Source organism: Eucalyptus grandis, chromosome 8 (assembly GCF_016545825.1).
Source record: "Eucalyptus grandis isolate ANBG69807.140 chromosome 8, ASM1654582v1, whole genome shotgun sequence".
NCBI classification, from domain to species: Eukaryota; Viridiplantae; Streptophyta; class Magnoliopsida; order Myrtales; family Myrtaceae; genus Eucalyptus; species Eucalyptus grandis.
The window spans coordinates 39,270,969-39,343,057 of NC_052619.1; the positions used below are offsets into that span (position 1 = coordinate 39,270,969).

The 72,089-nt window shown below is 40.2% G+C and overlaps 5 protein-coding genes across 5 annotated transcripts; 3 read left to right on the forward strand and 2 right to left on the reverse strand.

Moving 5' to 3' along the window:
• Window positions 1-3,535: 3,535 nt before the first annotated feature.
• Window positions 3,536-5,276, forward strand: LOC104447862 (cyclin-D3-3). The gene is made up of 4 exons (XM_010061590.3): window positions 3,536-4,282; window positions 4,371-4,572; window positions 4,683-4,813; window positions 4,936-5,276. Exons 1-4 carry the CDS (start codon window positions 3,818-3,820, stop codon window positions 5,206-5,208), a joined length of 1,071 nt encoding a protein of 356 aa, XP_010059892.2. The 5' UTR covers window positions 3,536-3,817; the 3' UTR covers window positions 5,209-5,276.
• A 7,839-nt stretch (window positions 5,277-13,115) lies between these two features.
• Window positions 13,116-14,740, reverse strand: LOC104451135 (probable carbohydrate esterase At4g34215). Its single transcript, XM_010065871.2, is given in 3 exon segments — window positions 13,116-13,307; window positions 14,154-14,263; window positions 14,266-14,740. Coding segments are annotated over 3 exon segments (777 nt in total).
• Window positions 14,741-21,216: 6,476 nt separating this feature from the next.
• LOC104447861 (cytochrome P450 81Q32) lies at window positions 21,217-24,464 on the forward strand. Its single transcript, XM_010061589.3, is given in 3 exon segments — window positions 21,217-21,770; window positions 21,773-22,225; window positions 23,627-24,464. Coding segments are annotated over 3 exon segments (1,539 nt in total). The 5' UTR covers window positions 21,217-21,305; the 3' UTR covers window positions 24,248-24,464.
• Window positions 24,465-47,729: 23,265 nt separating this feature from the next.
• LOC108957241 (isoflavone 3'-hydroxylase-like) lies at window positions 47,730-48,179 on the forward strand. Its single transcript, XM_018867565.1, has one exon. The coding sequence runs from the start codon at window positions 47,730-47,732 to the stop codon at window positions 48,177-48,179; it is 450 nt and encodes a 149-aa protein (XP_018723110.1).
• A 5,916-nt stretch (window positions 48,180-54,095) lies between these two features.
• Window positions 54,096-57,112, reverse strand: LOC120286775 (putative receptor protein kinase ZmPK1). The gene has a single exon (XM_039299271.1). The coding sequence runs from the start codon at window positions 57,078-57,080 to the stop codon at window positions 54,654-54,656; it is 2,427 nt and encodes an 808-aa protein (XP_039155205.1). The 5' UTR covers window positions 57,081-57,112; the 3' UTR covers window positions 54,096-54,653.
• Between the last annotated feature and the right edge of the window lie 14,977 nt (window positions 57,113-72,089).

The following is a 72,089-nucleotide window of genomic DNA, read 5'->3' on the forward strand; positions in this document are numbered from 1 at the left end:
GGCAGTAGGAACACCACCTCCAAACAACCAGAGACGACGTGTAAGGACCATGAGAAATTTCACTCCTCTATCGTAAAAAGAAAGGGAGATTAAGAACTATCATCTACTATTCTTGTCAAAATTTTAAAACGCGTAGTCCTACGCTAAAAAATTAGAGAAATTTTCACTTTATGCTCCCTCATCTGTCGCCCACTTTAGTGTTAGATCCTAAATCTCACATTCACCGATTTACCTCCTTAAACGTTTGCATTCTTGGATGATATATACTGAAAGTTCAATAGGGGGGATGTATACTTGTTAAATTTTAGTTTCTTTGACCAGTAGAGGTTCAATAATTTCAATTATATGAAATGCGCAAAAGGGTGAGAGTTGTGGAGGGTAAAATGTGAGGGTTTAAATTTGAGGGTTTAATGGTGTAAGAGAGTGAGAGCTCAGGGCGTAATGCAAAAGGATTTATAATTCTACGGTTTAATGTGTAAGAGAGTGAAAGTTTGAGGATGTACGGTCAAATTTTCCCTGAATATTCTTTAACTCCTCTATGGTAATATTGTATGCTACTCCATTAGTATTGTTTGACTTGGCATGGAATGGAACTAGCAATTCCTTGACGTCCGTTCTTGAAAAAACAGATCATCACATTAACGTAAATTCTAAACGCAAAGCTAAGAATTACTCCTAAATCAAGAGGAAAAGAGAGGTCGAATGAGTTATCTAACAATCATAAAAGGAAATATTTATTCACACCGTATCCGCATATGCAGACGTCCTACAAAGGGGCGAGATAGCTCATCGCCATTTCAATTTATAGAACCGGCGAGACAAAAGTGAAGCTAGCTCGAGATTGATTTTTTTTTTTTTTTCGGCAGCTGGTTTATCTTTAGAATTATGGAGCTGGAGCTAGATCCTCATGTCGCCTTCAAAATATACACGCATAATTCGAAAATAATGGAGTCTAGGGGGAGGGACAAGAGCCACCGGGCATCGCTCATCAACAGCGTCGGACCTTTTATAGCGCGACATAATCAGGCTCCCCGAAGCTTAACGACGCAAGGGTTTCACCGTTCAACAGGATCGATGCATTGAATTCGATTCCATAATCGTGGCCACATTGCCGCCGAAAGACCGCTCGCTCACGCCTCCAAATTTCGCCCTCGTAGAGCTTGGAATCTTGCAGCACATGCAAGAGCTACGCTTTTTTTTTCTCAAACCCTAATTATGTGAGTTCATGCATGTAAGGTTTCCACGCATGAAAGGGTCACGAATGGTAGTTCACATATTTCTTTTTGTTCGCTTGACCATGTGCGTTGATTCGCATGATTCGAATTGGCATTTCGAGATGGGGTCACCTGTGGCGTATATGTTTCGGTAAAGCGGGTGTCTCTACTAAAGACCTCAGTAACTTTGATGTGCTTATTCCCATTGAAAAACCCTCTTCTTTTTGTTCAATAGTCTGGTGGTATTCAGGCCGATCGAAAAGGCCTTATTCACCACTATTTCATCTCGAGTTAATTTTTTACCGACAAGACCATCCGCTAATTTCTTAAAAACAACCTCTTCAATCAATTTATCTTTCCGTTCTTTCCATTTTAGGGTTAGATCTTATTGAAACGTATGTAGATTGATGCTTTAGATTTAATCCCCCATTCATGTGACGATCCATAACTTTTTGGTTTTTTGTGATGATTTCACGAAATTCCAAATTATTATTTCTCTTGCCCCCATGGCGATGAATTATGATGACCCATAATTGTAAGAAAAGTCCGAAGATGTGGTCTCTCCGGAATTAGGAAAATTTGGAAGCTGGTAGTCTCTGCTTTTCTTTTCTCTTTTCAGCTAACCGGTGGGGTTCACCTTTTCTTGCAAACGGACATTATTGGGCACTCTAGGTAATGTTCATGATCAAATGCGGTTAAACAATGAGATTAGGATGTTACGTACTAGGGTAATTATTAAAAAAATATAAAAAAAGTGGTTGCGCGACAATATCCATATGAGGTAAACTTATCATAATTTCCCATAATAATAGCAAATATATTTATTTTTTCTATTCTACATGATGTTGGGTATCCATGTTTTTCAGATGTAAATATTTGTATCCTGCTTTCATGACATTGATTCAAGGGCAATAAATTGTTTTGCCATGATTCCGTCAAAGAGGAATTTATCTCGTTATGAAACTCATGGTAGTGGCATGCATACTTTAAAACTTCTACGCAATCAAGACCGGGGAGACCGAGGATATGGATTAGTGTGTCGTAATAGAGATTGTAATTAATATCAATTCGTGTTAAAAATCTTATAGTTTTGGTTCTATTCGCCAGATAAATGACTTCGGACAAAAATGTATCGGCTCATGTACATCTAAATGTTAAGTGCATATGGTGGCATATAGTGTTTGGATTTTCTTTTTATAATGTGTAGTCAGGTTCGTGTCATATTCATATCATGTAAAGGGGCCGTATCTAATATTGCCTCCATGCTAAGGAACCATTTGATTCCACTTTCAATGGGTACATTCCACTAGTTGTTACTAAATTTTAGTGGATTTTTCAACCAAATCATCGATAATTTGTTTTCCTATATTAACTTTCCTTGTCTTCTCAACCACGGTGGTGGTTTTGACTTTTCAAATGGAGTTGTGACCTAACAATTATGTCATACTTGTGTCGTGTTCAAAAAATTAGCCACATATCCACCGTGTTAACAATCGTGCACAAAAAATATGTTAAATTTCAATGAAAGTGACCATCGATGAAACAAAACGAAAAGCTCAGTGCAACAATACATGGGGTAAAAATGACATTATTATTAGTAACCTAATTGAAAATAAACAAAAAATTTGTATGAATTTTTCCAATTCAGACTTTTAATTCACCTAGAGAAGAAAAATGAGTAAGATGAAAAATTGTAATTGACAAATAAATAGTTTGGTGCATGCTATCAAAATAGATGAGCTCAATTCATCTAAATCATCAAATCGCGTGAATTTTATACATGATTTTAGCGATAAAAATGAAGCGGGCTCACATCACCGCGTGTTGCTAATGCATGCGAGGATTCTACTGAGGCCTTTGTATGATAACATAATGCTATGATGATGTCGCACAAACGCCACGTCGGCCTTTCATCATCCGTTTTAGGGAGGGAGGAAGACCGATTTACAAATTCAAAACTCGACATCGAGAGGACAATCCGCTGGGCAGGGAACACACATGGCCATACATATTTTGGTTCGTCAGATCGGAAGGAGGGGAGGAAGATGTATCAGATCATTCAAACGAGATGACAATCTGATTAAAAAGCTCGAACTCCCCCCCGCGCGCCCTTCGAAACAAATGGTAAAAGAAGTACTACTCCTAGATAAGCAAATTTCGGTGAGAGGTGAGAGAGAGAGAGGGGTCTCGTGAATCGTGATCGTGCTGGGGGTCCACTCTGGAGACTCCCCCCCAAGGGATCGAGTATCGCAGTACCGTCACGTGTCCAGTTAATGTGGCGAATGGCCTGGCATGGAATGGACCGAGGGTCGCTCTCACATACTTATAATACAGTCTCTCTCCTCTCCATCCCTCGCTCGCCCTCTCTCTCCCGGCCTCTGCACTCTCCCAATAAAAATTTTGCTGGAATCCACCCACATAAAGACAGATCCTTTGCGCCACTGAGCACCGGGCAGTGGTTGCTCGCTCGCTCGCTCAGATTCAGTCCACACAGAGAGAGAGAGAGAGAGGAGATGGGTCGAGTCGAGCGGTGAAGTGTGCGGTTCGACGTTTGTCTGTGTAATGAGAGCGGCCCCGGACCTCTTCTTCTCCAGAGGAAGACGATGATGGCTCGCCTAGAAACGACCCAGCAAAGCCCCGCTTCTCTCTTCGATTCCCTCTACTGCTCGGAGGAGCCCTGGGATGCCCAGGGACCAGAACTGGACGTGGACGACGAGGATGACGATCCCACGGCGTTCCTGGCGGACCAAGATCTGTCCTGGGAGGACGAAGAGCTGGCCCGCCTCGCCTCCAGGGAGGAACCGAACCCTCTGCGCCGGGATCTCGCGGCCGACCCCTGCCTCGCCGGAGCCCGGCGGGAGGCCATGGGTTGGATGATGAAGGCGCACGCGCGCAACGGCTTCTCCGCCCTCACCGCCGTGCTCGCCGTCGACTACCTGGACAGGTTCTTGTCCGGGTTCGGCCCGCAGGCGGAGAACCCGTGGACGACCCAGCTAACCGCCGTGGCCTGCCTCTCTCTGGCCGCCAAGGTGGAGGAGACCCAGGTCCCCTTTCTATTGGACCTCCAGGTGCGTGCCATTGAGAGGATCTCTCGTTCCGCGAACGTCGGTTCTTTTCGAGCTCTTCGCTGACGGTGTGGAGTGCCGTTTCTTTCAGGGGGAGGAGAGCAATTACTTGTTCGAGGCTAAAACGATTCAGAAGATGGAGCTGCTGGTGCTGTCCACGCTCCAGTGGAAGATGAACCCAGTGACCCCGATTTCTTTCCTCGATTATTTCGCGAGGAGGCTCGGGTTGAAGGGCCATCTGTGCTGGGAGTTCCTGAGGAGGTGCGAAGAGGTCCTCCTCGCCTCTCTCTCAGGTAAGAACTTACCCCACTCGAAATGGGAAAAGACAAGGATAAGTAATTCTTTGCGAATTCCCGTTTTGGTCGCATCTGCTGATGCCATTGTTGTTTCCTTGCCCGGACAGATTGCAGGTCAACGAGCTATCTTGCTTCCGTAATGGCTACTGCTGTGGTACTCCATGTGATTAATGATCTAGACCCTTGTTTGGGACTGCAATGCCTGGACCAGCTCTTGCCCATTCTAGGAATGCAATCGGTTAGCCATATGCCCTTCCTTGAATCCCAAATGAATTCGTTTTTCCCCCCATTATCGGGTTGAATTATGAACCAACAAGACCCTAAAAATCTCACGTCATTCCATTTTTTTCTTTTTTACAGGACACGGTGGATGAGTGCACTAAGCTAGTCTCGGAGCTGGCATCGGCGATTCGCGGGCACCGATCGAGCAAGCGCAAGTTCGGATCGGTGCCCGGGAGCCCGGACGGAGTGGTGGACGCTTACTTCAGCTCCGACAGCTCCAATGACTCGTGGGCTCTTGCGGAATCGAGATCATCTTCTCCCGAGCCTCTGTTGAAGAAGAGCAGGGCTGAGGATCGACTTAGGCCGAACTCTGCTAATGTTAATTCGGAAATTCTCCTCTTTCCTCACTAGTTTACTCTTTCCTAATTTTCCCAATTATAACGTATTTAACTCAATAAAAACACACTCCTTTCTCGCCACTCTTTTATTCATGCGCAAAAGTTATATTGCCTGACGATCAAATCCTGTGCATTGAGCTGGAATTCGCGATTCGGGTTTCGAACAAATTCAGAGATCGGCATTTTACCCGGATGTCAAATCTGCTCAATCAGTAAGGAATACTTGAAAACCTCGAACTGCCAATGCCTCAACCGTGGCTCCTCCATCCTCGTATGAACACGGTTCGTCGTGTCATTGACATTAAACCGGACATCAAAATGCGTCCTCTCTTTATTAAAGGAAAGGCCTTTTTCTTGTCCTTGGCGTGAAACGGAAGTAAACTCGAACCCATCTTTTCCACGTTTGCGAAAGTGAACGGAATCAGGAATCCCATTTTTCAGAGGAGTTTTCATTAAAGAAAAGCTCCGGGGAGCTCAATTAAATAACCCATATAATATGTTCAGATCTCTCTCCTAATGTACATGAATATCTTAATAATGGAGCCAGGCATTGATAAACGCGACCTTCTTTAAGTTAGCAAGCGATTTTTTTCCTTCGATTTGACAACAGCAAAGACCAGACCGGACCAGACTTTTCTCAGGCCAGAGAGGGGCAGGAGATCGCTCGATGGGAATACGGTACCATTGCACGCACGCACGCCTTTCCATGGAGCAAGAGTACAAGGGCAAATGGCATAGTGAAAAATGTTTGAAAGCTGGAGAGAGGGAAAAAAAATGGGAGAAAGGGAGGGAATTTTTTTTTTTGTTTTGAGTTTTCTGGTCGGCCACTGGGAATTTAGGGAGGTGCTCGAACTCCGTAGGTTTGACCTCGTTGGAAGAGCTCGGAGGCACGGAGAGAGAGAGAGAGAGGGGGCGTCTCGTCTGGCGTACGACTTTGCTGGCAGAGGGACGGAAAATGACTGGGACAGGAGGGGCGAATTGGACCTGGCCTGACCCGACCAGCTGTTTGACACTGTCCCTGTTCGATTTTGAATGCACTAATGAGCAGTATAACATCTGTCTAAGTTTAACGATAAACCTCTGGGGTTAATTAACTAAAATGAAAAATTCCCCCAAGCCTGGTCCTCGCGATACCTTCCCAGGATTTGCCTGGGCGTGGTACAAGGAAATGAGCAGTATAACATCTGTCTAGGTTTCACGTAAAATTTGAAACATAATCATGAGAATCGGCCTTTTACTTTTTAAAACTTAAAATTTATCTTATCACATATCTCAGAATCTATCAAAATTTCATATGTACTGCGATTATAGTGAATTATTATCTTTAATGATTACTATTTTCTACAATTGATTGATCGGAACTCATATTTAGACACACGATGAACATTAATAAAGTTTCAGTCATGAATATAATAAAAAATGGAAGCTTATTAGTAATTTCATATTACATGCTTAATCATGCAAAGACATAGAACAAGAAGAATACAAAGATTGATGTCAGATTCTAAGTTCCAAGTTCCAAATCGGAATAAGTTTCCTAATTTTTGGTATTAAAACCTATCTTGTTCACTAGTTTACTTCTTAGATTTCCAATTTTATCGTGAAACCATGCTTATCCCTTTAATGCACTTTTCCAAGGGATGTATGATGCTCTCCTACTTTAAAAGCATTCACTATTAAGGCATTTCTAAGAATTCTTGAAAAGATGGATCTTTGTTGTTCTTCAATATAAGTAAATCTCGTACGTGTATCATGAAATATTCAAATTTTGTGTGTTTTCCTATATTGAATAGGAGATATGCAGAAAATTTAAGGAGATATAGTCCAAGGCACCATCCTTGATTGACTATTTGCACTTCAGATTGCGTTTCACTGCTCATCCATGCAAAACAGAGCTTGAAGATCTGTCCATCGGAGAATGTGGCTCTAGGTTAATCGACATTTCCTATTTGAACTTCGGACATCACATTTTGTGGTTAGGATAATGGCGTTTCTTGAGACATTTGGAAACGGATCTCCGATGGCTTGACAATCATCCTATTAAAAAAGAGAGTAAATTTTATCAGTTGATCATAAATCTCTTAAATTTTTGAGTATTATGACATTATGTTTGGGAACTACGAAAAATTGCAACGAATTCATAACCTATTATGATTTGTGAATCCATTCCTTTGTGAACTATTGAAGATCTAAGGAACTACTGCTCTTTAAAGAGCCATTGTAATGTATCCCTTGGCAAAAAGAGAAATTATCAATCGAGATATTATTTAACTATAAAATATAAGTTCCTCCTATAGTTAACGAAACTATTTTTCTCGAATAATGAAGCTATTCAGGACATGTGATCACGAAGCAATCTTCTAATTAAAGCACAAAATCTGTCAGGATTCATGCGAGGCGAACATATAATTGGAAGGATCGAGAAAAAAAAAACCACTCCTACAGATTTTTTAGGAGCATCTCTTGGAAGTCAAGTCTAATCTCACCCCCCAAAAGCTAATCACGCGATGCAAATGCATCCAAAATCGGTTTGCAGAAACCAATGTCAAAAGACAAAAGCAAGTTCGGTTTGCGATAAGACTAGATTCAACCAAACGCCCATTAACAAATCGGGGGCGGTTCTTGTTTATTACATCTTGGCTAAGTTAACTTCCTTTTATAATGTTTCTCGGACACATTCCTAGATTTGCCTCCGGAATTTGTTTGACGGTCCGCGCAAAGGGACACCCGCTAAAAGCCCTGCCCTTGCATGTGTCCATCTAACCCACCTTTGAACTTAAAAAGAAGAGGGGAGGGGAGAGGGGGAAAACATCATCATGACCACTCCGGGGGGATTCTCCATTTAAAATTCGCACCTCCCTTAAGGTTTCGCGATGAATGCTCAATCCAATTCTCGAGCTTTAATTGCTAAGAAAGATTAAAAAGAGAGAATGGGTCGCCGCGAATGGCGGGGCAGCTGCTGCCATCTCGTCTGGTGGGAGTCAAAAGCTGCTGCCTTTTTGACTGTTTCGACGACGGCACTTGGCACAGAAGTGGGAATCGCAATTGTATAGAGAGTTTTTCCGCTTCATTAATGTCCGTGTCGTCGTCGACATTTTATTTTATCTTTTACCTGCGTCCTGCTCCATGTCTTTGATATCGACTGTTGACCCACCCCTTTTGGCGCTTTCCATTATATTGGACTTTTCCAATATGGAAAAATACGATGAGGGAAATAGGAAAAAAATTGCACTTCTTATATCTTGAGATTTAACCTCTTCTATTTTACTTTGCAAGGTCTATATCTCCTATGCCAATTTAATATTGAAAGGTCAAGACATCATTAGACCTATTAGCGAGCGGGAGGGTTCTCATGGCTTCATATACAAGTGGAGACTTTGCCCTTAAATGGGTGCACAAATCAGATCGAGTCCTCACAGAGCGATCTACATTAAAGTGCCATTGAGAATGCAAAACTTAGAATCCAAAAAGCACGAGCAAGAACTTCTTTCCATTGGTTAAGAGGAATCTGCTACATTTTAGGTTTCATCATTTCAATTAACCGAAATTCATTGAAAACTATACATGCGTGCAGGATTCGGGGTTAAAATTTAATGTAACTCGTGCAAGGACCTCATCATGGGGGGCCTCAATGAATTCACTAATATCAGTGATTCTAATCTTAGACAAAAAGATCGGTCGGTTTTCACAAGTTTTGATACGACTCAACACCTTCATGAAATTAAATATTTAAAATCCAAAAGTGATGTGAATTTATGGGAATTAAAAATATATTTATTTTGATGTGTTTTAAAAATTTGTTGTTTTCTAATAATGACATGATGTGAGGCAATCCAAATTTTGTGAAAAAAATAATAAACAAAATAAATCAGAATCGACTCATTTGTTCCTTTTGTCGGTAATTCATTTGTTAACTAGAAAATGCTTTAGGAATTCCTTTAGGTCCCAAAAAAATAATAATAAAAGAGCAAAAGAAAAAGAAGAGGGAAAGACCCCAGAAAAAAGAAAGTAAAACCTAAATCGCCTCATAAAGGCCGCCACGTAATTTAAAAAATGAATTGTTAGATAATTAATAAACTATGTAATTAATAAAAAAAAAATACAGCGGTGAAAACGGATGAAAATCTCTTTTTCAAACTTTTTCCATTGAGTTGTCCTTGTTGCGTGCTTCTTTGTGCTCTGTGCTTTTAGTTTTTGGTAGCGTATTTCAACGTAAAAAGCGAAAGTAAAGATTTCCTGATAAGGTGCGGAATGTCATCATCGATCAAACGGAAAAGAGAGAGTAATTTCGGTGGATGTACGTACTGTATGCTTTGCTTTTATAAAAAATATCACAAAAATCTTAAGCTACATCCACCACAACATCAATATCCAAATTCATTTATCACCAAGACCTCCAAGTTTATATTAATGTGATAAAAATACCATCAATTTACTATAAAAAGTACCCCAACTTTATAATGGTATGACGAAAATAATTTTTGGTGCTAGAGGATTTTGGTATCACAATTGATATAATTTAGAATTTTTGACAGCAACACAACATAAAAATGGTAGAGTTTAGGATTTTTGATGGTATTAACCCATACTTTTATTAAATGAAAGAAATAAAGTATGGATGGCTTAACGTGAAAAAGAGGTTTTTCAAGAATTTAACAAGATGATAGAGTGTGAAGAAAAATTCATATCAACTTCTATCTTCTCTTGATTCGAGAATTATAACTATTAGTAAATATCTTTGAAGTTTACCCTAAATTCTATTATCTTGAAACTCTTCAAAAGGTTCTCTCGTTTGACCTTACAGTGCTTTGAGTTTCCATTGTGTCCAAGGGTGATGTTGAAATGCTGACTTAACGAACTACCTAACAGACCAAACAAATGGAAAATTCAAATGATGGGGCCTCCCCCCCAACATTAGTAAAAGCCTTACCTACTTACTGGCCTCGTTTAAGGTCGAAGATTCTCAGTCTTGGTTCCTTTTTTGGGGATAATTAAATGAAGGTTGAAGTCACGGTACGACACTCCAAAGCCCCTTTGTCAAACTAATAAGATGGTCCGGTTTCCCATTTCAACTCGTCGGATCAAGTCAATGCATATGCTGAAAGAATTGCCGACCTGGCTAACCGATTCGCGCCCTTAAAATTCAACCTTTCATATCCAACTAATTCAGCCTTCAAAGACATTTTCTAGGAAAAGGACTGACCAGCTCGAATCGAGCTCCGTTTCTTCTGGTTTGCGGAATAGATAACTCTAGGCATTGACATGAAATGGAAGCTGAATCTCGAAAAAGTTACGCTGATCAAGTAAGAAAACAAGGGATAATGATGACAAGTTAGAACGCTTTTGAGTTATGACATGGTACGAAATGAAATGGGGGAGGAGGTCCACTGTGCTTTTGGGGGGATGTAATGCTGGGTTTGGGAACCAGATTCTGTCCGATCGACCTGCCAGGGGGGCGCACACTCCATGCGTGAGTACTATAATGGTGAAACAACACGACCCACGGCTCTCTCTCTCTCTCTCTCTCTACGGCATTCGATCCAAGAAACATCATAACGACGATCCAAAACAAGACTTGTCAGATTCTCTTCCCTTCCCCCGTTCGGATCGTGGACCACCTCGGAGCAGGATGTGGTCTCTTCGATCCGGGCATTCGATGGGGGGCCTCGCTGGGCCTAGGCTCATCATCCTCTTCTCTGAACTGAAAACCCTTGCGCAGTCCCCATCTCAGATAAATGCCAAATGCGCAATTCCTCCTCCCTCCCCCCCTTTTTACAGCAATTATTGCGAAAGCCTGCTGCGTCGATCTCCTTTGTGTGTTGCTCTTTGCAGGGGGCGTTATGAATGTGTTGTTTTCTGCAGCGAGAGGGGCAAAAGGGTTTTCACTCTCGGTCGGGTCGCGTTGCTTGCCATGCGATGGGTAATATCTTAAGGTGGTGGTCCTCTTCGGAATGATTGCAAGAGGCCAAGGTCCCAACAACATTCCGGTCTCGCAATTCATGTAGTGGTGTACTATGTAAGCGTATGTACCACCCCCCTGTCGAGCTTCTGGCATTTTGCCTGCAGGGCTTTTAATGGCGAGTTGGCTGGTTTGCGAGAGATGGGGGGTCGGATATTTTCAGGGTTTCTTTTTGTTTTTGTTTTGCGCGCGGACGTCCTCGTTCTTGGAAGAGTTCTCCACTGCCGAAAGAAATATGATAATGTACTTTCGTCTTAACACTCGAGATTCCTTTCCAAGGGTCGGAATGAACTGAACAGAAACATGCTTTGCTGGGTCGCGTTTCAGCGTGTCTTGATCCGTCTGCACGCAGCTTTTGAGGTTGGTTCTTGGCGATTTAAGCTCTGTATTCTCTTGCTGCCGAGTCCACCGCAAAGCATGCGTATTTGACTAATGCTCTCTAGATTGTAGGTCTTAAGATTAGTGATGGTATGAACGCGCGGGAACATGAAACCCGTTTCAACAGCATCTAAACATCAAAACATGAATGAATCCTACCTGGCTCGATTTTTTCCACGACGATGTAAATATCAACTTAGAGTTGACAGACCGGGACCATGAATCTTCTCTAAAAGAAAATCGACTAACATGCTCCAACTTTTGCGCTTCAGTTCATATGAAGTAGATGTGCATACATCGCGCGGGGTTGGGGGTACCTCAATTGTACATTGTCCTGTCACGGCCTTACTGGGCCTCGTGTCCCTACTACTGAGGCCCATTATGTTGGCAACGCCTGACCCGTTTAGAAGTCCGGGTGGAGAGGACGGATGCTGGCCCATTGTCTCTTCCGTGTTTCCTCGATCCTTAGCTCGCAAACGGGGAAACGATTCGTGCTGTTGTTTTGAGCGCTATTATGTCCCAGCAACAAGTGACAAGCCGATGGACATGGCTCGACTATTTCGGGCGAGTTCGAACTTGAGCGTCCTACACAATTATTAAATTGAATTTAGACCATTGCGTTTTGTTTTGGAAATTTGAGAACATGAGAGGATTGAAAAGCCGGAAGATTTTAAAATTTGTTGTTAGTATAATAACCAGAAAATTTCAAAATCTGGTGTGTTTTCCTCTCAATTATAGGACTGAAGATGGCGGGCGCCATGCAGTCCCACGGGAGCTCAGGCAATGTGATGTGGCTCGCTCGAAGGCCCCAGCCACCGTGCCGTAGTCGCCTAAGAGAGGCAACCCCTGCGAGGTGGTTGCAGCTTCTGTAGTAGGGGGCACTGGCAGTGGTGTCGTCGCTTCAGCTTCCGAAAATTTTTGCTTTCTGTTTTTTGTTTTTTGTTTTTTCTGAAAGAGCTTGTTTATCCGAGTTGAGTTGAATGATGTATCTTTCACGCCTCTGGGCTCCCGATAAGTTACTCTCTGTTGCTCTTTTTCAAATTTATCCGGGTTTCTCCTATTCAACATAAACTATAAAATGTAGAATATATGATGATTTTTATCCTATGGACCCTTTTATTGGGGTGACCAAATGTCATTGCTCATCGTTCGCTTTTGATAAGCGAAGTGAGATGAAATGGGAATAGAATTGGCAATTGTGTTCCTCAAGCGCTATAACGGCAGGTTTTCCTTGCATTCTCTCTTGCTAAGCCATGCTAATGCCAGAGAACTTCAAAAATTTGACGGCTGAAAATTTTCAGAAGCCTTCTGAATGATATAAGACTTATATTCCATCCTGAAATTACTATCTTTCAATCACTGTCATGATCAACCAGAAAGTTATTATGTCTGCGATCCTTTAAGCCACCGGAAATGCAGAAGACCAATCAAAAAGTGGCACCACGTCAGACGAAAGTCGCGTAACTTTTTTATCTCAATTAAAAGGCCACTTTTCTGTTATGCAACTTAATGCCAAGTACTTCCTCCATACATCAGAAGAACTACAGGCTTCGAGAAATTGTTGATGCTGGAGAAGAAACCATTCACTGAGAAGCGGGAAAGGCATCGGCCAACATGGAACCGAGGCGAACCTGACTGGTGGTGGTGAGGTGAAGATGATCCGTCTTGAGGTCCAGGCCCTTTGCGTCCACGTACTTCACATTGGGCAGCGTTATGCCAAGCTGCGCGCTCCTCACCGTGTCCACGAATTTCCCTTCTCCTGATGCAAGGGCCACCTGAGATCAAAACACCAAAACACATACTAATGTCAAGGGTGACGAAGCTAGTAAAAACGTTATTCTGTGTTGCTCGCGAAGGGCTGCCTTGTCGATAGATCAATCAAGTTCAATCATTAGGAGGATGGTGGAGCAATCGATTGTCTTAACATAATTTCGAGACTGATAGCATATGTTAAGGGCTTGAATCGTAGTACTCTCCTATTTGAGAATTCTGTCCATCGCTCCTACTTCATTGAGACAATGGGAAGTTAATGAAGTGCAATTCAAAGCTTGTGTCAAGATCGTCTGAATCCCATAGGCTTAGTTCCAAGGTCCTGAGATTGACCCTTTTAGACTTTGGCAGCTTCTTGGGAATTTGGATAGTGGCTGCTGTCTATTACTATTAAATATAAAAGGTCTTCCACAGGTAATATGACCGGTGGTTAAGATAATTCAAATTTCAAACTAGAATTCTAGATGATCATACAACTTAATATGATTAGCCTTACCTAGGCTAATTTGCGACATTCATATATTGGACCCGAATTATTTTTACACATACGATGCCTCCAAAAAATCATAACCACTAAATTTAAAAGTGAAGCCTCAATCGTGATTAAGCAATTGATTTCTCCATATCCTAAGATATGAAACATGTTTTTGTGACATGAGTAACACCTTGCTTTTGGTTGATTATCAGCAAAAGGACGCTATAGCATACTTGAGTAACCAAAGATATATGCAACATTCCGTAGAAGAGAATCTAATCACATCGAAAACGTTAAGATTAAAGGAACCAACATGGAAACATGACCTTTGATCGTTGCAATAGAAAGACGATGAACAAGCTCTAATTAATTTTACCTGGATTATGAGAAGAGAAGGGTTGTTAAGATCGGTGCGAATGTCCCCGATGAGCTTCTCCATGTTGGTCCTGTACGTCTCAGCGTCCGCCTGAACCACCGTGTCGCTTTCCCTTGATACCAAAGCAACGCCCTTATGGTGCCCCCGCTCTTTACGGCCGCTGTGGCTCGACTCACCATCTGGTTGTACAAGGGGGTCCCGCGGGCCCACTGCGCGATCTTGGTCCCGCCGACAGCGCAGGGCACAAGCCCCACCACCCCGAGCTTGGGGTCTTTGGATTTGATGGCGTTGGCGAAACTCATCCCAGGGCCGACCCCACAGACACGATCCACGTCGATGTCCGCGTGGAGCGGTTCCGCCGCCTCAGACCAGGTGAGCTGGGCGCTGAGCCGGAGTATGGACGGGTTGGGCCTGCACTGCGGCGGCACGAAGCCGTTCCACTTGTCGTTTTCAACACCGCCTCGCCCAGCCATGTTGCTCTGGCCGGCGAGGATGAATATGTCCTGAGGGAGCGTGTCTCCTGAGCTCGGACGGAGGAGGAGGGCCAGGAGGACGGAGAGCAGAGAGTAAAAGATTGGGATCGTCATTGTGCTAGGAAGCGACAATGAAAGATATTGATTTTCGACTGGAGAAGAGATGAGAAAGATCTTTTATAATGTGTCCGAACCGGAGTAGGGTTTGGCCGTAATGGCTATAACATGGTTGAAGTAAAAGTGTTCCTAGATTATGCTGTCCCCAATAAATGTGGCTGTTTAAGGAAACAAAACTGGTGCCAGCTTCGAGCAACGAAGGCTTGCTTGTTTTAGGAAAGAATATCGGAATGCCGTCCCCAATAAATGTGGTTGATTTGCTAAAGTATTATTTCCTCACTGACTGGCCCGGATGGAATTCGGTAAAAAGGGAGTAATTACCGGAAAGATTCTGATAATTTTATTCATTTCAAGGTGGCAGGGGAGATAGAATTAATTGCGACGTTCTAACTTTATCCGAATTCTATATTTTGGTCTCGTGGGAAATCATTGGTTAGCGTTCAATTTGAGTTTGCTAGAACCATGGCGTTTAATTCGTTCCATCATGCGATTATGGGCTGAGGACAAATGATGTTCGTACTGGCTTGCGTTGGAAGTGAGGAGACCGTATTCGACCAGTGAATCCCGATATAATCTAAGTCAGCAACAGATAGAGCCTTTCTAACCAGTGTGTCAATGGCCAGAGAAATAGTATATTAGTACCCTGTGCCAGCCACGAATTGTTGGTACGATAACACTCGCGAGTCGAGTATGAGAAGAGAGTCAACAACCTAGCAGTTCAATTGTCAATTATTCTAGAACATGAGTAATCTTTTCTCTTTCTCTTCTCTTCCCATATGACTCTCGAACATGTCCTTACACTCACACGTATAAATATATTTATTTATATGTATGTATGTATAGGCGTGTGTTCATACGGACTGGTTTTTGTCATGCAATGCCCCCACTTTAAAATTGATCGGCATCGTGTTAATTGTACCTTCGTCGTTTGTCATGATTTTGAAAACGTGCTTTGGTTGATACATAAATATATAGGGATCATACGAAATTGAGCTAATGAAGGCTCGATACCGTGCATCTATTGCCATTTTGTCGGGAAGTTGATGAATAGAGTGGCGAGATCAGTGGCGTTGTCGCTTGCTTTGGCGGTGGAAGCTTTTTGCCTTAAGCTCTCTGGCTTCTTGATGGCCGTGACTTAGGCAATGCCTTGCGGAGTTTAAATCAATTCAGGTGAGAAGCACATGATCTTATCTTGAAATGCTAAGATATGTAATTGTCATTCTCAAATATCCATATAACCCATTGCTTTAGAGAGGCCAATTTAATGACGGACTGGATTGCTAAAGTCTATTGGAGAGACTCTTCACCTCCGAATTGAGCTTTGTCCCCTCCCTATCCCTTTTGGAAGCTTGTTTGTACTAAAGCACATATATCGGGCTCTACTAACTTTCCTAGTAATGTAATATTTCAATTCCTGACAAAAAAATAAAATAAAAAATCGCACCTTGATCAAAGGGTGTGTTATCTATACACATATTACTAATGATCGATTACCCATTAGAGAAACCGAGAAATGCCACTTGATCTAATGACGCACCCAATAGATTGTTAGCCACAAAGATTAATTTATGGAGAAATCAATTTTTGTACTTTTAATACTTGATCTAACCACGAACCCAATAGATTGTTAGCTACAAAGTTTGAATTATGGAAAAATCAATTTGTTGTGCTTTTATTTTGCTCTTCTCAGAGTTGGGGATAATTACCAAAAAGGTTATAAACCTATTGTGTATATGTTGATTTAGTCATAAATTTTTTAATTTGGCTAATTTAGTTTTAAACCTTTTGATCATTTTCCAATGTAGTCATTCCGGCTATTTTTGATCAAAAGTTGTTGACAAAGACATTAGCTATCTTACATGCTATCTTACATGCTATGGTTTGCACTGTTGTAGATAGAGAAATAGATATTAGTACACTCTACTAGTTGTGAATAGTATGTTAACACTCTTGAGTGAGTGTGAGAAAGAAAGTCAACAACATAGCAGCTCAATTGTCAATTAATACAAAATATGAGGAATCCTTTTATCTTTCTATTCTCTTCCCTTCTAATTCTCAAAGAAGTCTTGTTTTGTTGAACATTGAGAGATAAAAGAAGCCATTACAATTGACAAAAATATTAGGCCCATTAAAGGCACAAAGATAGAGGGTAAGTTGTCAAGTATTGTCATAGAATTGGTACCTCGATTTAATAGTTATTCCTGTAATTGTTATTCATATATAATTATATTGAGTATATATATATATTAAGTGCAAGAAATGAATAATTAAATAAATGAGATTTATTCTTCTTTATCTTCCTACACGAAAAAAGAATGAGTTTACTTAAGGTTCCACTTGACTTAATAAGTGAATTTTAATTCAAAGGGAAAAAAAGCGTGAAACTTGTATAACTCACTCAAAACACCCTTTATAGGATTATGTGGTTTGATTCAGTCACTTATGAACCTTCAAGTAGTATTTTATTCAATATTTGTTCAATTACTCTTTTACTTGCGAATGCAATTTAAGCATTAAGTTCGGCAATAATGATATCCTCCAACATCCCAAAACCAGCAATCACTCGTCAGAAATAGGAGATGTTACCTAATTGAGTTGAGTGAATTTTGATACGCATAAATTATTTTTTATGCATATAAAAGGATTGATACATAGAAAAGTTTTTATGGGATTAATAGTTATATAAAACAATAGATATTTTAGCTCTTTGTGTTAAGCTTGAGCTTCCATCTTGTATATGTGCTTCTTCAAAAGCATACACCAAGATTGACGGTTAAGATTTATTGTATCACATAGGACGGCCATGTCCATGTCAATGAATCTTGGTCCAAATTTGGCCAAAAAGATTATATTGGCAAGTTGTTGAAGATTTTGGATTAAATTGATCAAATTAAAAAGTTTAAGACTGAATTAATATCCACACAACATATTTATAATTTTTTTAGTAATTTTTCCTCGAATTCGTACATGTGAAGAAGAAGACTACTCCTTATCAACGGAGACTCAAAGCGTGGGAGTGAAAAAGCCCACTCATTTATATAAGGATTTCTTTAATTTATTTTATGGACACTCTTGTGAGCGCCTGTAAAGTTGAGATGAAGAACTTCCGCATCCATTCCCCCCATGGGAACCATTAGAATATTATGGGCCGGCTTTGGGTCCGCCCATCATAGGCGGATTCGAAACGGACCGAGTTCTAATAAATCCTACTTGTACCTAATTGGCTCGACTTAATCTTAGTTTTTTTTAAGGTCGGAAATAACTTTTTTCTTTCAAAATGCATTACTAGTAAAACATAGATGACTAGTTTCTAAACATAAAATATCCTAAAGGAGTTGGGGAGGCTTAGATAGTCAATTATGAGGAAGGATTCCTTTTCGGTGGGCTTTCTTAATCCAATCTACTAGGTGGTTGGCTTATCGGGGACAATGGACTATTGTAACTCCTTTTAACTAGGCTAGGGAGCTTTTGCATTCCTTGTGAGGTTTCAAAGAGCCCATGGACTTTGGTTTGCGCCCGATAAGAGCTCCATCATCGTAGTATCAGTTAACATCTCCATACGCTGCTTTAGTTCATCATTTATGATTAGACACAACAAAGTCTCTTTCACTACTAGGTTTCCACGCCGAGGGCTAAGAAGGTTTGCGCTCTTTTCTGCAAATCCAGTGATGAGCGTACCATGTGAATTGCAGCATGCGCTAGTCAATCCATCCATATTCGAAGCCCCCATATAAGTACAAAAATTGTTGTGGATCAATTTATACAAGCAATTTTGATCGTGCAATCCAAGAGTACACATACATTAAACTTTTTATGCACCGATTAAGGTTACAAAAGATTATTATTAAACAATCTCATTGTACCTTGAACTCAATTTATCACATCAAAAAGTGTCTCAATTCCCTCATAAAAGCACACTTGACTCTCATATGCATTCGCAATTAGATCATAACCATTTAAAGTAGACGTGACAGTTTGGTCAAAGAATACATGTGTCCATGCAAGTTGGAGTCTTTGCAACTTGAATCTCTTGATCTGAGACTAGTCACATTCTTAACATGCACGGAAGGCCATGTCATTCTTAGCCGGAGGAAACATGCCAAAGTAGAGGTCCCTATATCAAGACTTCGAAACACGGTTGAAAGTTCTAACCCCTTTAAAAGTCTCACATTAGCCCTTGGTGACACGTGTTGCCTCCCACGCTGACTGGGCCGCTTATGCCAGCATCTTCTTCTTCACTTACAGATTTGGCCCAAACTCATGTAATTGACAAAATATTCTACAGACCTCCAAAAAAGCGGATGATATGTCATTGGAAAACTTAGTCTGAAATTTTTTTAATGGCATAATTTAAACAGTATAATATAAGCCTCGGCACTTCTGACATTTTCAAGTTCGAGTAGAAATTTCTCATGAAGGGATTCCATCAACAATCAAACATTTCAGATATGACAAACGACATATTGACTATGATCGAAGCGTCATATTCGTATCCGTGAGGTCTAACTGGCGGCATTTCTTGGAATTAGCGTAGCGAATTATTGAACGACAGCGCCCAAGAAACAATCAATGCTCAGCTCCAATATCAGTGACGGGTTTTGATGGTAGCGGGAGCCATACCTTTCGCTCCCGCGATAAGACTATGACCCAACCATAAAAGCAGAAAACGTCAAAGGTTTCACGGCCAATTTATGCCCACTTGAACCCAACGAATGCACCCAATTGATTTCTAGCCACAAAGATTAACCTGTGGAGATATCAGTTTTCTGTGCTCATCTCTTTTCCTCTTCCAGAAAACAACTCCACCCATACCAGAATCTTTTCCTTTTTTCCCTGATTTTATGCGCACGCTGGTGGGTGCCTATAGAATTTCTATTAGCGTCTTCTATATCGGACCAAATCACCTAATCAAATTATGACTTTTAGTCTTCCATTTCCGACGAAACGAGTCATGACAGTTGACGGTACGAAACTTACCGGGCATGTTCTCGATCTCTGCTCGTATGATGAATGTGATGAGGGTGCACACTAGGTGCATCTAGTTTTGAACGGAGAATCTACGCAATCCTGCGCTTTTTATTAAGTTGATGCGTTTCGACCTTCTGGCCTGGGCAGACAGAAGAAGGGTCCCCAGTCTGATCCGGTGGCTCCCGTGTTCGCATTCTTCTTCCCACGATCGACTGCCACGAAGCAACAGGACATTATCTTTGACCGTAATTCTTCGATTTCAGCTTCTTTTCTCTCATCATGAGTGGCCTGGGAAACCGCACGAAACGAACGGTCGTATATATTTTGTTTTCAGCGCAGTTGACTAAGTCATGTGGTGTACAGCACCCGCACGCCATTAAGCGCAGGTCAATTTGTCATGGACCCAGACGGCACATGCGTCCACAGTATCCAAGCATCCATCGATCTTATCAATAAAAGGAAAAAGCAGAGTTCATAAAAAATAATTCCACATATTTGATCTAGTAGATCACCTTTAATGTCCAACAAAATTGTATCGCAATATTCAACCCTTGAGGGGTCTAATTGAAAAATCCAAACAATGCCCCTTCTACTTTTGCTTGTCCAAAAGAAAGTGATCACGTGTGGACATACAAACTCAAGCATGACCCTTCTGCTTTTGCTTGTCCAAAAAGAAAGTGATCACACGTGATCACTGTTTGGAAAAGCAGAAGGGGCACTGTTTGGAATTTTCAATTAGACCTCTCAAGGGAATTTATATATTGAATAATGCGATACAATTTTGTTGAACATTAAAGGTGATCTACTAGATCAAATGAAAGAAGAAATAAAACCATATCGCATTTTGGCTCGGAGTTAGGGTTAGAATTCTTTTTTATTTTGGTACATAATATTTCTGGGACACGATATTGAAGTTTGGATCTTAACCAACCCTCATAATCTATAGATTTTTATAGGCTTTGGCACTCTAAAAAAGCCAACTTTGATGTCAAAGAGTTTTAAGTTAAGAAGATTGATGCCATTCGCCCTACATGAATTATGGCTTTGAATATGATATTAACACAGTCCACTACCAATGAGAAAGTGTTAAGACCATCGAAACACGGAAAAATTTCTTAAGTCAGCCTATAATGATAAAACAAAGTTATTGACTAAACAAAATCAAGTTCGATTAGCATGACTAATTGATAGAACGTGATGGGTGTCAACAAGGAAGTAATGAGCAATATATTGACAAGTGCATGTGATTTAATATAAATGGTCATATAAGATGGTCGATATTCACGACAATAATTTCCGATTTAAATTGTTCAATTAGACTAAATTAGTATTAATATGGAAATATTTAGAATTAAATTAATTTAATCGAAATTTTACGATTGAATTGCTATTAATACAATAAGTTTTAAGATTTTTTTTTTTGCATACGTTTATGTATATAATTTTGATGATGCGCATCATTACTTAATAGTTAATCCTCAGAAATGGTCTGAAGTGTGAAAAGCTTGACCCGACGTACCCTATTAAGACCTGCAACACCTTGCGTCTCTGTACCCATTCCATCTCTCTCTCTCCACAAGGCGGCCTCCAACAGATGTTGTCCATGGAAGACACGTGGGTGTACATCCTCTCGGTAACCTCCCTCCTCTTCCTTCTCTACCTTTTCAAATTGCAGAGAAGCAGCAAGAGAAATCTCCCGCCGGCCCCGCCTTCACTCCCCATCATCGGCCACCTCCACCTCATAAAAGAGCCTGTCCACCGCACCCTTCAGTCCCTCTCCGACCGCTATGGCCCTGTCCTCTCCCTCTCCTTAGGCTCTCGGCCCGCGGTCGTCATATCCTCCCCGTCCGCGGCCGAGGAGTGCTTCACCAGGAACGACATCGCCCTCGCCAACCGCCCCCGCACGCTCGCGGGCGAGATCATGGCCTACGGCAACACCAACATCGGCACCGCCCCCTACGGCCCCCACTGGCGCAACCTCCGCCGCCTCACGGCCGTGGAGATCCTTTCGCCGCACCGCCTCACCGGCTCCCTCGCCATCCGGCAGGAGGAGGTCAGGCACTCATGAGGAGCCTCTACGAGGCGGCCTCCTCCTCCCAGGGCGGCGGTTTTGCGAGGGTGGAGATGAGTTCGAGGCTGCAGGAGATGTCCTTCAACATCATCATGAGGATGATCTCTGGGAAGCGCTACTCTGGGGCCGCCGTCGACGCTGGCGACGCCGAGGTGGCGAGGGAGTACAGGGAGCTGATAAAGGAGGAATTCGAGCTGAGCGGAACGGACCCGGGCGATTTCTTGCCGGTGCTGAGGAAGGTGGTGGACTTCAAGGGTAGAGAGCGGAGGATGGTGGACGCGGCCAACAGGTCCGATGTGATCTTGCAGGGGATGATAGACGAACACAGGTCGAGAAGGAAGAGAAGCGATGCCGACGGCAGCCGAGAGGAGGAGAGCAAGACAATGATCGAGACGATGCTCTCGGAGGGCTACTCGGACGACATCATCAAAGGCCAGATCAATGTACATGTTCTATTCACTTGATTTATGCATACAGAGTGCCATGTTTCTTAATTATTGGATTCGGTTGAATCTAACTCATACCCTTCATTTAATAAATAAATTTACTTAATATATAGGATTGCAAAAATTTAATATAATTAAAAATGACGTGTTGATTATATAAAAATATTTTGCTAGCATAGAATAACCGTTTATTGTGAGTAACAAATTTTTGAAAAAATGGATCCTACAACAAGTTTTGTAATTATTTGTGATTTGATTATTTGTGATTTAGAATAGATTGTTATTCTCATAATAAATTAAAAACTGTCATTTAATCATTAAAAAATGAGAGGCAAGCAAATTTTAGTTTTTCAGTATACCATGAAGTGAACAAAACTTTGACTCATTCCCAAGCAAAGATCTTTCTTTAATCCTTACACCTGGATGACGGATTAGAATCAAAGTATACATGTATCTATATGAATTAGGATCGTTAGCAATGACTTGTTTTGTTTGGATACCACAAATCTGACAATTGATGTTAATTTAAATATACTTGACTTTGCTTGATAGAGTTCGAAACCGGTTTCATGTATTAGTCATAGTGTCCTTCAGTATTGTATATGCTCTGAAAGGTCTTATTTTTCTTTTTATTTTGAGTAATAGGGTCTTGTTTCTTACCCTTTAAATTATGATTCGAATCGATGTGAACCCAATGCTTATGCTAAATCACATGGGCCTCATATGGGGTTCATCTCATCCAACTGTGGATGTGAGTTGCGTTCACATCTAATGATTCATGTGAATCAGGATCATACCTGATTTTTTCTTTCTTGAATGGTAGCTGCTATCTAGATTGTTGTTCATTGAAAAGATGAAAGAGGAGATAGGTCAGAAAGAAAGAGCTCGTAAAAATGTCAATTAGTCAAGTCCATGGATCTTTAGTCGTGTGTGCAGTAAATGGCTTAACTGGGATCCTCATTTTCTTTTCCTTGAACTTACGCATGTTTTTGCAACTTCGATGGATTCAAGCTGTTCGAACCATAGAAAAGTATGTTGTCTAAAATAACTTGCCATCATCGACAAGCTGCGGTGGAAAATTGACATGGTGAAAAGTCATGCCGTTCGGAGGCAAATTTCGTTTTATAATGGTGGCAAGGAGGCAAGATCTTTTCCACGCCATCCTCTGGCAGAGGTTGACATTAGCTCGAATTAATAGAAATTGGAATTTGAAACACTTCTATGTCTAGATGATGCATGAAACAGATAGAGTTTGCACTTTACTTAAACTGAATCTATTCCTTTTACATTTGCCTCTTCACATCTTAACATGATTGTTCTTCGATTTTGAAAGCTAGTTTCATCTATTTTTGAAAGAATTGAGTATATCCTTAATTTCTTAAACACAATTTTTGGCAGTCAATAATAGGTGCGGGTACAGACACATCTGCGGTGACAATAGAATGGGCCATGTCCCTCTTGCTCAACCACCTGGACGTCATGAAAAAAGCTCAAGTAGAACTAGACGACATTGTTGGCCGAGACCGTCTAGTTGATGAAGTCGACACCCACAAGCTGCCTTGCCTTCATAACATCATCAATGAGGCACTCCGATTGTTTCCACCAGGGCCACTCCTAGTGCCTCATGAGTCTGCTGAGGATTGCACGATTGGTGGGTTTGACGTGCCCCGAGGCACCATGATCCTGGTTAATGCATGGGCAATTCAGAGAGACCCAAAAGTGTGGGACGATCCCACAAATTTTAAACCGGAGAGGTACAATGGATTGGAAGGTGATCATGCCTACCGACTATTGCCGTTTGGCATGGGGAGGAGAAGTTGTCCCGGTGCTGGCCTTGCCAATAGAGTGGTGAGCTTGGCCCTGGCAGCGCTTATTCAATGCTTCGAATGGGAACGAGTTGGCGAAGAATTGGTGGACTTGTCTGAGGGGACGGGACTCACAATGCCCAAGAGAGAGCCTTTGGAGGCCTTGTGCAAAGCGCGTGAATGCATGATAGCTAATGTTCTTGCGCACCTTTAAGAAGGTCGTTGTCTAATGAATTTACTTTGGTGATGTATCTCCAATGTTTTTGAATAATCAAATAGACTGAAAATAGGAGCGACTATACAGCTTTAGGCCAGTGCAGCTTTAGGAATGATCGTGAGCATCAATAGCATCCTGAGGAGGCCAATGCAGCTTTAGGCCTTTCTCTTAGGAGAAAAATGATGGTTTATATAGATACTGGCAACATTGTTCATCCCTCTCTCTATTTTGGGCATTTGTTGTTGCACCGGTAACGGATATGGTTGGCCTGGCATACTGAGTTATCATGCCTTGTTGAAATCCGTTCCAAAATGAGAGTTTGATGGAATTCACAGGTAGACAAAAGAGGTCCAAAACATTGCAAAATGATGGGTTTAAATACGACATGAAAAACTTAAGAAGTGTACAATTTTAGCATCCCTAAATAATTAATGGACTAAGGTTAATTTCTTGAAAGATTATAGTATGGAGATCCTTTAACATGATAACTCGAACGAATTTGATCTGTATTACTTGAAGTCATGTAATGAGTATCGTCTCACTCGTGTCCGTTGGTTTAAAAATTTGGGTGTCCAATGGTTGGCCCATAGACCGAGCTCAAAATCCTTTTAAAACCATATTTGAATTTTAGTTTAGTTTACATGTTATTAATATCCGTAAACTTGTAATTTATCAGTCAAGGCCCCTGAAAGAGCGTAAAATTGTTTGCCATCTGGGCCCTATGGCGTGTAACATGAACAACGAAGCGTCTCACGATGGGACTGCAAAAAGCACTCCCATTTCCACCGACGTTGCAGCTTCCATAGCGGGACGGCTCGCCCCTCGCATCCCTCAACATGAAGCAGGCTAGCTCCTCCTCTGTCGAAATCAATGGGTCGAACCCCCTCTTTGGGAGGTTCAAGCTATAATACTGCCGGATCCGGCAAAGGCGATCTGGGACATGCAAGTGTGGAGGGAATGATCGGAGACTCTCGCCACAGATGGGTCTCCGAGTTTAGCAAATGATAGGGACGACGATGGTGTTTTGGCATTCTAGGCACTTCCCAACGCTCTACCATGAGCTAAGGGATTGAATTATTTATCGAAAGCTCATCATTAAGTCGGATACTAGCACTGGTGTTCAACTGTTGCATCTTAGTACTCTATTGAAGGGAATTACAGGTAACGATTGATTGAGTTTTCTTCAAACATGCTCTCCTCTGATGCAAATTCTGGTGACGGAGTGTCCCTCTAGTTGTTTTATCTTGTTTTTAGAATGATTTGTCCACCAACTCTTTACTGCCCTATGTACTAATCACTACTCGATCTATATTTACTTCCATAGAAAAGGAGCAAGAGATGGAGGAAAATGTCGCCCGTGAGACAAAATGTTACGTTCTGTACTAGTTGGTGCTGATTGGACCCTAAAGTAAATTTGACAAATAGGTGATTAGAAAATAAACAAATTTAAGGATTGTGAGATAGAGAGTCAACAAGGTAGTAGTCCAATTGTAAATTATTCCAGAATATGAGGAATCTTTTTATCTTTCCATTCTCTTCCCTTTTAACTCTCAAAGAAGTCTTAGCATTCAAAAAAAAAAAAAAAAAAAAAAAAAAAAAAAAAACTCTCAAAGAAGTCTTGCTTTGTTGAACATGGAGAGACAAAAAAGCCATCACAATTGTGGGAAATACCAGGCCCACTATAGGCACAAAGACAAGAGGGTAAGTTGTTAAAAAAGTTGTCCTAAAATCGATACTTCTATTTAATATTTATACCCGTTGTTGTTAGAAAGATATCTTAGAATAATTATAATTTATATATAGTTAACTAGAATGTGTGTCTATATATATATATATTAAATAATAAGTGTGAGGAATGGATAATTAAATAATTGAGACTTATTCTTCTTTATATCTCTATATGAAGTATAGAAATATACGTGTGATAACTATTTTGTTAAAATTATAATTCAATTCTAATTTTGTTTTATTTAATAAATAAAGAAACAAATAGTTTCTTACAAATTCCCGAAGGGTTTGTGAGAATTCAATCCAACAATTGGATTCTTAATAAAATAGAGATTCTCGAAAAAATATAGTAAAAATAAGAGATACTCTATATCTATATTTGATATATACTTTATACATACAAAGCAAGAAGGAAAGATGACCTTCGATTTATTTTATTTGCCTTGCCCAATTTGAATTTCGAAGAAGGAACGATTTTTTTTTTTTTTTTTTTTAATCTTGTTGATAGAGGTTTCCTAATCAATGATCAGTAATATCAGTATTAAAAAAAAGAATCATCCGCATGATTCTTTATACAATTTACAATTAATTATCATGATTATGTCACCATAGAAAAAAAGAAATTTTTCCTTAGAACTTTTACTTTGATCCAATAAATTACCTAATTGTTAGCTACAAATAAAAAAATGTAATAAAATAAAATAAAATAAAATAAAATAAAATAAAATAAAATAAAATAAAATAAAATAAAATAAAATAAAATAAAATAAAATAAAATAATTATACTTAAGGCTCCACTTAACTTAATAAGTGAATTCTAATTAAAAAAACCATGAAGCTTAAATAACTCGCTCAATACACCATTCAAAAAAGGATTACATGGTACGATTGGACCAAAAACGCCTTTATGGAATAAATATTTAGTCGCTTGTGAATCTTTAGGTACTATCTTATTCAATGTTTGTTCAATTATTGTTTTAGCTGCAAATGCAATGCAATGCAAGCATTAGTAGGGGTGAGCATCGGTCTAGAGTCAACCTTTGACCGATTTTGGATCCGCCTAACCTTGCCGGTCCTGGTCTGGTTTCCAGGGAGACTGGGTCGGTTCTTGGTCCTAGAAATCTTGAACCAGTACTGTGCAAGTCGGTCCTCGGTCTTGAAGGTTCTGGATCGGTTCAACTCGAACCAACCCCGACTATATATATATAATGTTATTTATAATTTTTTTATATAGAGAAAATTTTAAAATAAATGACGTCAACAACATTAAATAGCTTTTTAATGAGGAGTTCACGTAACTTTATATTGTTCTTCAATAACTTAAGTTTATAATGTCTTTTACGGCGTCAATAGTCATAATTTACGAAGGAGGAAAATGTTTTTGTGAGGAATCTTCACGGCGTCCAAAAAGGCACCTTATGGCATCCTCTTCTAGTATTCGTTTTCTTTTGTCTTATTTGTCATCTTAGTCTTCAATTTGCTAAAATCGAAAAAACTTCTTCGCTCGCCACTCGACACTTGTCTCATTTGCTTTGGGTCACTTGTGCCGCTTGCCACTCAATGCTCGCTTGGCTTGTTGCTCCCGTTTGACATTCGATGCTCATTTTGTTTGACGCTCACCCCCACTTGACCCTCACCGCTTGCCTTTCTTAGTTGACATTGCTCATCATCGAACCCATTGGGTCGGTACGGTCCTCGATTGCCCTTTCAAGTAGTACAAAAAATGAAATAAAAAATTATTGGTTAGTCTTGGGTTGACCTTGAAACGTGATCGACCAGATTGAACCTATTGGGTCGGTTTGGTCCTCGATCATTTTTTTTTAAGAAGTACAAAAAATGAAATAAAAAATTATCAGTTGGTCCCGGGTTGACCCTGGAACTAAACCGAACCCATTGGGTCGGTCCGATCCCTGGTCCCAAGCTCAATAGGGTCGGTCCTCGGTCCCAAAAATTGAGGACCAGCATTGTGCGGATTGGTCATAGGGTTAGGGGGTGGACCAGCCCAACCCGGACCATGCTCACCCCTAAGCATTAGGTTAAGCAATAATGATATCCCTCAATATTCCAAAACTAGTTGTCACCTTGCCGGTAGTAGGATATGTAAGGATTAAAACATAGAAAAACTTTTTATGATATTGATAATTATGTAAAGCAGTAGATATTTTAGCTATTTGCATTAAGCTCGAGCTTCCTTCTTGCATATGCACTTCTCTAGAATCACATACTAAAATTGGAGGTAAAAATTTATTGTCCATATCAGTGTTTATGTCACATAGGACAGCCGTGTCCACGTCAATGAATCTCAATGAAAATTTGTCTAGAATGATTATATTGGCAACTTATTAAAATGTTTATAACTAAATTGACCAAATTTAAAAGTTTAAAACTGAATTGATATATGTACAATGGATTTATATAGTTTTTGGTAATTTTTCTCGAATTTGTAGACGTGAAGAAGAAGAATTCTTATCAACGGAGACTCAAAGCATGGGAGTAAAAAAAAAACCACTCTTTCATACCAGGATTTCTTTATTTATTTTTATGCACACTCTTGTAAGTGCCTATAAAATTGAGATGAAGAACTTCCTCATCCGTTCCCTCCATGGGAACTATCAGAATATTATGGGCCGGCTTTGGGTCTCAACCATCATGGGCTATGGGCCATGGTCACAACCCGAACAAAAAAAAAAATAAAATTAGGTCAAGTAGGTTTTGCATTCCCTAATGAGGTTTTGGAGAGCCCATGGACTATGGTCTGCGCCTGATAAGAACTCCACCACTAATGCGCTCTTAGTCCTCACCCCAGTTAAAACACTTTAGTTCAGCTTCTTCGATCAGACACAGTAGAGCCTCTTTCATTGCTAGGGTTTCCATGCCAGGGCTGAGGAGGCTCGCACTTTTTTTTGCAACTCTAGTGACAAGGGTATTATGTGAATCGCGACACATTCTTACAATTGATTCCTTCATATTTAGAGCCCCATGAAGTACAAAAATCATTGTGGATCCAATTGTATTAGCAATTTTGATCGTGTAACTAGAGAGTAGACATGCATCGAACTTTCTATGCACCGGTTACGGATAAAAAAGGCTAAAAGGTAAACAATCTCATTGTACTTTAGACACAATTTATCACATCAAAAAGACTCTTAATTCCCTTGTAAAAGCATGTTTGACTTCCATTATGCACTCATAATCAGATAAAAAACATCTGAGGTAGACATGATAGTCCGGCCAAAGAATACACGTGTTGATGTAAATACAAATCGATCCTCTTTCCTACTTGAATCTCTCAATGTTAGACTAGGGGCATTCTTAACATGCACCGAAGGCCCTATCAATCTTAACTGGAGGAAACATGCTAAAAGCAAGGTCTCAAGGGACTCATTTGGTTCGGTTTTGGGGAAATGTCCTTAGGAGAATGTAAATAGTAAAGGGGTTTTCCGAAATATCCCAATTGAAAGTTCTCTAGAGTACCGTATGAGGGATTAATATCTTCAAAAGTCTCACATTAGCCCCTGGTGATGACCCTACGCTGACTCCACTGCTTATGCCAGCATCTTTTTCTTCACTTACAGATTTAGCCCAACTTACAGAGTTCACAAAATATTCTACGGACCTCCAAAAAAAAAGAGAGAGAATAATATGTCAATGGAAAGCTTGTTCTGATTTTTTTTTTTTTTTTTGAAATGGTATAATTCTTATTCCATAAAAATATAATATAAGCCTTGGCATATCCTGACCTTGTCAAGTTCGGGTGAAATTTCTCGTAAAGGGTTGTGTAAATAGCCAAACTTTCCGGATACGATAAATGACGAATGGGCTACGATCGATACAAATATTGTGCAAAAAGAAGATCGTTTTCAAAAAGCGTCCTATTTGCATCCGTAATGTCTAATTCGTGGTATTTCACTCAAAAGCAGTATACCATTACCATGCAAATTATTGGATACGATGCACAGGAAACAATCAAATGCTCGCTCCAATATCAATGACGGATTTTGATGTTAGAGGAGCCATAACTTTTGCTCCCACGATAATTATAAGACCCAATCACAAAACCGGAAAACGTCAAAGGTTTCACGGCCAATTTATGCCCATTTGCACCCAATGGATTGCTAGCCGCAAAGATTAATACATGGAGATGCCAGTTTTGCCGTACCTGTCTCTTCTGCTCTTCCCTTTCTTTCTTTTTTCCTGATTTTATGCGCACGCTTGTGCGTGCCTTAAAATTACCATTAGCGTTTTCTATTTGGGACCAAATGGCTTAATCAAACTTTGACTTTTCATTTTCTATTCCCGACTAAATATGTCATAACACTTGGAGGTATGAAAATTATGGCCCATGTGATTGTCCATATCTCAAAACAAAAAAATTTCCAATCTTTGCTCGTATAACAAATATGATGGTTAATACCACGAAAATTTTTAAATTGATATATTTGTACTAAATTTATTTCATAATAATTTTTTGACAACTAAAAGTCCTAAATTTGTACAACTGACAAATTTACTCTTCGTTAATTTTCATAAGATTTTATTATCAAATTACTGAATTGGATAATATGTGGTAACCAACATGTGTACCAATTTGAGATTTTATTTTTCATTTGTCATAGGTCTACCGGCTTGTGATTTTGGGTATTGAACGGAAACTAATAGAGGGTAAATTTATTAAAAATGTATCATTTTGGATTTTTTATGGTTAAAAATTAATTTGTGTTAAATTTGTCACAAATGTAATGGTTGGAGGCTTTTATATAATTAACTTTAAAAATGATAAGAGTGCAAATTAGGTGCATCCGGTTTTGGATGGAGAATCTATTTTTATTTTTTTGCTGCTTGAGGGCGATCTCTCTAGATTGGGTTAGAAACCCATATTTTATAAATAGGTGAAAATGGGTTTAAGATATTTGGGTCTAACTTTATATGGGTTTACACAAGACCCAAATTCAAACCCAATTAGGCTCTGTTTGGTAACATTTCTGTTCCTCCCAATTTCTGTTCTTTTGTTCGGGAACAAATAAAGAACAAAAATCCGTTTTGTAACGTTAATTAATTTTTCTATTCCCCAAAATAGAAATGTGATTGGGAATAGATTTGGAATAGAAACAAGAAGTAAAAAAACTTAGTTTTTGGTTCCTCGGAACAATTTTTAGAAATAAATTATTTGTTCTTTTCTTCTTCCTTGTCGCCCTTCACCCCTCGCTGTTGCCCCTATTGTCCGGCTACCATTGCCGGCCTCCCGCCCTTGTCGGTTGACCATCGCTGCCTATCACTCGTCGCTGTCGGTCAATAGCCAAGCGCCTCCGCCGCTGGCGATTGACTCCGCCGCCATTGGCCGGTTGCCGTTGCCATCGCCGTTGCTTGCCATGGCCCACCACAGCCCATCACTAATGACCATCGAGGCCACCGCTTGCCGGCTATTGCTACCCACCGCCAATGATTGTCGACGCGCCGCCCTGTCGACTAGCCGATCGACCGACCACTGTCAACGATCGTTGCTGTCGCCCACCACCATTGACCACTGCTGCCGACGCTGTGGCGGGCGGCAACAGTCGGCGGCGGTAAGGAAGAATAAGAAAAAATTTAAAAGAAATTCTACATTGTGAATCATACCAAGCGCATTCATATTCTTTTTTCATTCCGAGAATATAAATTTTGTGCGGTTACTAGATACGCTGTTTTATTGAGAAATTGTTCCCAGGAATAAAAATAGAAAATGACTATATCTGAAAAAAAATAATTATTCCTTAGAATAGAATCGTTATCAAATAGACCCTTAGTTTACCAATTCCAACCCACGTAGCCAATTTTTTGTTTTCGCTTTACTCGGTCTTAAATCGTTTAGAAAGAAAACACTACTCGAGAACAGGCGTAGCCGACACTTGCGCTCGAGGACCCGCTTTACAAGAAGGAGATCGGCCGGCTTGGTTGAGGGAGAAGTGGATGGAAGGAAGGGGCTTCGTGGGGGAGTGGAGGTTGACGCACTTTGAGTGGGGGGGAGGATCTATAGAAGAAGAGGGTGGCAGAGGTGCTGGATGCGAAGGTGGAGGAGGAGGAGGCAACGGAGGATGGCGGTGTGTGAAGCGGTCAGAGGGGGAGAGGGAGTGGATCAGAGGCCTGCTTAGCTCAGGCTAGGTCCTTCTTTTGGTGGTCGCCTTCATTTTATTTATTTATTTATTTTTTGCAGTAGAGAGAGAGTAATTTTTTTTTTTTCAAAGGTGGTTAAGGATAAGGTGTTGACCTTCACAAATGTAGAGGACAATCCAAGAAACAGGAGGCTTCAACGTAGCTGGGGGATTGACCCCTACATCTTCCTTTCTACTCCGGCGCTTCTGTAGTATTTCCGTTAGTGGGAGTTGTGCTGTAGGATGGTCCGCTGCTGTGCTTCGATGTTGGCCCTGTTCCTGCCGTTTTTGTCTCGTTCGTTGCTGTTTATGGGTGGCGACGCTTTTGTGTGGGGCTTTTGGGCTTGGGTTACTATTGTTTGGCTGGCTGGTCGCCTTCTTTTGTTTGGTCCTTCTTCGGATGTGGCCATCGTTGTGCTGACTGTGCCGTGTAGCTTGTGCCTTGTTGGCTCTCCGTTTTCTTCTTTCGGCACCCTTCCACTCATTATGCCTTTGCTCATTATGAGTGTATGTTTTGGTGCCGTTTATTTGTAAATTTTGGTTAAAGCTTAATATAATTACCTTACACCAATTTTTTTTTTCAAAGAGAGAGAAAGAGGGATTGCGGTTGATGTTCTAAATGGGAAAAAGATGAAGATTTTTTATTTTCATTTTTCAAGAAATTGGATTTCTAATTTTCAATTTCTTTTTTTTTTTAATTTTTATGTTTTATATTAGTTTGTTGGAAAAGTATGCGATATCCCCACGTTGAAACATTCTTGAGTAGCGATTATATCCAATCTCCTTTATTTTTTAGCTCGATTTGTAAATTATCTAAACATTATTTTTGTTTATGTATGAATCGATCAATTTCAAAGTCATTAATTGATAAAAAAAAAACCCCCTCAAAGTCATTGCCCTAGAGTCTAAATAGTCAAAAAGGAGGATAATTACAGAATGAGTTTAAAATTTGTCAATTTCTTCAATTTTTTTCTTTAACCCATTTATAACCTATTAGAAAAGTCACAACATGGTATAGAACCCATATTTTGAGCTCTAAGCTCTTTACAAGTATTTCAATTTATAGTTTTTGCAATTTTTTTATTTATTATTTTTTTTATTGTTTAACTTGCTTTTTAATTCAATATGAAGTTTTTATCAAAGTAACATATACACGAGAAGAGCCTAAAATTGGTTAAATAGGTAGGCATGGATTTTTCTAGAATATTAATGTGTTTTGATAATAAGGGTCGAGTTAGGTCGGGTATGGATTGGGTATGAGTATGAGTCATTAAATTTACATTATATGAAAATGGGGATAAGTACATTAGAAGTGCCAAAAGTCGTGTACGGCGCTCAGTTTAGTATAAGGAGTTTTTTTTTTTTTTCGGATCACTTAAGCACTACTTTTTGAAAAAACAATCACTTAAGTGCCAATTCCAATTTGGGTTGCCACAAATCTAACGTGGCTATATTTTATTAATTTTTTAGTCCTACGTGACTTGCTCAGTATATAATCCCTAAATGCATCATCTAAAAGTTGAAAATAATGATCATTTGAATGTCAAATTTTATTTAAAGTGATCATTTCAGTGCTAATCGTTATTAAAAAGTAGTCAATTCAATGCCAAGCATGCTACATGGACTAGAGTTTTAAAAAACTTGTCAAGTTATATTATAATTTAATTATAAATGCCACATCATCAATTTGACTAGAATTTCTCACCGTTGGCATTTAAGTGATCATTTTTTCTCTGATTTGGCACTTAAGTAAGCTCACGAAAACTTTTGGCGCTAAAATGAGCGTTGCACAACACTTTTAGCACTTCTAGTGTTCCTATTCCCATGAAAATGGGTCAAAACGGATTAAATGGATTAATATGGGTCATACCATTTTTTACCCGATCTGACCCACCCATTTGACAGTACTAACTTGCGTTTTGACCTTCTGACCTAGTTAGACAAGCTTCTTCAAACTCTTCTTTCCATAATCGATTGCCACAAGGTGAGAGTGATCGGTTTCTAGTCTGGTCCGATTTAATGGAACCGATAAATTTTTATTCCACTACTTAATGCTATATGTTATGAAGAAATTAGGAAAAAAAAGATGGTTACTTTTTTCTTTTTTTTTTAAGAAACAATAAAAAAAGTACATATAGTTGATCCAATGGAAAGATCCCTTTAGGCTAAACAGAAGGGTGTTAGTGATGTTCTCATTGGGGAACTCTAGCAGGAGATACATCTTGCGCTTTATGATCTCTGCATCCGTAGAAAGGCTTTTAAGAGTTATCTTTAGAGTGACAATGAACTTGACTGAGCTTGCCAAAAACTTGAGTTAAAAATCAAATGTTCAAAGAAAGACTCTTGTGATGATCCTTCACGCGAGGATCGATGCAAGAAATGGATACATTTCATACAATACCATATAGACCACACAAAAAGAAGGCATAAATGGGGACTCTTATGGAGAAGACGCTCTAAATAAGGTCCTTCTGGAAAGCGTAGAAAATTTGCTAGATACTACATTTGCAATAAAAAAAAAGGTCATTTTGCAAAAAACTGTCCAAAAGCTAGGGGAAGAAATTCTCATTTGATTCAGAAAATAGACAAGGAAATTCGAGTGTCACTCTAGGATGATGTTGAATCAGTATTTTCCCTAAAAGATGAACCCACCAAACATACTGTGTGTGCCATTCAAACATGGTCACAAACCAGTGATATTGAAGTTTGTCTGAAGAATTTGAAGAAGGAATTTTCATCTTTTCTCTGGAAACTGCGTACCACCCACAATCGAAGATCTTTGTGCATACACTCTTTCTATTCTCCCGTATGTTGTTATTTAAATATATCTATCCAAATGTGACAAGCCTATTTCTATCATTGCCCTCATTGATAGTGGAGCTAGTGCTTCTATTCTTGAAACAAAGATACTTTTAGAAAAATATTGGACTTCATATATTTCTAGAGATACCTTTGCTACAAGAGTTTGGAGCAAACCCATATAGTTCTTTCCCCAATATTCAGCCACTATCAAAATCCTTGGCTCTAGTTCACTAGACAAAGATATCATTACCGGTTGGGATATCCTCATACAAATTCCTAAATTTGAAATTTTAGGATATCATTTTGAGATTTTCAGTGATTATGGGGGACTTATTCTTTGACCAAACAAGTTACATCCAAACTATCCATTCATTAATCCTCTATCTATCTCCTCAGATGAGAAATTCCCAGAAAAACTCAAATGGTTTTATTTGTTTAATATCTATATCATTGCCATTGAGTTGCCCATAGCCATGATGCCTCTCTCATCCAAGAAAAAGGAAAACACATATTTTGGGCAAATGCAATTGGCAGCATGGAGAAATATTTTCCAGGCACAACTCAAGGCATGCTGGCCTGACCCAAAACTCCATACAGTTGTTTTATTCTACTAGTTGTGGTTATTTGTGAAGCCCGATAGAGATATGTGTAAAACTCGAGTAGATGTTGGAGTAACCACATATGAACCCCAATATGTTCCAAATGAGATTTTTACAACTCATTTTTCTAGAATGTCAGCCTACCCTCGACGATATTGAGAAATGCAAAGGATATAGTGCCAAGTCATTCTATCATAAGCATATGTTTCGTGGGATCATTATGATGGATATCGCGCAACCAAAGGGCGATTGATATTTGCTTAGGAAGATACTACGGAATTGACATGCAAGTTGACATGAACAATTCCATGTTACAAACATCTTCACAAGATCCAGTTTCATCATCGAGGACCAATGTCACAAGATCCCTTTGACTATAGTGAATTGTAGCTTGCGCTCAATCTAGATCTCAATGAGGAAAATCCATCACTCCAACTTGGGTATTTGCCTCGACCCGGCATTCCATCAAGCTCCACTCCTGAAATCGGAAACTGGACCAACACTTCTGAGAACCAAACAGATTTGGTTTGATCTGGGTGGTTTTTAATTCGAATAGTCTATTTTGTATACCCCTACCACAAGGTAACAAAACATTATCTTTGAATGAATGCCCCTAAATTTCAATTTTTTTTTTCTCATCATGAGCAGCCTGGGAAATCACACGAAACGAATGATTCATAATATTTTGTCTTTTGTGTAGTTAGTTAAGCCATGTGGTGTACAGCACACGTAGGCACACATCATCTAGCGTAGGTCATTTCTCCTTCTTTTTTTCTTCTGATAAAAAAATTCCCATGGTCCAAGACAGCCCATGCATCCGCAATAATATTATCCACAAAAAAGTAAAACTAGAGTTTTATAAAAAAATAAAATAAAATTCGAATAATGATATGTTCGGTAATATGGCAAATTGGGTTGATAGTTTGATCTAGTAGGCCACATTTAATATCCAATAAGATGGTATCGTATTATTCTATATATATTTCCTAAAGGGGTCCAAATTAAAAATTCCAAACGATGCCCCCATTTGCTTTTGCTTGTTCAAAAGAAAGCAATCACACATGAACAGACAATACTGGAAACATAATAGGACAATGAGAAAGAATAAATAAACCCATATTGCACTTAGTTTTGAAGTTAGGGTTAAAGTTCTTTCCTTTTTTGGTACATAATGTTTCTGGGCCACATTATTGTAGTCATAAGCAATGAATGTAGAGCAGAGATAAAAATGGATAGAGGCAATGTAGAGTTTTGTACACCATTTTTATTTTTATTTTTTTTTGGCATTGACTTGGACGTTAGTCGGAGTCAACCATCCGGTCAATGCTTTTCTAACATTTTTTTATTTCGTATTTTTTTAAATTATTTATTTTATTTTTCTTTTTATCTTTTGTTTTTTCCATCGCCGGCCACTGTGAGGGAAAAAAAAGAAAAAAGAAAAGAAGGAATAAAAAATTAATAAAAAGCATTTGAAAAAAAATTAGAAATTTAAAAAATTACCACATCAACATTTTCGTTTGCAGGCCAATCAAAATTGGCTAGATGGACTGAATTGGTATAAATATAAAAAATTTTAGGACTAAATTGGCATAAGAAAATGTTTATAATTGAATTAACACAGTTATTATTGAGTTTTGACATTCAAATCAAGAGATAAGAGTATTTTAGATCATGCACATTTTATTTTAGGAATTTTTAAAGGAAACTATAAAAGGAATATGTTTAATAACACATCTCCAACCCTAGTCTCTATATTATTTCTTGTTTTGTTTTTTTTTTTCTGTCTTCTTGTTAGATATTTAGATCTTGTGGCTTACTAAATGGTTTTTAGAGTTTTTTGAATTGTACTTTCGTGCGCATTTTAGAAGATAGTGAAATCCCTCTCTCTCCTCGTGGTTTTTCCCATTTTGGATTTTTCACATAGATCTTGTGTCTTCTGTGATTGTAATTTTCTTTCATCCTTTGCTACTTCTTCTTAGATTGGTATATCTTTGATTGGCATATTTTCGCAACAAATTGATGTTAGAGCGAAGAAATTTTGTTTTGTTTTGTTTTTTTTTTTTTAGATGGCATCTATCAAGTTCAAAGTGGCACCATTCAATGGCCAAAACAAGTTTGGGCTATGAGGGATCAAGATTAAGGCGTTGTTGCGTTGAGAAGGTTCAGTTAGAGCCTTGGATGGAAATTAATCTGACGATATGACTACAATTGAGACTGAGGAGATGGAAGAAAAGGTGCATAGCACTATCCAATTGTCGTTGTCAGATAAGTTGCTTCACAAAGTCATGGATGAAGAAACGGCTTTGGGATTATGGAATAAGCTTGAGAACCTTTACATTAAGAAATCTCTTACGACAAGATTATTTTTGAAACATCGTCACTACATGCTAAAGATGCAAGAAGATACTCCTATCCAAGAACATCTAGATGAATTTAATAAAATCGTTATGGATATGAAAAATCTAGATTTGAAGTTAGATGATGAAGATTAAGCCCTACTTGTCTTATGTTCACTGCGGAGCTCGTATGAGAATTTTGTGTATTTTATGCTGTATGGAATAAATCCATAACTTTTGAGGATGTGAAAACCTCGTTGAATTCCATGGAGATGTGTACAAAATTGAATGCGAGTAGTAGCGATGATTAAACTAATGGCTTAGTTGTTAGGGGAAGGTCGAATCATCATGATAGATGCGATAATATTAAAAGGGCGTTCAAAATCTAAATCAGGCAAAAATAAGAATAAAGTAGAATATCACTATTGTCACAAATTCGGACACTACAAAAGTGAGTATCCAGTGCTTAAAGCTAAAGGGAAAAAGTTGATGGAGAATTCTGATTTGGCTAGCTTGATGAAAAATAATGAGTTTGCTAATGCAGACAATATTCTTACTGTTGTCTTCAAATTGTCATGTCGATGATGCATGGATTTTGGATTCAGCATGTTGATATCACTTATGTCCACATAGAAATTGGTTCCACACATATGGGAAAATCAATAGTGGTTCAATTTTGATGGGTGACAATACAGTTTGTAGGATTGTAGGTATTTGTATGGTGCATATTAAATGCCATGATAATGTAGTAAGAATTTTTGGCAAACATTAGGCACATCCTAGATTTGAAGAAAAACATTATTTCATTGAGCACTTTAGATTGTATTGGATGCATGTACACAGGTGAAGGTGGAGTTTTGAAAATTTCAAGTAGCTCCTTGATTATGATGAGAGATAACAAAAAGAAAAATCTTTACATTATGCAAAGAAGTATCATTGTGGGTTCTTTAAATATATCATCTTTTTTAGATTCTGAAAAATCAATGTTGTGGCATATACGGCTAGGCCACATGAGCGAAAGAAGAATGACTATCTTGAGTAAACATGGTTTATTTTGTGAGGATCATATAGTCTCACTTGACTTTTGTGAATATTGCATTTTCGGAAAGCAGCGTAGAGTTAGTTTCAGTACTGTGGTGCACTTGACAAAGGGCATAGTTGACTATATTCAATCCGATTTGTGGGGATCAACATAGATAACATCTAAGAGTGGTGCAATTTATCTTCTAACATTTATTGATGATTTTTCTAGGAAAGTTTAGATTTATATATTGAAGCGTAAAAGTGACATTTTTGATATATTTAAAAAGTGGAAGAAGTTAATAAAAAATCAAACTGGAAAGAAGATAAAGCATCTCAGAATAGACAATTGTCTTGAGTTTTGCAGAGGTGATTTCAACACGTATTGTGAAGATTTGGGGATTGTTCAACATCGAACAGTCAAGTACACAGGGGTAGTAGAGCGCATGAATTGGACACTTTTATAGAGAGCTAGATTTATGCTCTCTGATACTAAACTTGGGAAAGATTTTTGGGCTGAAGCGAACATGGCATGTTATTCAATGAATTGTACTCCTTCAACTGCAATTGAATGTAAGACTCCTAAGGAGGAATGGTCAAGTAAACCTTCTGATTATTCTGATTCAAAAATATTTGGATGTCCTGCTTATTATCATATAAAAGAGGGTAAGTTTAAATTTAGGGTCAAGAAGTGTTTTTTGTTGGTTAAGCAGATAAGGTTAAATGATATAGTTACGGTGTTCTGACCCTCAATCATCAAAGTTTATAATTAGTAAGGATCTTACCTTTGATGAAAATCCTATAATTGAAAAAATAAGGTTGTTACTGAGTTTACAGGTATTCATGAGGAGAATGTTCGGAAAGATGTGGAACTTCATGTAGAGGATCCATAGAAAATAGTTGTAGATGTTCTTGCTTAGTCAGAAAGTAACAAAGAGCAACAAGATTTAGATTCTATCATAGAAGAAGTATAAGAAATTGAGCAGTCTCAAAGTTTGGCTACAAGGAAGGCTAAATGACAAAATAAGCCTCTCCGAAAGAATGGTTTTGTTGATTTGATAGCATATGCTTTTACAGTTGTTGAAGAGTTTGGTATTGAAGAACCTTTTACATCCCACGAAGTTACTATTTGTTCTAAATCTGAGAAATTACTTCTTGTGATGAATGGAGAGATGGGGTCTCTTCATAAGAATCAAACTTGGGATCTTATGAAATTGCCTGAAGGCAAAAGAGCTGTTGGATGCAAATGGATCTTCAAAAGAAAATAGGTAATGTGAAGATTAAAGATTTAAGGCACGTTTAATAGTGAAGGGTTTTAGTTAGAAGGGGAGGATCAATTTCAATGAAGTGTTCTCTCTAACTGTGAAACATAGTTCCATTTGTTTGTTGTTTGTGTTACAGTGGACATGACAGTTGTATGTCCTATAAGAGACTGTATGATGGTTCTTTTATTTATTTATTATTATATGTGGATGACATGCTTATTTCAACGAAAAACATATTAGAGATACAAAATTCGAAGAGGTAACTTAGCTGGAAATTTGAGATGAAAGATTTTGAAGCTACCAAGAAAATTTTAGATATGGAAATTCATAAAGACAGACAGGTTGGGAAGTTATGGCCTTATTTAGTAATGTTTCTATTTCTCCTAATTTCTAATCTTTTGTTCCCCGGAACAAAAAAAGAACATAAATTCATTTGGTAACCTCAATTAATTTTTGTATAATTTGAAATAGAAAATGTAGCCAGAGAATAGATTTGAAATAGAAACAAGAAGTGGAAAAAAAGTAGTTTCTTGTTTCCCGGAACAATTTCTAGAAATAAGTAATTTTTTTCTTTTTTTTTCTTTTCTCTTCCTTGCTACCCCTCGCCCCTCATCATTGCCCCTTGCTGTTCGGCCACTGCCATTGGCCGTCGGCCGACCACTGATTGCTATTGTCGATGGTCGACTAACCAACTACCTACCATTGCAGCCGCTCGTTGGTTGACCATCAACTGCCTACCGCCGTAATAGCCCGCCATCGCCGGTTGACCACCTTTGCCGACCGCTGTCATTGGCGGGTGGGCGGTAGTCATCGGCTGTCGATTGACGGTTCTTTGGATTGGCAAGGAAGAATAAGAAAAGACAAAAAGAAAAAAATCTTAAAAAATTAAAGGAAATAGAAATTTTATGGATCATACCAAATATATTACTATTCTTTTTCCATTCTGAGAATAGAAATTTTGTATAGTTACCAAACACATTCTTTTATTTGGAAATTATTCCGGGGAATAGAAATAGAAAAAGACTATTTTTGAAAAGAAATTGTTTCTCGAAACGGAAGCGTTACTAAACAGACCCTATACCTCTTGTAAAAGAAGTATATTGAGAAAATGCTTGAGCGCCTGGCATGAAGAATGCTAAACTGGTAAGTACTTCTTTGGCGTCCCATTTAATGCCTTTTGCTTCTTTGTCATCTAAAAACTAAAGAACAGAAAGATGAGATGTCTCGAGTTTTATATTCTAGTGCCGTGGGTAGTTTCACATATGCTATGGTTTGTACTTATCCGGATATTTCATAGGCTATTAGTGTTGTGAGTAGGTATATGGCACATCCGAGTAAAGCTTGTTGGTAAGTTGTGAAATGAATTCTTCGGTACATTTGAGATACCTCATATGTGGGTTTGGTCTTTACTAGAGGTTGTGACATAGGACATTTGGTTGTTGGCTTCGTTGATTTTGACTATGCAAGCGATCTTGACAGAAGGAGATCTTTGACAAGTTATGTTCTTACGCTTGGTGGTTCCGTAATTAGTTGGAGAGCAATTTTGCATAAAACAATTGTTTTGTCTACCATCGAAGGAAAATACATGGCAGCAGCGGAAGTGGTAAATGAAGCTCTTTGTTGAAGTGTTTGGTTACAGAAATTGGTGTGAAGTAAGAGGGAGCCTCCATTATCTTTTGCAAAAATCAAAATACAATCCAGTTGACCATGAACATGATATATCATAAGAAGACAAAACATATCGACATATGGTATTACTTTGTACGTGATAAGGTTACTAAGGGCACGGTTACAATGAAAAAAGTGTTTATAGTGGATAATCCGACATATATGTTGACTAAACTAGTTCCTTTAATCAAGTTCAAGCATTGCTTGGACTTGATCTGCGTTTTTTCCATTTGAGTTCCTTAGGTGGAGTTGGTGGCGTTTCATCCCTTGTTTCCTACATTGAGTATGCTCATGTAGGCTTAGGGGTGTGCATCGTCGATTCCGCCGCTTTGGGGTGGCTTTGTATGGTCACTTTTGGTGATGACGGAAAGAGGTCTTGTAATGTCTGGCATAATGCTCTTTTGTAGATTTGAAGTCAAGGTAGAGATTTGTTGAGTTTTGGCTTTCAAATTAAGAGATAAGAGTATTTTATACCATGTACCTTTTATTTTAGGAATTTTGAAGGGAAATTGTAAAAGGAATGTATTTATAACACATCTCTAACCCTAGCCTCTATATTATTTCATGTTTTGTTTTTTCCTATCTTCTTGTTGGATATTTAGATCTTGTGGCTCACCAAGTGATTTTTAGAGCTTTTAGAATTGTGCTTTTGTGTGCTTTTCTGAAGATAGTGAAATCCCTTTCTCTCTCTGTGCTTTTTCTGTTTTGGGAATTCCATGTAAATTTTGGGTCTCGTGTAATTTCGATTTTCTTTCATCCTTTGCTATTTGTTCTTAGATTGATACATCTTTGATTGATGTTTTTCCACAATAGTTACAATAGGCCTGAAACTTATTTAGTAACTTTCTAGCACAAAAAGTTAGAGCCGACCTATAAAACCTCTTCCCGCTTACATCTCTCCCCATTCTCTCTCTCTAGCTCTGGATCTTTCTCCACAACGTTGGCCTCCATCACATATTATTGATGGAAGACGTGTGGGTGTTCATCCTCTTGGCATCCTCCTTCCTCTTCCTTCTCTTCCTGTTCAAATTGCAGAGAAGCAACAAGAGAAACCTCCCGCCGGCCCCACCTTCACTCCCTATCATCAGCCACCTCCTCCTCATAGAAGAGCCTATCCACCAGATCCTCTAATCCCTCTCCAACCGCCACAGCCCTGTCTTTTCCCTCTCCTTTAGTTCTCAGCCTGTCATTGTCGTATCCTCGCCGTCCGCGGCAGAGGAGTGCTTCACTAGGAACGATGTCATCCTCGCCAACCACCCCACATGTTCACGGGCAAGATCATGGCCTACGACAGCACCACCATCGGCACCGCCCCCACGGCCCCCAATGGTGCATCCTTTGTTGCTTCACGGCCCTCGAGATCCTTTCGCCGCACCACCTTGCCGGCTCCCTTGCCGGTTGACAGGAGGAAGTCGGAATCCTCGTGAGGAACCTTTACGAGGCGGCCTCCTCCACATGGAGCAGCGGTTTCACAAGGGTAAAGATGCGATCGAGGCTGCAGGAATTGTCCTTCAACATCATCATGAGGATGATCTCTGGGAAGCGCTACTCCAGGGTCGCCGTCAATGCGGGCGACGCCAAGGTGGCCAGGCGGTTCAAGGAGGTGATAAAGGAGGAATTTGAGCTGAGCGGGACAGACCCGGCTGATTTCTTGCTAGTGCCAAGGAAGGTGGCAAACTTCAAGGGGAGGAAGCGGAGGATGGTGGACGCGGCCAAGAGGTGCAATGTGATCTTGCAGGGGATGATAGATGAACTCAGGTTGAGAACGAAGAAAAGCGACGGTGGCCGATAGGTGGAGAGCAAGACGATGATCGATTCTATGCTGTCGGAGGGCTACTTGGACGACATCATCAAAGGCCATATCCTGGTACGTGTATAACACATGCTCTATTGACTTCACTTACACATGAATAGTGCTATGTTTATTGATTCTTTACGACTGGGGGTATGTGATTCTTTACGCATGTAAAGGCAAGCAAATTTTAGTTTATCATGGGGATACCCTGAAATGGACAAAAAATTGACTCCTTCCAAGGCAAAGATTGTTCTTAAATCCTTGTGCTTGAAAGATTGTTAAGGGTCAAATTATACATATACCTATATGAATCAGGATCGTTGGCAATGACTTGTTTTCTTTGGATACCAAAAATCTAACGATCTATATTACTTTAAATATATTTTACTTTGCTCCATAGAGTTTGAAACCGGTTTCACAGGGTACCGAGGAATTTCCTCCTTTTGTATTGTATATTCTCTTAAAGGTCTTATTTAACTTTTCTATTTCAAGTAATAGGGTCTTTTTTCTTAGCCATTATTATATGACTCAAATTGATGCGAACCCAATGCTAATGCTATATCATTGGATCTCATGTGAAATCTATTTCATCCAACGGTACATGTGAGTGGGGCTCACATCTAATGACTCACGTGTAACGGGATTAAGCTTGAATTTTTTCATTCTTGAATGTTAGCCGCTATGTAGATTGTTGTTCATTAAAAAGATGAAGGAGGAGAAAGGTTAGAAAGAAAGAGCTCATATAAGGTAATGTGCATTAAAATATCAGTTACACGAGTCCATGGATCTTTGGTCATGTGTGCAGTGAATGGCTTAAGTAGAATTCTCATTTTCTTTTCCTTGAACTTTCGCATGTTATCCAACTCCAATGGATTCAAGCCGCTCAAACGATAGAAAAGTATGTCGTTTAAAATAGAAACAAGTACATACAAGTCTTAAACCTATTACATTTGTACCAATTTAATCTTAAACTTTTCAATTTGACAAATTTAATCCTAAATCTTTTTGTATTGGTATCAATTTAATCAATTTGGCCAATTTTGATTCAAAATTGCTAACGTGCTACCGACCATCCTACGTGACACAGCCAAGACGACGTTGACATTTTTAAATAATTTTTTAATATTTCTTTTTCTATTTTTAAATTATTTATTAATTTTTTTTCTTATTTTTCCTTTTTTTTTTTTTCTTGTTCTTTCTCCTTTGCCCTTTGGCTGTATCAGCCATGGCCAGCAATCAACCACAGCCGAGGGCCCACAAGTGTGTCATGGCTTGGGCGAGGGTGACCCTCGCCTGTGGTTGGCGAGGGCTGCAATGTCCTCACCAACCCTTGATTGTGGCTGAGATCGGCCACAAAGCAAAGGAGAAAGAATAGGAAAAAAATTAAAGAAAAAGATGAAATTTTTAAAAAAGGACAAAAAAAGCAACAAAATTAAAAATTATTTTAAAATGTTAACATTAGTGCTAACCGTGTCACGTAGAATGACTAACATCCACCTCAGTAATTTCCAATTTAAATTAGCCAGATTAATTGAATTGACATAAGTGAGAAAAATGTTTATGGTTAAACTGTTTCAATTAAAAATTTTATGACTAAATTCGTATCAATATAATAAATTTAGGACCTTTTTGTTATTTTTTTGTCAAAAATAATTTGCCACCATCGACAAGCCACCGTGGAAAATTGACATGGTGAAAAGCCACACCGATCGGTAGGGGTGAGCAGCGGTTTAGGGTCGACCCTGGACCGACCACTGGACCGGCCCAACCTGCTGGTCTGGTTCGGTTCCCAAGGGGGACCAGGTTGGTCCTTGGTCCTGAAATTTCGGGACCAACACTATGCGGGTTCGTCCTCGGTCCTAAGAGTTTTGGGTCGGTCCAACCTTGGACCAACCCCGTATATTATATTATATTATTTATAATTCTTTTATATATTCAAACCTAAGTAAAATGTCTATTATATTATATTATATTGAGATGTTTTATCAATAGCACTAATAGTAATTTCAATTTAAAACTTTTGTTAAGTATTAATTATGTGTTGTTTGTTTTGTTTTCAAGTGCTTAGAAGTTCAAGTGAATTAACAAGATGTGAAGTTATATATTCATGATTTATATTAAGTATTTTGAACTTTTTATGATTTAATTGTATTTTACTAATGAATTTTAGCTGCCCTTTGCTTTTCAATTTGTGTCAAATGGTAGAAGTTTTTGAAGAGTAGAGTAGTACACCAGTTGCTACGGTGATTTGCTAGTCAAGTGGTGTGAAGCTCATTTTTTGGTTGAGTAGACTCTACATGATCAAATGCTAGTCAAGTGGTGCGAAGCTCATTTTTGGTTGAGTGGACTCTACATGATCGGAAAACGCTTTTGCATATGGTGTTATAAATATTAAAGATAGATGATTACAATAACTTTCCATCTTGTCCCATATCTCGATGAGCGGTTAGCAGATATGAAATTTCTATTATTGTGTCATTTTAAATTTGTTAAATATGTATTAGTATTTTATAGTTTAGTTGCACAATACCGTATTGTTGATGAATGTGTAATTTGAATTTGTAGGTTTGCTTTTTTAGGAAGTATAAAAATAAGACAAAAAAAAAATTATCGATCGGTCGAGTTGACACGGGAACCGGACCGAACCCATTGGGTCGGTCCGGTCCTTTGGTCCCAAGCTCAATAGGGGGTCCTCGAGTCTTAAAAATTGAGGACCGACACACGGGTTGGTCCTAGGGTTAGGGGGTGGCCCGGACCAACCCGGACCATGCTCACCCCTACCGATCGGAGGCAAACTTTTGTTCAATGGTGGCGTGCCCATGGAGGCAAGATACTTTTTCACGCCATACTCTGGCAGGGATTGACATTCGCTCGAACTGATAGAATGGGGATTGATAGACCTAACTAGAAAATCCACGCAAGTTAAATGATTCGATCAGGGAAACTCATGAAGTACAGATAGTAGCTATTTGAAACACTTCCATGTCTACATGATACATAAAATAGGTAAATTTTGCACTTTACATGAACAAGACTATAATAGCGGCTGATTATTGAGTCTTACTTAAACTGAATCTATTCCTTTTACATTTGCCTCTTTAAGTACAATTTGCGGCAGATATTGCTAAGTGCAGGCACAAACATCTAACAATAGAATGGGCCATATCCCTCCTACTCAACCACTCGGACGTCTATGTAGCATTGACATGGAGATGCGATACGACATAGCACGATACGTCGATACGTCATTTATAAAAAAATAGAGAATTTCGATACGTTCTGACATGCTATGTATTAAATATGTTTTTAATGTAAATGCACAAATAAATAAATAAATAATAAAAAAGAGCCTAGAATTAATTTACACTAAAAATATTAATAAAATATTTGTTAAAATCATTCATTGACATGGACACACGATAAGTGCATGTGATTTAATATAAACTACTACGAAGATCGATTGATGTCTATGTCAATAATTTTCAATTTAAATTAGTTAAATGTACTGAATTTGTATCAATGTGAAAATATTTAGAATTAAATTGGTTTGACTAAAATGTTTATAATTAAATTGGTTTGACTAAAATGTTTATAATTAAATTGATACCAATACAAAAGATTTATGATTTTTGGGTACCTTTCTGTTAATAATTTTGATAATGCGCAGCATTACTTAATAGTTAATACCTAGAAATGTTCTGAAAGCGTGAAAAGCTTAACCCCATGTACCCTTTAATGCCTCCAACCTCTCACGTCTCTCTTCTCATTCTCTCTCTCTCTCTTCTCTCTCCCCAACGCGGCCTCCAACCCATGTTGTCGATGGAGGATGCGTGGGTGTATTATCCTCTCGGCATATCCCTTCCTCTTCCTTCTCTTCCTGTTCAAATTGCAGAGAAGCAGCAAGAGAAATCTCCCGTCGGCCCCGCCTTCCCTCCCCATCATCGGCCACCTCCTCCTCACATAAGAGCCCGTCCACCGGCCCCTCTAGTCCCTCTCTGACCGCTATGGCACTGTTTTTTCCCTCTTCTTTGGCTCTCGGTTCGTGGTGGTCGTATCCTTCCCGTTCGCTGCCGAGGAGTGCTTCACCGGGAATGACGCCATCCTCGCCAACCGCCCCTGCATGCTTGCGGGCGAGATCATGGCCTACGGCAACACTACCATCGGCACCACCCCCTACGGTCCCCACTGGCGCAACCTCCGCCACCTCACAGCCCTCGAGATCCTTTCTCCGCATCGTCTCGCCGGCTCCCTCGCCATCCAGCAGGAGGAAGTCAGGCTCCTGGTGAGGAGCCTCTACAAGGCGGCCTCCTCTGCCCAGGGCGGCGGTTTCACAAGGGTGGCGATGAGGTCGAAGCTGCAGGAGCCGTCCTTCAACGTCATCATGAGGATGATCTCTGGGAAGTGCTACTCCGGGGCCGCTGTCGACGCAGGCGACGCCGAGGTGGCCAGGCGGTTCACGGAGGTGATAGAGGAGGAATTCGAGCTGAGCGGGACGGACCCAAGCGATTACTTGCCAGTGCTGAGGAAGGTGGTGGACTTCAAGGGGAGGGAGCGGAGGATGGTGGACGTGGCCAAGGGTCCGATCTAATCTTGCAGGGGATGATAGACGAGCACAGGTCGAGAAGGAAGAGAAGTGATGTCGACGGCGGCCGAGAGGATGAGAGCAAGATGATGATCGACACCATGCTGTCGGAGGGCTACTCGGACGACATCATCAAAGGCCATATCAATGTACATGTTCTATTCACTTAATTTATGCATACACGGTGCCATGTTTATTAATTATTGGATTCGGTTGAATTTGACTCATACCCTTCATTTAAAAAATAAAATTACTCAATAAATAAGATTAAAAAAATTAATATAATTAAAAATAGCATCTTGATTATATAAAAAATGAGAGGCAAGCAAATTTTAGTTTTTCATGGGTATACCATGAAGTGAACAAAAATTTGACTCCTTCCTAAGCAAAGATTTTTCTTTAATCCCTGTGCTTGGAAGATAATTTAGAATCGAAGTATACATATACCTATATGAATTAAGATAGTTGACAATGACTTGTTTTGTTTGGATACCACAAATCTAATGATGGATATTAATTTAAATATGTTGAACTTTGCTTGATAGAGTTCGAAACCAGTTTCACAAAGTATAAAGTCATCGTGTCCTTGTGTATTGTATATCATCTGAAAGGTTTTATTTTTCTTTTCTATTTTGAGTAATAGGGTCTTGTTTCTTACCCTTTATTCAATGCTTATGCTAAATCACATAGATCTCATGTAGGGTTTATCTCATCCAACAGGGCATGTGAGTTGCGCTCACATCTAATGATTCACATGAACCGGGATCATGTCTGAAATTTTCTTTCTTGAATGGTAGCCACTATCTAGATTGTTGTTCATTAAAGAGATGAAAGAGGAGAAAGGTCAGAAAGAAAGAGCTCGCATAACGTAATATGTGTGAAAATGTTAATTAGTCAAGTCCATGGATCTTTAGTCATGTGTGCAGTAAATGGCTTAACTGGGATCCTCATTTTCTTTTCCTTGAACTTACACATGTTTTCCAACTCCGATGGATTCAAGCTGTTCGAACCATAGAACCATTTAAATATTAATTAAAACCGAAAATAAGAAAAAAAAGAGTATGTAGTCTAAAATAACTTGCCATCATCGACAAGCCACCGTGGAAAATTGACATGGAGAAAAGTCATGCCGTTCGGAGGCAAATTTCTTTTATAATGGTGGCTTGTCCATGGAGGCAAGATCTTTTCCACGCCATACTCTGGCCGAGGTTGACATTAGCTCGAATTAATAGACCTAATTAGAAAATTTATGCAAGTTTAATGATTTGATCAGGAAAACTCGTGGAGGATAGGCAGTAGCTATTCGAAATACTTCTATGTCTACACGATGCATGAAACAGATAGAGTTTGCAGTTTACATAAACTGAATCTATTCCTTTTACATTTGCCTCTTTACGCTTGAACATCATGGTTCTTCAATTTCGAAAGCTAGTTTGATCTATTTTTGAAAGAACTAAGCATATACTTACTTAATTTTTAAACACAATTTGCGGCAGTCAATGTTAAGTGCAGGCACGGACACATCCGCGGTAACGATAGATTGGGCCATGTCCCTCCTGCTCAATCATCCGGATGTCCTGAAAAAAGCTCAAGCAGAACTAGATGACGTCGTTGGTTGAGACCGTCTAGTTGACGAAGCTGACACCCACAAGCTGCCTTGTCTTCATAACATCATCAACGAGGCGCTTCGATTGTTTCCGCCAGGGCCGTTCCTAGTGCCTCATGAGTCTGTTGAGGATTGCATGGTCAGCGGGTTTGACGTGCCCCGAGGCATCATGATCTTGGTTAATGCGTGAGCAATTCAAAGAGACCCAAAAGTGTGGGATGATCCCACAAGTTTAAACCGGAGAGGTACGAGGGATTGGAAGGTGATCATGCATACTGATTGTTGTTGTTTGGGATGGGAAGGAGGAGTTGTCCCGGTGCTGGCCTTGCCAATTGAGTGGTGAGCTTGGCTTTGGCGGCGCTCATTCAATGCTTCAAATGGGAATGAGTTGACAAAGAGCCAGTGGACTTGTCCAAGGGGATAGGACTCACAATACCCAAGAGAGAGCCATTGGAGGCTTTTTGCAAAGCGCGTGAATGCATGATAGCTAATGTTATTACACAGCTTTAAGAAGGTCGTTCTCTAATGATTTACTTTGGTCATTTATCTCCAATATTTTTGGATGATCAAATAGACTGAAAATAGGAGTGACTATGCAGCTTTAGGCCAGTGCAGCTTTAGGAATGATCGTGAGCATCAGTAGCATCCTGAGGAGGGCTATCCAGCTTTAAGTCTCTCTCTTAGGAGAAAAATGCTGGTTTATATAGATATTGGCAACATTGTCCATGCCTCTCTCTCTATTTCCGGCATTTGTTGTTGCATGGGTAACTGATATATAGTTGGCCTGGCAAACTGAGTTACCATGGCTTGTTGAGATCCGTTCCAAAAAGAGAGTTTGATGGAATTCGCAGATAGACAAGGGATGTCCAAAACATTCCAAAATGAAGGGTTTAAATATGACATGAAAAAATTTAAGTAGTGTACAGCTTTAACATCCCTAAATAATTAATGGACTAAGTTTAATCTCCCGAAAGATTATAATATGGAGATTCTTCTAATACGATAACTCGAATGAATTTAATTTGCAACACTTGAAGTCATGTGATAAGTATTGTCTCACTCGCATCAGTTGGTTAAAAAATTTGGCTGTTCAGTGGTTGGCCCATAGACCGAGTTCCAAATCCTTTTAATACCGGATTTGAATTTTAGATAATTTTATGTATGAATAATATCCCTAAACTGTAATATATCGGTCAAGGCCCCTGAAAGAGCGAAATATTATCTGCCATCTGGGCCTATGGCGTGACATGAACAACGAAGCGTCTCACATACACGATGGTGGGACCGCAAAAACCACTCCCACTTCCACCGACGCTGCAGCCTCTACATGAGGCAGGCTAACCCCCTCTTTGGGAGGTTCTAGTTATAATACTGACAGATCCGGCGATGGCGATCCGGGACGGGCAGGTGCGGTGGGAGTGATCGGAGACTCTTGTCGCATATGGGTCTTCGAGTTTAGCAAGTGATAGGGACTACAATGGTGTTTTGGCATTTCAGCGTCTTCCCAACGCTCTACCATGAGCTAAGGGATGGAATTATACATCTGAAGCTCGTCATTGCATCTCAGTTAACGCTGCAATCGAGCCTATTGTAGTCGATTGAAGGGAATTACCGGCGAAGATCGATTGAATTTTCTTCGAACACGCTTCCTCGGATGCAAATTCAGGGAGCGGGGTCTCCTCTAGCTCTTCTATCTTGTTCCTCGAATGACTTGTCTACCAACTCCGTACTGCCCTATGGACCAGCCGCTACTCGATCTTTATATACTTACTTAGAAAAAGGAAGGGATAGAGGAAAATGTCACCCGTCAGACATAATGTTTTGTTTTGTACTAGTGGGTGCTAATTGGAACCCTAAAATAAATTTGACAAACAGGTGATTATAAATTAAACAAGGTTTGGTTTATGGTTTATCAACTTGTGAGTGCATGAATGATGCGTGCCAGCTCCTTAGAGCAAGGTTGAAAAAGATTTTTTTTTTTTAATTTGATCAAAACGATAGAACGAACAAATAAATTGCTTGAGAAATAAAGTGCAAGAGCCGAAAATTAAAGGATCAACGGAAGAATCGAGAGGAAATTTGGATGAAGAACACAAAATCAAAGAAAATTTGAATGAGTGAATCTCATAACAATTATTTATTTATTTATTTTAGAACAAGTTGTTAATCTCACAATAAATTAAAGATAGTCACTTAGGGCCTGTTTGTTAAAATGTGTTTATGTTCCCAAGAACACAAATTTTTGTGTTTTTGTTCCCTGGAACAAAAGGAACAAAAACTCGTTTGTTTGCGTTTTTGTTCCAAAAATTATTTTTGTTCTCGAAACATATCCTGAACGGAAACAAGAAACAAAAAAAAAAAAGTTGTTTCTTGTTTCGGAACAAAATTTAGGAACACCTTTTCTCTCTCTTCCATTTTATTCTCTCTTTTTTTCTTCTTCTTTTTTTTCTTTCTTTTTCTTTGGCCGTTCACGGCCTCGGCCATGGTCGGCAACCTCGCCGAGAGGTCGTTAGCCCGGCGAGGCCGACATCGCGCCGGCGGGTGAGCTCGATCTCGCCTAGATCTGCGAGGCCAAGCTCGTCTAGTGGCCGGCGAGGCTCGGCCTTGTTGAGCCACCGTCAGGTCGGCGTCGCCCGCGGTGGCTCGGCGACGCGAGCCTCGCCGTAGCTGGGTGAGGCTCGGCCTCGCCGGGGGCGGCGAGCCTCGCCGTGGCCGGGCGAGCCGCCGGCCCTCGTCGGCCGATCGCCGAGCCATGGCCGAGGCCGCGACCGGCCAAAAAAAAAAAAGAAAAAGGAAAAAGAAAAAGAAAAAGAAAAAGAAAAAGAAAAAAGAAAAATAAAGAAAAATAAATAAGAAAGAAAATAGAAAAAATAAAATAAAAGTATTAAAAAAATAAAATAAATAAAAATTATATAAATTTACCAAACGTGTTTCTATTCTTTTTATATTTCGGAGCAATTTACCAAACGCGTTTTTGTTCAAAATTGTTCCTTGAACCAGAAATACTTTTTTTCTATTTCCCAGAAATAATTTTTAAACGAAATGTTACCAAACGCACCTTTAATCATTTTTCTAAACTCAAAAAAGCATAAGCAGTTCAATGGAAGAAAGGAGACTCAAAATCCAAGTCGGAAGCATATTTATTCCTCACTCAAGACTGTTTCAAAATGATAATCATGCATTTTCTCGAGGTAAACTTCATATCCACACTATAGCTATAGCGTCCTCTTGTGATTAGCCTGTCTCGCCTGTGCGACATGGACATCGCCTTAATAAAATAGGAGTCTAGTCGATTGTCAATTTGTGCGGTCGACTTTAACAACACTTTTGAAAATAAAATTAGCAGGTTAAAGAAAGCGTGAGCTCGAGCGATTCATCGTAGAGATGCCCTTTGGACGACTCCACGTCATTTTGTCTTGACAGAAAAGAAATATGTATACGGATTTGTTTGCGGACCGTGCTGCTCTCAATCAATTATTAGTTGTCCCTCATTATATTTTACTTTATCCTAAAAGAACTCATCAGCATTCCGGTCGAGTCCTCCAAGATGGTACTCATCCCCTCTCTTTTATCACGTAAACAAGGTCAACTTGAGAGAGAGAGAGAGAGAGAGAGAGAGAGAGCTGCCAGCATTGATCAGATCTACAGCTCTTCTCAACCAAAACCCAAATTAATTTGATCCTTACCTTCTATGATCATGCATGTGCCCTTGAGCATATGGATATAATTTGACCGCAGCCCTAAAAAGCTTAGTTTCTATCTTATGATTGAGCGAGTTCACGTATAGTATGGACAAGTTGCAGAAACTTGCCGACATATGAGCCGACTAGGTTGGATAATTTATAAAACTCGTGTAACGGGTATGATGGATCGGATCCATATGAACTCGAATCCAGGAATTAGATACAAATTCGCTAGGGATGAAGCGCTTTAGGAGGACAAGTCGAAGAGAATCGAACCCGCTTTGGCTTCCAAGATCTGTGTAACCGGCCGACAAATGAACGGGGGACAGAATCTCTGGTTATTCTCAAGAACGCAAGCTGTGACTGAACCTCGTTCAAAAATATAAGTTAAACTTCGCTAAGTTCTCGTTGGACTCTGTTGCGATATGGTGAGCGATCGAACAATAATATAAACGAGAAAAGAAAAATAAATCGGACACCTTGATTTACGTGATTACGTCGTAAAGACTCCGCGTTCGCGAGAAAGCGGCCGGTGAATTTCATTTATAGATCAAACGATACAAAAAGATTACACACTTAAATCACTCAAACATTCTCTCGGTGTTTTCCAAACCCCAATTTAATCCAAACCCAAGTCACGGCACCAAATTATCAAACAAACTCAAAACAAACGCCGAAAAAGAACTCCTTTTCTTGATCGCGCTTCAGCTTGAAGACATGCGACTCCTCCTTTTCACTCGTACGGGTGCAGCAGCAACACCCCGAAAAAAGACCTCTTTCGCGGCTCCCTTCCGCGACTTCTACGTAGGGTTTCGGCCAGCACTCCAGCAAAGAAGAAACCCTCTTATACGTGTGCCCAAAGTCGAGGGCCCACCGCCGTTGGCTTCTTACGCGTGAGGATTCTCCTCTTTTATTTGCGTGAGTGCGTGCATGCCCAGAGTCAAACGGGCCCACCACTTCTTCAACGTGTAGAGAACTTCTTTCCCTTTTATTAATTTGTGCCCATTTGGACCCCACCATGGCTCAATAAAATTTTATTCTCTTTTCCAAGCGAATCGCGTTTTATAAATGCTCAAACTCGACATATTTTAACAGACTCCATATCTTTTAAGCAACGAGACGATGCCAAGCCAACACTGCAGATTTAAATACTTTCAGAAGCACCTGTTGCACGTCACTCTGCACCGAAATCTAACCGTCATTCTCCTGCCTCAGGAGCATTTCCACCACTTGGCTCATGGTGGGTCTGGCGTCTTTATCTTCCTCCACGCACCTGAGCGCGACCTCGATTAAGACCTCCATCTTCTTCGGGTCGTAGTCACCCCTGAGCGCCGGATCCACCATCTCTTCCACGCGTGACCCCGTCCTCCCTGTTTCGTTCACTTTGTTCCTTGCCCACGGGATGAGCTGGAGTTGCTTGGCGCCCCCTCCGCTCTCCAACGAGTGGACGCTCGTCGTCGGGCTGATTCCCGTTACCATCTCTAGCATGACGATCCCGTAGCTGTAGACATCCACCTTGGACGTGATGGACAGATTGGAGACCCATTCGGGAGCCATGTAGCCTCGGGTTCCTCTGATCCTCGAGAAGTCCGAATTCGTCACCTTCCCTCGTTCCATGAGCTTGGAAAGCCCAAAGTCCGCGACTTTGGGTTGGTAATCGGAGTCTAGCAGAATGTTCTGAGGCTTCACGTCGCAATGCAGAACCCACTCCAGGCACTCCTCGTGGAGATAAGCTAGACCCTTTGCGGTGCCTAGCGCGATGTCAAACCGCCTCTTTGAGTGGAGCTCCGGCGACGAAAGGTTCTGTGCCAGCGACCCGTGTTCCATGAACTCGTACACCAATAGCCTGTGCTTTCCCTCGGCGCAGTAACCCCACATCTCGATCAAATTCATGTGGTTCACCCTCCCGATCGTGCTGGCCTCGGCCAGAAAATCGGCCTCACCAGTCGTGGCATTGTTGAGCACCTTCACTGCCGCAACCCGATCATCGGACAACAGGGCCCTGTACACGATCCCGCCTGCACCTCTCCCGATCTCCTTGCTGAAATTCCTCGTTGCCTTCTTGAGCTCGTCGTAGGTGAACCGCTTGAACCCGGTCGCAACAAGGAGGTAGCTCTGGTGCGCGGAAGTGACATCCTGCTGGTTCCTAATCAGGAAGAACCACACCAAGAACACCACCACGATCTCGATCCCTCCCACCACGCAGGCGAACCAGAGCATGAAGTTCAACGCCCCGTTTTTGCCTTTCTTGGAGTAAGTCCTGTCCAAGATCTTCACCTCTGGCGTGGGAGGACAACTGTACTGAGTCCTCTTCACCAGTTGGTCCACAGTGAAGGTCTTATTCTTGGGGACCTTGATGAAGAACTCGCCAGTGAAGTTGGGCAGGTTGTGACCATTCAGGAGCTCGATCTTGGGGTAGCAATCGAACGTGTCCCCGGAGCTCGACTTGCTGTACTGGAATCCTCGGCAGTTGCACAGGTTCAGGCAAGTCTGCCGGCACGTCTCGAGAGTGGTGTTAAAGATGGTGTTGTAGTCGTAGCCATAGAAATCGATGTACAGGAGCTTCACGAACCGAATCTCGTCGGTGACGCACCCATCGGAGAAGGTGAAATCGGGCACGCAACCGGCCGACCAGTCGCCCGGGACCTTGGGGACGTACCCAGGCACGCAGGAGCAGCTCCGACCCTTGGCCGGGTCGTAGCTGCAGAGGCTGTTGTTGCCGCACACGCCGTGGATGAAGCAGGGGATGCTGCTGAGCGCTTCCCACGTCACGGCCCAGACAGCCGAGCCCCGCTCGCGGCTGTAGACCCGCAAGTTGCCGTCAAAGTCGAGGGTCATCCTTCTCTGCTTAGCCGCGCCGTAGTCAGAGGTGGAGAACGAGTAGTTGTCGGAGGACTGGAAGCGGCCGAGGGGGTCGAGCACAGCGATGCGGCTGCTGTTGTAGAGGAATCGGCCAAGCTGATTACTCGGGACCCACGGGTACGGCCAGTAGACGCCCGAGATCGACGGGCCGTCGAAGAGGAGGCGGAGGACATTGTCGTTGTCGAAGTAAAGCTTGTAGAAACCGCTCGAGTAGTTGTACCGGCTCCGAGCAGAGATCAGGAACGTGTCTCTGGTGAGTGGCTGCTGAGGCAGGAGGGTGTTGGTCGGCGAGTCGAAGCTCTGCCACAGGACGCCGCCGCTGCCGTCGGCGAGGAAGAGATTCCCGGTATCGTTGAGGCGGAGCTCGGCGGCGGAGCCGGATCTGGTGCCGGAAGACCAGACCTCGGCGCCGGCATCGCCCGCGTCGGTGAGGACGAGGTTGCCCGAGTCGAGGAGGGACAAGGCGGAGCGTCGGCCGTTGACGGGGGCCTCGCGGTTGGCCATCCAGACGGGAGTGCAGTTGGCACCGGAGCAGGAGTGGTCGCTGAACCAGACGGCGAAGCCATAGGCGTTGTCGCCAACGGGGAAGAAGCCAGCGGAGAAGACGCCGGAGGGAGAGACAAGGACGTCGCCGGGGTCCTCGACGGAAAGGGACGCGCGTTTGGCGAGGCTGGGCAGCGCCGAGGTGGAGAGCTGACAAGACTGGAGGAAGAGGAAGAGGAAGAGAGGGAGGAGGAGCGAGGGTGGCGGAGCCATTAGGACTCGGCGGCGAAAGGCGAGTTGCAGTGAATATCGCGGAGGACGATATCATATATAGACATATATGTATATGTATGTATGTATGTACAGTTGAATAGTGTGTGAAAATGAACCAGCCTTTTGGTCAACCTTGAGCAGGTTACCCATAAATGCATGCGATTGAATTGTCCACATGGTGAATGGTCAAAAGAGGATATTTTGGATTGATATCTGGACGTTATCGTGAAATATGGATCGCCATGTCCAGAAAAAGGGACAAACTATGAGGGAGGTCCCTGCCGGTTCTAGCTCACTTTTTGGTCGCCTTGCTAGTTGGTCGAGCCGGGAACTAGACTTGCCGACGGATAGTTTAGTTTTGACTTTCTTTTCAAGGAACTCGCTTTAATAATTGACAGGTCTAAATATCGAAAAATTTGATGTGGCGGCTGGCATGACAATGATAATAATTAGTGAACTTGCGTAATACCCTAGCAAACTACTTAGCTTTATGACTTCTACATTAGATTGACCTACTTTCTTTTACAATAAATAGGTCAACACAAATCTCAAAAACACCATAGCACTTTCAGCTAAACTGTACAAGTAAATACCATTTTGTTAAGGCTCGTGACATAATCTTAATTAGCATTTATATATATATGTTTGTATGTATGTATGTATGTATCTATATCTCCGTCTCTCTCCTGCTCCTCCTCTACTCATGGCCACCCAACCTCTATGCCTCCCCTCGCCGTCGTCACCTATGGATCACTACTGAAGTGTTTAAGGACGACCTATCACTTCTTTTTTCCTTTTCCTTTAAAATTTCTCTTCCGATCCTAAAACTAGAGTAATTATACTTGGCTTGAGATCTCAAATTTCAGACTCTTCTTTTTATGAATTTTCGTCTCCCATTATTGATCTAAAATTTCAGACTTTTCTTTCTATGACTATTCGTCTCCCACTAGGGCATGTTCACGTGCCACCCTCCACCGTCATTTCAGACTTTTCTTTTTAAGAATTATTGTCTCCCACTAGGGCATTTTTGAATTTTCTCATAGTTATAATCTAGCTAATTTGAAGTTGCTTTTACTTTTTTACATTTTAGGTTATAGCATATTTAGGGACTGTTTGTTGATACTAAAAATTTTAAGTACGAAGCTTAAGTGTAAGAACAATATGACTGCTGAAAAATATAAGTCACTAATCTATTTGACATAATTTGATATTCAAATTTTGAATTTACTTTTGCTACTTGATGACTAGCTAAATTGTACAACTAAATAGGATTTTGTTAACGCTCGTGACATAATCTTAATTAGCATAATATCTCCGTCTCTCTCCCCTCCTCCTCTACTCATGGCCATCTCTAAGCCCAACCTCTATGCCTCCCCCTCACTGTCATCACCTATGGATCACTGTTGGAGTGTTTGAGGACAAATTGTCACTCGTTTTTTTTCCTTTTCCTTTAAAATTTATCTTTCGAGGTTAAAACTAGAGTAACTAAACTTGTCCTGAGATCTCAAATTTCAGACTTTTCATAAACTTGGCTTGAGATCTCAAATTTCAGACTTTTCTTTCTATGAATTTTCGTCTCCCATTATTCATCTCAAATTTCAGATTTTTCTTTCTATGAATTTTCGTCTCCCACTATTGCACGTTCAAGACATGCCACCCTCCACCGCCATCTCTACATTTGTTTTGATCTCTCCATGCGTCGATCGATAGCACGGAGAGATTCGTAAGTCAAAGTCAAGACTGATATGATTGTTGTAAAGGCAGAAAAAAAGTTAGGTAACAAGTGCAATGCTTTATGGAAGGTCCAGGCGTATGGGGTCGAGGCGGATGAAGACTAGGTCAGCGTCAAACAAGGCAGCAGTCATCCGATGTGGACACTCTCTACCGCATGATAGGTCCCTCGTTTTGACACGTGGCTGCTTGTCCTAATGGGGATACTCGCCGGACATGGACATGGACAAGGAATCGGCTATAGAAAGATGGGCGCGACGTGTCCAGAGCGTCGCTTCCTGAGAAGTTTCAAAGCATATTAGAAATGTATCGTTTTTTCCCCGATCAAGATTGGCCTGGTTTGGTTGGTTGCTCTTCACTCGCAATATCGAAGTATGAATTAGAGAAATGGTCGAAATAGGAGCCTATTTGGACATTTTTTGAACTCATCAAAGAGCGGACGGCCAAAAAAAATTGAAAGTTCTTATTAAACGCTACGGTTAAATATTCAGGAAAATATATTCATTGAATATGATTTTAGTTTATAAATTTGCCTATTTGATGTGGATGATGTTCTCGATTTGCGGGCATCTTCGAATTTTCTCATAATTATAATCTAGCTAATTTGAAGTTATTTTTACTTTTTTACATTGTAGGTTATAGCATATTTAGGGATTACTTGTTGATGCTGAAAATTTTTAAGTACGCGAAGGTTAAGTGTTAGAACAATACAACTGCTAAAAATCTATAAGTCACTAATCTATTTGACATAATTTGATATTCAAATTTTGAATTTACTTTTGCTACTTGATGACCAGCTAAAGTGACCGTTATGATAAGCACGGACCTTTAACAAATGATACAGGATTGTGAAATTAATATGGAATCTTATGATTGTACCATATGCATGTTTCATTACCACAATTTAGAGGGGTCGGTTATTTATTAAATGAAAAATGGAAGATCCAAAATCAATAGCCAATTGTTTCAAAAAAAAAAAAATGATCAAACTCAATATTATCAACTGATACAAGATGTGTCCATTAGCGACATATAAAATAAGAGATAAATAATTTTGAAATGGTATAAAAATGCGAGCATAAAACCTTTAGGTTTAGATAGATTGACTTGTGCAATTTCTGAATATTGGATGAAGCTTTAGGACCATGGGGTGGGCCTAGACAAAAATTCGATGTGGGATGAGTGGGCGGGCTGTTCCTGGGCAAGGGCCTTGAGACCCGGCCCGACCATGTATTAATTAAAAGAGATTATGAATAATTATTGTTAATGATTGTACTTTGATAGATCATATATTTTTTTTTTTTTTGATAACCTGTGGAACCCGCGCACCGTACCAATACGGACAACCCGATAGGCCGGGTAATGGGGGTAAACCACAGGGTGACGCTAGCGGAGGACCTACCACCTCGACGTCGCACTTAAGATCCGTGCGGCCGGGATTCGAACTCCTCTCTCTCGCAGGATCATGGGAGCACTTATCCACCTGCCACTGCGGGCGGTGGTTGATATTTGTAGATGCTAATAAGATAAAATAAGCCCAAAATTTCGATGTAGTAGAGAAATAATATAGAAACTCATAACAACATTAAATAAATACAAATTTCAAAATGAATTACCATTTGATTTTGTTGACATCTAAATTTTGACGATTTAGTTTATTTATTTATTGCATAGGAAATTAGGGGTTAATTTTATAGCATATAGATTTATATTTGCATTTATTTTGTTATTGGCATTTTATTTATTGGACTAGTGCGAATGGGTTCAAATTAGTTGGACTAAGCTCACGGCGAGCTGAATTTGGCCCAAGCCCACGTTTTCTAATTATCTCGTGAAAAATAAAAATTTTGAAATTTTTCGGGATATGAATCTTTTGGATAGAAGACATGCGTGTGTGAAAAAATATTGCGATTTATCTCTGCGAGATTTGGATTTCGAGAAAACATTTATCATAATCTCGAATTTTTATCAATAGTGATTAGTTGGTGAAAATGTATCGCGGATGTAGATTTGAAGGGGAAATCGAAAACTTTATCTCCTACCCCTATAAAAGCAACAGTGTACGAAGGGGGCTGGGGCTGGGGTTTTCTTTTGATCGAGAAAGGAGAAAAAGTTGAAAAAGTGAGAGAGAGAAACCGGTGAAAAAAAAGCAAAAAGGAAAAAGTGAAAAAAGTTGCAGAGTGTGACGTGTGAGAGGGAGAGAGAGAGAAAAAAGAAGAGAGAGAATCGTCTTCTTCCTCCTGCCGCTGCCCTGTTCGTGCCGACCTTGCGCCCGCACCAGCTGCCGCGCCTCCACCATCGCGCCGCCGTCGCGCTGCGCCACCGGTCTCGTCGCTCCACCTCAGCCCTCGACGACCACCGTGGCGCTCTCCGACGCCCAACAGATCTGCCCCGATCCACACGAGCTCGCGCCGCTGCTCCGCACTTCCGCTGGCCACCCCTGCTCCCGCTCCGACTGACCTGCGACGCCCTTGGACGCCGAGCTTCTTCACACCCAGTCGACGCCGCAACCCATTTGCTCCCGCGGCTCCGTTAGTCGACTCCGCGACCCATCTGCTCCCGCGGCCCTGCCAGTCGATGCCGCAACCCGACAACCCGCGATCCGCGCTCCAGCTCCGTCGCCTCTGCGAAACTGCTGCTGCCTCGCCGATCCGCTCCACCAACCAGACAAAGCCCATCGCGCCTCAGCCGATCTCCGTCCCCGATCTGCTGCACCGGAGCTGCTACCCGACGCCGCTGCTCACCCCCTCGCCGGTGCCCGAACGCCGGCTGCTTCGCCCGAGCACCCCTGCTCCATCGGTCTCTATTGCCCGCTGCTCCGCTCGTCTGCCGAGTCCCTTCGCCGGAGTTTCTTCCCTGCGAGACCTCTGATCTGCTGCCCCTCACCGGAGCCGGTGACCAGCCGCACGGACACGAAGCTTGAAAGAAAAAAAAAAAGAAAAAAATCATTTAGGTAGTTCTTTTTTTATTTACTTTATTTATTTATTTTAATGTTATTCTCACTTATTTACTTTTTTTTTTCTTTAGTAGGATTATTCCTAAATATGTTCCAACATGAAAGTGCCCTCAAGCGAGGGATTGTGATCCGATTTTTGCGCCCGAAACCACTCGCAATCCTTTATAAAATCGACAATCCCGTCTGGCCCGAGATTTGATTCGCGATTAAAATTAAATTGGTCAACCCGATCTCATGCGCGAGATATGGTTCGCCCATTTTGGATATCAATATTGTCTTGCTTGATTTGATGTCGTGTGATTGGATCAACTTTATTTTCATAAGAGAAAAAATAAAAAAAAATTCAAATTAGGGTTAAGTATGTTTTAGAATATTCTTAGTCTTAGGGTTAAAATCGCAATCTGATTTTGAATTTTTTAAATAAGAAAAATCAAAAAGAAAAATCCGAATAAGGATTAGGTTTGTTTTTTTTTTTTTTTTTGTTATATTGCATATTAAGATTGCAATCTTATTATGAATTTTTAAATAAAAAATCCAAAAAAAGAAAGTGCATTCATTTAGGTTGTTAGTTTTTTATTTGAATTGCATGTTAATTATGTATTAATTTTAATTTCGAGATTAAAGAAAAACACAAAAAAAAATCATTGTGCATATTAGATTAGAATTGCATGTTTCATTTCGAGATCATCTTTTTAGATAAATGGCATTTTAGATTTAGATAATGTCTTAGTTTAAATTAGGATTTAATATGACTTAATCCCCAGTTTAAATTAGATAGAATCTTAATCTAGCTAAGATCATTTGAAATTTCATAAAATTTGTCTTAGGATAAATTAGTTGCAATTTCTAGGATAGATTGCATTTTTAAAATAAAAATGTCATTTGCATGTCATATAGATTTAGGTTCATGAAATGCACGTCATTTAGTGATTATTGTTAGGTTCATTTCTAATTAGAAATTTACCGTCATCAGATTAGGTCATTTGATAAATGTTGCGTAACATATAACTCACATGTCATTTTAATTGAAATAATTTTGTACGTTATTGCATTGCATCGCACGTCATTAGAATTAAGTCATTTGGGTTAATTTAAGTTGCATATTTAATTATTACATTTCTTTATAATAGACTGCATGCTTAAATATGTCATATAGTTTAAGTCATGTTGCCATGCTATATCATTTCATGTTAAATTAATAGCATTGCATTGCATATTGACTATATTTTCATTTAATAAGTGAAAACAAAAAGAAAGAAATTGCGTGTTAATTAGAAACTATATCTAAGATTATTGATGTGGATTTTAATTTAACACTGCAGATGCTTTCGTTGCTTTGAGGTAAGTTCTGCATCATTTAATTGCTTTCTTGAGTGTTAAATTGGTAGTTTGCGCACCTGCATGAGCACCTCACATGTTAGGAAAATAGATTTAAAATCAATCAAAATTGCTTGCCAAACATTTTCAAGATAAAAAGAAAGGTACCGAAAGGGCGTTAGAGAAATTTAACGTAATCAAGTCCCTGCATCTTTAGTCACGGGTTCGTATGAGTAAAGTAAATCTCCGTTACTTTACTAGGGTTTCTAATCGACCCACCAAAAATAGATTAGTGGCGACTCCTAGTTAAAAATCAATTGCATGTTAACAATTCAAACCTAAGTCGCGGTGGTATGGGGCTTGGGAGAGCTCGAGTTAAGTCTAGGCTTAACAATCCATTAGCCAAAACATAGGTGGTCCACCCTCAAAAAAATAGGTCGCGACAGATTTCCATTTCTATTTTTTTAGCCGAAAGTCATGAATAAATATAATTGAGTCTACGTGTCAAGTTTTGTATATTGTGAAAGTTTCAGGACTGTCCAATAAAAAAAATATCAAATTGCATATTCCATAATATTTTCAATGAGCAAAAGTACAAATCAATCTAGATATGAGTCTTTGTATCATTTATAAGATAGCACTTCATTAAAGATAAATGTAACAGCTAATAAGCCATCACCAGAGACCCTAGCTCCTCTCTTCCAACCATACAAAGCACCTCTAATTTTGCAAATCAGAGTCGCCAGTTAGGGCACCTCGGATCCCAAGATATTTCAAAATCCTAAATTCAAGTAATTTACAAAATCCAAAATACAATACTAGAGTTGCCACCGACCAGTAGAGGTGAACATAGATCGATTAGATCTCAAGCAGTGTAAGGGAAATCAAACTAACTAATTGCACACATTAAAGGAATTGGTCAAAGACAATCTAGAGATCTTAGGACTAGGAGTTAATTATGCATGGGGACGGATTAACATCCCACGATGCCTTTTCGGCATCGAAACCCTACTTTTGGTTATGTTGACATCTAATTTTAGCAAATCTAGGAAAATAAAGAAAATAAAAATTGCATTAGGACAAATAAAAGGAAAAAAATGGGGAAAATCGATTTGATTGATTATGTATGGAAATTTGAAATTCTAATGAATATTCGGATTTTGTTAAATGCATAAGTAATTTAAAAATCAAGTGAATAAAGGGCAAGAATTTTTATAAAATGGAAGAAATGAGCAAAATCGGTTGATTGTGAAATCGCGCTCCGATTCTGAGCTTTGATTTAATGCGACGGAGATGGAAACTCGGAAAATACTATATAAAGCGGCCGTTTGGAATCACTATAAAGAGAGCTGCATTTTCGTGATTGGGGGAGGGGGGTGGAATTCGAAAAATTCAGAGAAAAATTTGTTTCTCTCTTTCGTTGAGCCCATTTTAATTCGGTTTCTCTTTAGGTTTAAAAGTCAAAACAAAAAAGAGAAAGTTGAAAAAGGGGCGGAGAGAAGACGTGAGGGAAGGGAGAGTACAGTGAGAGAGATGAGTGAATAGACAGGAGAGAGAAAAAAACGGAGAAAAAAAAAAGAAAAAAAAGAGGAAAAAGCAGCATACAGTTCATCTTCCTCGCGTGAGTGTCTTGGCCCCCCCTTGCTGGCCACCGTCCGCGAGCTACTACGCCAGCCACATTGCCGGCGCTCGCAGTCGGACCTCCGCCGCGTTAGTAGCCGTTACTCCAGCACCACCCAACGCCGGCAGCCGAGCATCAGCAACGCGCCGCGAACACGGCACCAGCAACGCCTCAGCTTTGTTTCCGCCTGACCCACAAGCGTTGACGTCGTAGCAGCCCACCACCGCGCCACTGCCCATCGCCGCATCGAAGCCCTGCTGCTGCGCCTACACCAGCATCCGACGCCTGCTTCGCCATGATCAGTCCTCTGCTCGGGCATTTGCAATACCGCCGCCGTACCACTACCGACGCTTGAGTCCGAGCTTTGCCCGCAACCTAGCACCCGACATTGTGTCATCGACCCTCGCTCGCGTGCGCCCATCGTCGCGCCATTGCACTCGCTGCTGCTGCATCCCACGAGCAGTAGCTGCTGTCCACTCGTCGCCGCTAATCGCCCAGCTCTGCATCGTCTCCTCTCGAGCATCAGCAGCATTGCCGCCGCGCCGCTACCACAGCTCACGTCCCCGCCCGTCACTAAGTTCAGCCCGTCGCTCGCCATCATGCCGGAGCCTCTCCCTCAGCCGAAGCCGCATCCGCACCTCTGCGCAACCAACAGCCCAAATCACGTCAGATCTCCGCGACGCCGTGCCACCATCCCTGCTCTGCCCAATGCCACGCCGGATGTCACACCTTTGCCGATCCCCTCATCGGAATTCCAACGTTGGCCCGTTGGCCCCCGTTCATCCGACGCCCACCAACGCTGCTGCAAGTCCCCTCATTTAGGTAGTTTAGTATATTTTATTTGATAGCATCTTTAAGTTTAGTTATTTAAATTGCAATATTGGATGTTAATATTGCAATTAATCTCAAGGGTTTTGCCCAAAATTATATTAATTACTAATTTGATCCGTAAGATGTTGGATAATTTTTTTAAATTATATTATTTTTAGGCTGTTTGGTAGTATTTTAATGGTTAAATCATTATAATTATTAATTTGGTTCGTAAGACTTGGATCAGATTTTTAATTATTTTGAACCTTTTATATGTCGTGATGCTCGGGGTTAGAGTAATCGTTAATTTAACCTGTGAGACGATATGTTATTTTTTTTCGATTACTTTAATCCTTTATTTGTTGAATAGCTTGATTGATAATTACTTGCCTTGAAAAAACCCCAAAAAAATCAAAAAAAAAAAGAAAATCAAAATCTTGCATCAAAGCATGTAGGTTTAATAAATTAGACACGTAGATTTAGTACATTAGAAATATTTTAGGATTACATTTTTAGGATTGCGTTTTAGATATTTTTGGAATAGATTAGGATTGGATTTAATTTTTTAGATAGGCTTAGATAATCTTTGCACATTTTAATTATCTCATTTTTCCAAAAAAAAAAAAATACTTTTCTAAAATATGATAGGGTTTAAGTCAAATTAATCCCTAAAATAAATTAGAAAATTATTCATTTTAGATAGTTTAATTAGGGTCTTTATTAAAGAAATGGTACCGAAAGGAATTAGAGAAATCTAGTGTAACCAAGTCCCCGTACCCATAGTCTCTAGTTCATAGGAGTAAAATAATCATTCAATTATTTTACTTAAGTGTTTAATCGACCTACCATAAACCGATTAGTGACGACTCTTAATTAATGATCTTTTGCATGTTAAGTATTTGAACCTTAAGTCGCGAATTGGTATGGGTTTGAGAAAGCTTCAGGCTAAGTTTAAGGACTTAGTAGTCCATTAACCAGAAATTTAGGTCGCGACAGCTTAGGCGACTCCACTGGAGACTTTGTGTTAAAACACTTAGTAGACTTAGGCCAATTTTTCTTTTCTTTAAAAAATGTTTTTGTTCGGCAGCAAGGATACCTGTGTACGTCCCTAATATCAAGTGTTAAATGTTCTTGCAGATGGGAGGTATAATGAGAGTAGTCTTTGCTAACCCTTGTCTTGCAGGTTGGAGTTAGGGACGAATGTTTGGATTTAAACTATAGAAGTGTTGTTTGCATTTAAATTGTTGTACATGTTTTATTGCTTTTAGCACTACACTATTGCATACACAACCTGTTCTTGGACTTGGACTGCAATAGGATTTTTAGAACGGTGTTGAGAATGATACTTCCTCCAAAGCGAGACTGCTATGTAGAGGTTGACATTCTCTTTCCCGAAAGTTTTTCATTATGTCGAATGTGTTTGTCCATATCCATGAGACTGTGTGATTATTGGGCATTCCATTTGACCGAGCCGGAGTTAGGGGGACGACACGTTACACGAGACCGTGGCGGTCGAGATCATCCTCTTAGCTTCACTTTGTTAAGCCATCTAGATAGAAATCGAGCCTCACATTTCATACGTGTGTCTATGTGACTGTCATCCCTTTCCGGTGAAAGTAAGTTGTCTAATTCTCACTCTGCAATTTACTTATTTTATTGCAATTTTGTCGATCCATGACGATAGGTTTCGTTGTCAGTCTTGTTTTATATGCAATGGGGAAAACCGACGTACAATTCATTTCCACTCCCAAAAAAGAGCTCAAAATATGGCTAGACTAGTTAAATCAAAATGGCCAAAGATATGTGAAAGCCAAGATTGCCCGACTTCTCCCATTGTTAGATATCAGCATTCACTCTGGTATTATACAGGCGCTGCCCCATTTCTGGTGTCCACAAATTTCAACTTTCATGTTTGGTGAGTATGAGTTAACCCCAACATTAGAGGAATATAGTATTGCCATTGGAATGCCTCTGAAGAATGAACTTATTAGGCCGTCTATCGGTATTGATTCTATTTCTGAATTATCACAATTTTTAAAAATCGAGGTCGAGGCGGTAGGGAAGGTTGTTAAAACCAATTGTTATGCATGCCCATTTTCATTTTTGGAAGAGTGTTTTGCAAATTAACCAATGATTTCAAAAGCTAGCATTTTCATGTTAGTATTTTTGGACTAACATTTTCCTTATCGAAAAAAAAATGCTATTAATCCTTTAATTTCATGGGTGGTTAATTGTGTTTGTGACATGTTAAATTATGTCAATATGATTTTAGTTGAAACATTTTTGTCATTAACGCGTTTCAAACAAAATGAGGAAAGGACCATGCATGCCCTCCCTGAACTTTTGTAAATATGGTTTTCTCCCACATAAGAGAGTTTGGGCACCTCATGAAACAATTTAAGATTGATGATTTTAAGTACCCCATACAAAAATTTGCGGTCCTATAACGGTTTTTCTCCAAATAAACAGTATGCCCGTTGGATTAATTTTTTTGAAAGATCCTAATCCTAAGGCATTCCTATGGCATACTAAATGGTTCCGAGTTGAGGAGGCTCATTTGTCACACAAGCATGATGAGCCAATCCCGTTGCGGGGCCTTTCCGGTGCGACTTCTTATTACCCATATCGGGTGGCCCGTTAGTACAAAAAGCTCTTCAAGAAATTCCTCCGCCACTCGGGACAAAGTTGTTCCAAATTCGTTTTATTCTAACAGACTATAATTACTTCAACGAGATCCAAATAATCATTGCTGCATGGAATGAATGCCACCCAGAAGATTTTGGTGCCCAAGAGATTGAAAGGCGAGGAAGAGATTCATCATGCGTCGGCATTCTACATCCAACAACACCGGATTCCCGCCGCCTTGCGTCCAAAGTGGTCCCTCGATGTGACCGAGAAGCCCACCCAACATGTACAAATTGAGCATCTTAAGCAGAAAGTGGAAATGATTGAAGCTGAAAATAAGAAGTTTCAAGGCATTGGGATCTCGAAAGCATATAAAATGAGATGTCTTATGTTTAGGGACTTTGATTTTAAATTCTAGTTCAATGTTTTCAATTTTTAGATTTAATGTTTAGAGACTTTGGATTTCAATTCTTAGTTCATTATTAAGGAACTTGGTTCAAATTTCAAATAAATCTTGAATAAAATAAGGCGATTAGACCATTGTCATAGGCCGTTTTCCTATCTTGACATCATTTCTTACATTATCTCTTTTTTTCCTCTTAGGTGACGACGGATCCGCCACGCTCGCCCATTGTTACTTGATCAAGGGCTAAAATGGCTGACCAAACCGAGATGCACGATGTATTTCCACCATGGAAGATCGACTCAAACAATTAGCTCTATGCAGCCGATAACGTCTCAAATCTAGTCTCTCCGAGTGAATCCGACTCCCTGCACCCGCTCTCTCGGAAATAGTAGTCTCGAAGTAGGCAAACATGACCCAAATGAGTGATGAGGACATGCCCGGGCTGGAGAAGATGACTTGCTGTTAGCCCACGTTGGAAAAGTCAAGTCTAACAGCGTTCCCAAGATAGAGCAAGATGAGCGCTTTGCGAAACTGGAAGAGAAAGTGAAACAACTGCAGAGTCGCAAGCTCACTCCAGATTCGACCTTTCGGTTTATGAGAAGGTCAAGATGCTTAGCAAGTTCAAGATGCGAGTTTGAGAAGTACGATGATACATCTTGCCCAAAATCTCATTTGCGGATGTACCACGACGCATGGTCCAGCACGAAAATGAGGCCTCATGGTCCAATCATTTCATGCAAGTTTGATCGGACCCGCACTAAATTGGTACGTGATGAAGAATGTAAACCTCCTTGACACTTGAACGAAGTGGTTGACACATTCCTTAAACAATATAAGTTTAATATGGATATCACACATTCTCGAGAAGACCTTGAGCAGATGGAAAAGAAGAGGAGCGAGTCATTTAAGGAATACGTTGTGAGATGGCGAAATGGCGGCTCAAATCACTCTGAGCCTACTAACAAGGAGTTGATGAAGTTATTCATCAAGACTCTCCCATCCGAGTTAAGTAACCGGATGGCCAGCATGTACATTGAGCTTCAATCAACTTATTCCTATGGGAGAACAAATCGAGATGGGGATAAGGGAATGATGGTTTACTTGAGCCATCAAGTAAAAGATTCTCTGCCAAGAAGGAGAAGGAAGTTGCTGAGGATGTGAATGTGACTTATAGCGAAAGGTACTAATCGCACCACGGCTATCCAAATGAATCAAAGGCAACAACAAACGCTGGCCGTCAATCGTTTGCCAGGTAAATAATATATAGGCAGTTCACTCCTCTCCTCGGATCTCCATCCCAAGTGTTGGCAATCCTTCGAAAGAAAGGCTTGCTTACTAGCGAGCCGAGGCGGCCTAATCGTGAAAACATTTGTGGTTATGACTTGACAAAGAAGAGTGACTATCACAGTGGTGAATTGGGACATTCAACTTATGAATGTTCCACCCTCAACTCACCGGATCCAAACCTCTTGGATACAAAGGCGTTATCTTTCAGCAGTAATCAAAAAAATCATCTGCTTGACCATGACGAAGGTGCAAGTGCTGTCCTTTGAGTGAAGAAATTCTTATCTTCACACTCTTCTCGAAGGAGTCCTTTTTTTTTTTTTTTTTATGCTCTCTAGGATTTCATGCTTTTAAGATTTCAATTATTACTTTCGTTTCTAGGGTTTGCTTGTTTGCATTTTCCATTCCAATAATATAATTCATTTGATTCTATTAAATGAAATTACAATTTTATTTCTAATTTTGAGGGCATGACGAAGTACACCAAACTAGTCCAATGACGATATCCAACCATGAAAGAAACTATCATCCACGGAGAAATCCTGGAGGGCTGGACTTTCTTATGCTTCCTCCCAAATTTTTTTTTTTTCGAAAACAAAAGCATTTCACTGCTAAAAAAAAAAAATTCCCAAAACTTGTAGCAGATTAAACCTATTTGTTTGTCTAACTCATTTACTTCTTGTCTCAAATGCATAATTCTATAACTTGTTATGACTAGGGACATCTGAAAATAGTGCATCAAAGATTCAATGATCATAAACGTGATGCGTGATCAACGTAGCTTAGAGTGTACTTGCAACGAAAAAAACAGATTTGAGGCAAGTAAAAGAGGACCATCATTCTTCGATGGAAAATCCTGAGAGCAAGTTTGCTCCAAAAAGGACCATCATTCTCCGGTGGAAGATCCTGGGGCAAGTTCACTCCAAATTACAGTGGCCCATATGTGGTGAAGAAGGTACTTCCTGAAGGTGCCTTGATCTGGGGAAATGGATGGTCGTGAGTTTTCCCTCCAGTTAATTCTGATGTTGTCATGGAGTACTACCCATGATAGAATTTGCTATGACATGTTCTATGATGAATAAATTGCCTCAATAAGTTGAATTGTTCAAATTTGTTGCGAATCTTTCATCTTTCTTCCTTAATGAATTGTGTGAGATAAATTGAATGTGTCAAATGGGGTACTTTGGAATGCTGAAAGGCAAAGCCTTATTCCATACACTATTTCATACACTAATCTCCGGTGCGTTGTGTGAAAAATTCCACGCCCACAAGGAAAATAGTGATCTCGCAAAGGATACGTCAACCAAAGTGATGAGAGGCAGTTTCTTCTTCTACCGAAACACTATAGGTATACCCATTGTTTAGCCCTTTGAGCCCACACACGGAAGATTTTCAAATTATCCCTATCAAGGATCATCCCATACCGGGGCAAATTTGAAATGAATGGTAGGAATCCTTTTGCTCACACTTGCATTAATCTTCTAGCATCGCTTTTGCAAGTGCAACTTACACGGTAATTCAAGTGCCTTAGGATGATGAAGAGCAATTATTTCTTTATCCCACACACTTTTGACTATTGTATAGCCCACTTGAACCTATGAATTAATTTCATGTCAAACCCGATTGTGATCATTCCCCACACTAGGGTAAGATGAAAGACAATCATTCAAGTAACATGGTCTAAAATGCAGATAAAAGAAGACTGTGTAAGTCCAAAGAAAATAAGTGCAAAATAGGGGCATGAAAAAGCAGTGTGCTTGATAAAAGTAAGGCCAATGCCCACAAATAAAAATCACACACTTGAGTCGTATCCCCAATAAGGTGGTACCAAAAACAAAACAAAAACTCAAATGCTGTTGCAATCAATGGAGTTGTGATATGAAGAAAATCATTGATGGTGAGAAGAAAATTGGTAGAAATGTCAAGATGATCACCAACTTTGATCCCCCTAAACATTTTTGAGCCTGAGAATCCTTTCATGAACCAAGCCTACGTTACATCCCTTCCAAAGTCTCTTGATTATGGCACTTGAATTAACATAAGAGTTCATATGTTCAAAGCATCGCTTGAAGAAGTGTGAGTAAGAGAATTTCTACCTCATTTCGTATGCCTCTTGACTTGTAAACCCAAAGATGATTGTAGAATATCATTTTTCCAAGCCTCGACTCAAAGAGTCCCTTTTGTTAAGCCATTGATCAAGCCCACATTCATAGGTCCATGTTAAAGACCTTTCAGATTGGTAAGGTTGTACCACTTACA

Bases quoted from the DNA above. Each gene is read 5' to 3' on its own strand.
- LOC104447862 (XM_010061590.3), top strand. From the start codon at position 3,818: ATGATGGCTCGCCTAGAAACGACCCAGCAAAGCCCCGCTTCTCTCTTC. The intron at 4,283-4,370 runs GTGCGTGCCATT...CGTTTCTTTCAG, and splicing joins CCTTTCTATTGGACCTCCAG to GGGGAGGAGAGCAATTACTT. The intron at 4,573-4,682 runs GTAAGAACTTAC...TTGCCCGGACAG, and splicing joins CCTCCTCGCCTCTCTCTCAG to ATTGCAGGTCAACGAGCTAT.
- LOC108957241 (XM_018867565.1), top strand. From the start codon at position 47,730: ATGGCCTACGGCAACACTACCATCGGCACCACCCCCTACGGTCCCCAC.
- LOC120286775 (XM_039299271.1), bottom strand. From the start codon at position 57,080: ATGGCTCCGCCACCCTCGCTCCTCCTCCCTCTCTTCCTCTTCCTCTTC.